Below are 60,226 nucleotides of genomic sequence, written 5' to 3'. Positions count from 1 at the left end.
AGTACATGTTTGGTGTAGTAAACCTTTAGTTGATGTTTAGCGCTCGTCCTGTCTCCTTCTCTGTCTTTGTCCTAGTTTTATGCGCTAGTCTTTTAATTAACTATGTCAAACCAACTAGCCCAGCTTTCCGCTTTGATCTGAACAAAGCATATGAACAAATGCCAGGGGTCTCACCAACAGCCTTCTTCAATGATGCATATTTTTCTCTCAACTGCATGATATCATCTGCAAATGCAGCCACATCCTCCTCAGACTCAGCAACACTGTTGAGCACTTCCTGTGAAAAAAAAAAGTGTCTAGCTTGAAAGGTCCCAGGGGTACCAAGGCTCCCCTTGGGTGTGTGCGTGTGGGGGGGGGGGGGGGGGGGGGGGGGGGGGGGGGGGTGAGGGGTGCAAACTTGCTTAAAGGGACACTGAGGAGAAATTGAAGTTGGCTTGTATCGATAAATTGCCCGCTCCTGATTACAAAAACGCCACTCATGCTGACAACAAAGCTCTTGTAACGTAGAAAAGAGCAAGAACCAAATTACAGGTATTGCCGCCACAGGCCAAACTCGCAAGTACAAGCGTGATGACGTCTTAGGACAAGACAGTTGAGTGTTGCTAGAACCAACACTCAACTGTCTTGTCGCTGAAGTGCAGACAAGTTATTAGGCACTTTTTGTTCCCTGAGTACCGGACCTGAGTTCCGGGAGCCCGCGCGGAGCCAATGCATGCGCAAATCTCCTTGACGTCGCCAGATGGCGCCACGTACCCGGCAGCTACGCGCGCACCTGCAGCATTGGGACCAATCAGCGCCTGCTCACCGGCGGTAGGAGGGCTCCCGGTACTCCGCTAACGGTAACAAGGTACATGGTATGCTAAAGGTGTCTATTTGCGAGAACTTCGTTGACGACTTTGAGAGCGGGATCCATCGTAACGCTGGCAAGACGCCGGTGCAAACGTAAACGAAGCGCGGCCATCTTTCGACAGCAGCGCCGTCTTGCGTCTGGCCGATTTCTCCACCATGTTGGCCTCGCCGCGCTGTTCAGCCTTATCCGAGTGCTGATTTTTGCATGACTTCTTGCAGCATCTGTGATCAAAATGGCTCGTGCTTCGGCGAGCGGCGACGAGGATGTTTCCCTGCAAGTTGTGCCGAAAATTGACATTGGAGGTCTGGTATCAATAATGGAGACATTTATTAATGCGAGCACGAAACTTGTTGAGCGCTTCTATGTTGTAGTTATAATTATAAAAGAAAAACCGCTCCGTTCCGAGCTAACAGCAGTATTGCTGTCAAGCGCTCAAGCGGTCTGCTCTGCGTTGCGCCGGTGACACGAATAGATTGAAACTGCGTTCGACCGCGTCTTTCACTACATTTTCCCTCTGCACCGTCCTAAAAAACGGTACTTTCTGTAGTGAAGGCACCGCTGGAGCGCATAAGCGCACAGAATTCTTTTGCGGCTTTTGGCTTTGCATAAATTTCTTGCAAATACTTCGTACTAACGGTAAAATAACTGGTGAAGCGTGCAAATGTAGGGTGGTCCACTCTTAGCGTGAACATGCGAGTGTGTGACAGCGCTCTTCGGAGCGCCAGTGCATCCGTCGGCGCCGCGCGTCGAAGCAAAGTGTCGCAGGAACAGAGGAAACTGGATTTGGAGCTTCGCGTCGTCTGACATTTTGCTAAACTCGGAAAAAGATGTAGTAGAGAGGCATCTGGCCTTCGAACGCGATGTAATTTGTACACTCGAAACTGGTGCACCTGCTGTGACAGTTCCTGAGGGGCGTATCTGCTTGGTCCGTCTCGGGTGCGACCGCTGAGCGAGAAAGCGCGTGCGTGTGGTCGGATGGGCACTGCGTGCCTGCTGATTGCACGTCCCTAATAGGCACATTTTTTTTAAAACAATCGGCACTTTGCACTATGGCGTCAGTTGAAAATAGTATTTGGTCGGAGCATGAGGTGTCACGATGCAAGGTGGACACGTCAAAGCTGTGGCCTTCAGTTTTTTAAATCCTGCTGGTTTAGCGGATATTTACTGCAAGCAAACAGCTGTGGCATTTCTGCAATGCATCATGGCTTTCAGGTACTGTCAAATAGCTATGTTTACAGTGCCGTTGTATAGTTAATAATCAGTTGCCAGTATCGGCAGTTATAACAGAAATGTTTCACGTAACCCGCAGTGCTGCTGCATCATTTACCCAAATTATTACTTATGTTTTGATTTTGCAAGGGTCATAGACGACACATATCTCAGCGGCATCAACAGTGTGTGCTCGCGTGTAAGGTATGTGTAGCTGAAGCAGCCCGCAACCGCACTGCCGCCGCAGCTGTGTTCTTCACACTGCTCCGCTTCAAGCCGCCTTCGTTTCCTAGTTGTTTGAACAGCAGATGACTGCGCAGTGGTTTCCTGAAGACCTCGTTTCAGCTTTAATCGCACATACACCCAAATCGGGCTACTACAGCTAAGCAACGCATACAGTAAACACGGAGAACCGCAGAGAACGCACGGGACGCACGAACACTGCCTACCCGAACCAGCCAGAGAGGAGGAAAGCAACATGGCGGTGTTCGGTGCGCTGAGAGTCTGAGAGCGAGGCTAAAACTGATGCCTTCAACGTGCGGCCGGCGGTAGCTTTCATTTCGGCTGCTGCTTGGAGGAAGGAAAATTTAGTTGGTTATATTAACTCTATGGAAAATTTAGCCTTCCTCCATGGGCTGCTGCTAGGCCGCACCGCTAGCTGTTAGAAATCACGGAGTCTGCGTTAGGTCATCTTCACGTCATGTTTCACGTCACTTAGTCCTGTGTCGTCATAAGAGAGTTCCAAGTTTGAATCAGCGGCGGGAAAAACTTTTTCAACTTCGAATCCAAATTTCTTGGAAATAAATGCATCTTTCGCTGCCGGCCAAGTGGCAACAAAGCCATGAAATGCCGAGCTATCGGATTTTGCTATAAAAAAAAAATATTAATAGAACTCTCTTCACTGAACCCCAGGTGGTCGAAATTTCCGGAGCCCTTCACCGCGGCGGCTCTCATAGCCTGAGTCGCTTTGGGACGTTAAACCCCATAAACCAACCAGTTTTGCTGTAAACAGTGATAAACTCGAGGCAGGCTCAACGATAAAGTGAAAGTAAATCGTTTGAGCTTGGTACGCTTTACTTCCCTACAGTTTAAGCACTTCGCGGGATATGGGCTTGCGGTCAAGAAACTTGACAACCGCATTCCTGCAAAGCCACCTAGACTAGACAAGGCCTGTTCACTCCTCCTTTCCACAGGGGCCTACGTCACACTAGTTGCCCGACCGCGAAAGGCTTTGCCGCGAACGATTGGGAGACTTCTGTGAAACGCAGACGGATGCAGCACAGGAGCATGGCACCTGGGAGGCGACGCGGGTGGATCGTGCCACTGTCATGGGCGTCCGGAGGGGGGGGCAAGGGGGGGCGGCTGCACCCCCCTGGAAAATCACTCACTCGAACCGTGAGTGATGGCCGCACGCCAGGGGCGGTGGTGCGCTCAGTCAAAAGGGTAAAAGCAGCCCCGCATGGTCACATCTGCGAAATGCCGCGTCCGGGCGTGCGTCGTTCCGCCGTTTTCAAACCACGCCATCGTTAGCTCTACTGAAGGGCGACCTGTTCCAGACATACAGCGGCACCGGCGAGCATGTGTTTCGAGCCGCCTTGAGATGGGTGTCTGTTTCTTTGATCTCTAGAGAGATAGCGACACGGAGGCAGACAGTGCACGGGGCATCTTGTTTTCGCCTATCGTTACGCCGGTCACCGATGAATTCTTAAGGAGGGAAGGTAAAATCAGCCGTGTCCACCCCCGCTTTGTCGGGCTGCTCAGGGGCAAGCGGGCGATGAGTTGGCGCCGCCGCCGCTCGCTGTCTCCTCCGATCCACGGGTAGCGCAGTTCGGTAGAAGCGCCGCTTTCAGAATCTCCGGCAAAGGGGATTAGCTGCTTTTGTTCACGGCGACGCAGTCTCCCGAGGCGCCCCCACACCAGCGTTCTTTGCGTCTTCTGCGAAAACCAGCGCCTTTGGTCAACGCAGCCCGATGGCGCCTGCCTGGCTCGCCTGTCACCTCTGGCTGGGCCTCAAATCACAACAGCGCCCATGTACTGTGCGTGTCAGTGCATGGTAAAGAGACCCAGGTGGTCGACATTACCCGGAACTCTGTACTACTCCATCCCTCATAGCCTGAGTCGTTTTGGGGCTCTGAACCCCATAAAAACACAAAAACAAATTTTCCGACTGGAGTGGCGAGTGTCCCTTCCCCTCGGAAGTTGCGCGGCGTTCCTTTCACCCCCAAAGTGCGCATTCGGGGATACTGCGGCAAGTAAGCCCTTGCACGTGTGCGCGCCTCTGTGTTTGTGCTTGGGTGTTTTTAGTGGCCGGTTGTCAGCGAAGCTGAGAACAACCAAGACAGCGGACGAGAAAACGACGAGCGGAGAGCAGTGTGTGTGCGGTTGCTCGACTGTGCGGATGCGCAAGCAAGATGGAGCGAGGTGTATGAAGCTGCGAGCGTGCATTTATCTTGTAAATAAGTTTTCGTTGTATATATAGTCATCTTTTGTTTTCAACGTACGCGTTCAACAGTTTTTCCAATCAATGTGTATGATGAGTGTGCACCGAGAGCGTGTAATGAAGCACAGAAGTGAATTTATCACACGTGTAATTACGCAATTCGCCCAGAAAAATCCGAGGCGCCTACAGTTGCTGTTCAAGGAAGACTGACTGAGTGACTGTAGTTGCGTGTTTGTGAACATATTGTGCTGTGTGCTGGTCATCAATCCGGGTGAGTCGAGAACCCGTATGCAGCAAGACTGAGCACTCTTCTCCACGAAGTGATATAGCATCTTTTTGCATTTTTATTAATTTTAGTTGTTTCTTCGTTGATAAACTCCAATGTACCTCTCCTAGCCGCGCTTTAATTTGCTGTTTGTAATTTTTCTTTCATGTGTGCATTTTGTTTAATTTTTATTTATATATAAATAAATAAATTTACTCCGCAAATAGCGCCTTTCTGCTACGAACATACCCCCCCCCCCCCCCCCCCCCCCCCCCCGGGGCACCAACGGGGCCCCCCCCTGCAAAAAATTCTGCGGACGCCCTTGGCCACTGTTGTTAGGTTAGGCAGCCAACGTACTGACATTTCTCTTTTCCGGCTTCTCGGTTTTCGAGCTGCACGTCGTCAGACTGTTTTCTCTTCACTTGTGCGCGTTGAAACCATGATGTGGTGCTGAAGCAAAACACACTCATTTTAAAACCGCACCAACATAGGCCGGTGCCGTGTGCATGGGTGCCACGGAAATTACGACGGTGGCCAAAAAGTTGGGGTGTTTAATTTTCCCAAGAATGAAGCTCGCAGAAAACTTTGCTGATACTAGTTCCTCGCTAGGATTTTACGCCAACCATGCGTTCCAAGATAAGTAACTGCAATTTAACCGCTTTTGATTGCTTATCTTATGTTCTATAAAGCCCAACACTAAACAAAAGCGTTAGTTCTTGAATTGTGGCTTCGATAGGACTGCATGGTGTAACAAATAAGCTTCCTCATACAGTTAGGCGAGCTCATTTTTATGAGCAAGACTTCATCCCAAGTTCTCACATGATGATAAACAAACGGGAAGAATCATGCAGCCCAAGCGCGATGGTTTCAAATTCAAAAGGACGAAGTGTGTTCGGTGTTCCCCAATCGCCCATCGTACTTTTCTTCTACACCTTCATGTCGCGAGTCCACAGCAAGAAAGAGAGCACATTGGGAAAATGACGCTATCCAGGAAGCCATCAACAATTCTATCAAGGCAAGCGAGGAAGAAAAACCCCCAAATTCAGTGTCTTCGTTTTGAAGTATTGCAAATCAAGCTAGTCAACATTTGCGACACCAAGTTTCGGACAGTCACTGCGAACGAAAAGTCCTCAATGTTTCTTAGTTTAAAAACTGAGCCGTCTCCATATGTGAAATGTGCTGTCACAGTCCTTCCAGATCTGACAATATCTTTGACTACAGGCATGGTTAGGCTGCACTAACTAGCACTGAAATTGACGAATGACGCCATTTAGGCCAGCAATCGGAAGTTAGCTGCCAGGCAGCTTAAAAAAATTAAACAATCGAAATATCTTAATGCTAGGCAGCGAGAGCAATAAAATGTTCACATAGTCGTCAGGTTACTCTTTTCCATGACTTAATTTTGTTTATTTCAATGTTTAGCACGTCATCCGCCTTCGAAAATGGCAAAAAAACGCGTTTTTTTCAAAAAGCAGTACAATACATGAGATTCCGCTAGATACTGCATTTCATGCATTCTACTGCAATTCACTGCTATGCTGCCTCGGAAATATTTTGGTCTTAATATGAACTAACTGCGATGAAGTGAAGAGAAGGAACTGTAGCAATGCAGTGCTTTGTCATAAGTATTACCATGAAACTATAAAATCGAATCACTTAGCTGCAGCACGAAGTGTATCGCGAGGGTCACGAAAGAAAACAAATTATAATAAGTTAACACGGTAGATATAAAACGAAATTAAGCACGCGGTTAAAAAGCTGTTCTTCAGCCGCTAACTCATATTTATTGTCTCACTACTACACCCATTGTACCTCGGGTAGTAAAATAATGCGCTGAAAACTGCCGACAAACCCCCCCAGCCGCGAGCGGAGGACGGGCAACTAGCGTGACGTCACGGAGCAAGCGGAGAGGCCTATTCCGGTCGGTAGCGCTGGCTGCATAGTTGGTGAACAGCGGCTTCATGAACTTTTGTGCAATGAGTTCCAGGAGAACCTTGGTATGGTCGCTGTCTGTGTTGCCACAGCTTAGAACATTGAGTTCCATGAGCGCTGCCACACTTATTTCGACGCAAACCTCCAAAGGCTTTCCGAAATGCTTTCTCTGCGGAAGCACGTATAGTCTACAAGATTCCGAAGGCCAATCAGCAGTCTTACGAGCTCCTGGCTCGGGTAGTAGAGCCCGCCCCGATCTTGGTGGGCAATAAGGCCAAGGAGAGGTGTGGTGACTTTCTGACCCTGCAGCAGTGCGATGCAGTTCGAGCAAGCTATGTTTTCACTTGCAGCCCTCACAATGAAACCTCCAACCATAGCGACGCTGGCTTCGTCCGGACCTGTTATGCGCGTGTCGATGTTGTGAAGTAATTTTTTAGGTCGTTCACTGCCTGGTCGAGAAACTTGTTACCAGTGGCAGGCATGGTGGCGCTCTGTTGAGTTGGAAGCAGCTGCCTTGCGGCGAATGATGTCGAGCTCTGCGTTGCTCTGGTCGGAGGCAGCAACGATGCCGCAGTCTTTAGCATTTTTTCAAGTCCGGATATCGCGCTCTTCACATCAAGGATATGTCGTTAGTACCGGAACTTCGGCGCAAGAAGCCAACATAGGCGCCATCGGGTCACTAGACATTTTGCGTGTGAGCACGAAGCGGAACTTAATTCTTCACGGTCAATAAGTGACGAATGCACCTCACATTTGACGTGGTCGCAAAGACAAGAGCGTGGTAAGTTTCCTTGCTTAAAAAGCTTCCAGCCGGGCTTTCGTTCCTCAGGCCTTCTATTTAAGCAAGGAAAGAAACCTCAAGCCATTCTAATCTTGGGTCATCTGCGTCCGTAAACTGACGGGCGTCAGCGTTATTGCAGTCAAGGGCGTCCGCAGAACTTTTTCCGGGGGGGGGGGGGGGGGGGGGGGGGGTCACCCGGTATCAGGAGATGAGGGCGGCGGTAGGTTAGCACCAAAAAGGAACTATAGTGCATAAATAATATCCGTAATTCCAGGGGGGGGGGGGGGGGGGCACCCGATGTCCGGGGATGGGGGCGGTGGTAGGTTAGCACCAAAAAGGAACTAGTGCATAAATAATATCCGTAATTCCAGGGGGGGGGGGGGGGGGGCAACCGCCTTCCCTTCCACCCCCCCCCCCCCCCTTCCGGACGCCCATGACTGCAGTGGATGTGTTGTTGGCAATTGCTGACGTCCATTAGTGTGAACCACTTCTGTATCATTTGCATGAATTCAATTCTGACCCTCCGCGGTGGCTCAGTGGTTACGGCGTTCGGCTGCTGGCCCGAAAGACGCGGGTTCGATCCCGGCCGCGGCGGCCGAATTTCGCCTTCATCGAAATTCTAGAGGCCCGTGTGCTGTGCGATGTCAGTGTCAGTGCACGTTAAAGAACCCTAGGTGGTCGAAATTTCCGGAGCCCTTCACTACGGCGTCCCTCATAGCCTCAGTTGCTTTGGGACGTTAAACCCAAAAAAAAACCAACCAACCAATTCAATTCTGGGTCACGCTGAAGCGAGTCCAGATCACATGTATGGCCGGCCTGATCTGTGAGGTAGCTAAGCGCGGCAGTTACAGGAACTGAAAACAACTGAACCGCTGATCTCACGTTCATTTTTTCTATGTTAGATGGATACACATGCTTTCGGGTCAAGAACCTAACTGGCTTCACTGTCGAGTTTTTCTGCATTTTGTAGAGACTTCTGAAATACCTTGATGTGATCTATTTTGCTTTGCCGAAGTCCTTCGCCAGGAACTGTGACCTCACATTTTTTACAATGTGAGTTTGGTCAAAAGAAAGAAAAAGCTCCGTAGAGGGCAGGGTGCGATGTCTGTATGTTCGCCTTGCCTCCGCACAGAATATCCATTGCCGCGACATTCACCTTGTGGTAGTCAGTCACCAGCCGGACGATGTCGAATCCTACATCGGCCGTCTTCTGGAGCTCGTAGCGTATAATTACGGCCAGTTGTTCTCCGGTACAACCTCTGGCAAAAAAATACACCACGGGTATCTTAAACCTTGCGTGAAGGCCACACAGCAAAAAACACAAAAGGGAGTTCGCTATGACCTCGTCTTCTGAGCTGGGACAGATATCTTGAAGTTCGGGGCCCATGCCGACATCTCCTACAAATGCATCTCTTTGCTTGTTGTAGATCAGCTTCACCCCAATCCTCATCTCGTCTACTACAAGACCGCACACTTTCGACTGAGGCGTGTCCAGATTTGCTAGTTCTGCTTCCAGGCGGCAACGGATGAGGCTGTTAAACCCAACTTCTCCAGCGACTGTTACAATATATTTCTGTAGAGTGCTTCGACATGGTAGTCGGAGGAGTCCCTCGGACTTAATATGCTCGTAAGTCTTTGCCGATAGGTGTCGAATAACGATACAGTGTCTGATTGTGGCTTCAGACCACTGCGGTTTCTTCTTTTTGTAAATCTTCACTTGGTCTCGAAGTAGCACTGCTTTGGCACGACCATCTTCTGCATCAGTGACAGCTTCAAAAAATGCACTGACCAAGCAGCTTTCCTTCAGTTTCTGAAGCACTTGCTTGTAAGCGTCCACTGTTCTGCTCAGTCTGTCAGGCGCGTTCTTTTTGTCGCCACCGTTTGCGCTGAACGAAAAAACTTGAGGGTGTTAGCGCTGTTTGTGTTTGAAATGACCTCTTAGCATGGGATTTGGTTTTTCGTTTCTTGTTCCTCACAGCTGTGACCGGTTCTTCGCCATGCAGCAGAGGTTCATGCGATATGCGCCACTCGGTGCATTCACATCACATTCAATGTGAAGTGCGCTGCTTCTACCATCTGTATATTGCCCGTTGGTTGGCCCAGCAGCATTTGATGATAGTTCAACTGGAGGGGCTGTTTTGTTTTTTGCAATCGCATTGTTGCCTTGCTCATCCTCACGCTCATCTAACACGCAAGGCACACTTGGCGAAGGCTCGCGCTTACGTTTTTCTGCTCCTCCCCCTTGTTTCTCCGGAACGGTGGACTTCTCCGTGCGCGGCGTTCTAGCAATGAATACACTATAGGCACTAGTGCACTGCACGGGCTCGGGCCTGCCCGAAAGCCCGGGCCCGGCCCGCGGGCCGGGCCGGGCCGGGACATGATGTTTTGCCGGGCCTGGGCCGGGCCCAGGCCTTAAGTTGCGGGCCCGGGCCGGGCTCGGGCTTAAAGCTGCGGACCCGAGTCGGGCACGGGTCCTTACAGAAACGGCTGGTGTCCGACTATTCATTCACTATTGCAGAGTGAAGTACACAATTAACTGCGGCATTGGAACAGCGGCACGTATGAGGTATGGGTGATAGTACGCGCTGAGAAAAAAAAAACTAAGCTTTACTCACTGACATTTATTTCCTTATTTCCACGCTGCAGTGGCTTAGTGGTCAAGGCGCTAGATTAGTGAGCCGGGGAACCAGGGTTTGCTCCTAGCCTCGGCGGCCGCATTTCTGTTTAGGCAGCAAGCATGACAGCCATGTACTTTTTAGTATCATTGCTTGTTGAAGAAACCCAGGTGGTCGAAATGATCCAGAGCCCTCTGCTTCGGTGTCTCTCACAGCCTTACTCCCCTTGGGCCCTTAAGCCCCAGCCCCAAAAACAGAGCTTTTATTTTATAGCTATATTTTTCTCATGTGAGAAAATTCGCAGACTTATAAAGTGCGTTTAGTTTTCTTTTTGATCAGCTGACCGGAACGTCTCGTAAATGAAATAGCCACAAAAGCTCGCGAGAGTTTGTAAATCTCATCTCATAACCACATCAATCCCTCCTCACTTCTTCAGCCTCGTTGTCATGACAAGTGTTTTGCCCTGTAAGTCATCACGTGGTTCGCGCGTTATCTTCTGCTCAATCAGTAAGAGTAAAATTCAACCGGTCTTAATTGGCCATTGATCGTTCGTCATCCCAAAACATACTCATACACTATTAGAAATGCATTCGGGAAGAACATAAAGCCACTGTATTAATTTAGGACGCTTAATTATAGTCTTCAAAACACACACCGTGAAATACTCAAGTCTTTTAGCTTTTCGTTTCTGCTGAAAGGCGACCAGTTCGGCTATGAGTTCAACCTGTGAGATTGTGTTCATTAAAGGAGGAGGAGGATAAACTTTATTTTCGTTGACAAATGTATCTGACGGTGTGGGGTTACAGCCCCATCAAGTAGCCATGAGCCCGTGGCGTTCGGCGACTTCTAGGGCTCTTGTCACAACCCGGATCTGTGTGTCCGAGTCGGAACTGAGCAATGCGGCCTCCCACTGGTCTAGATTCGAGACCTGCAAGCCTCGAGGGGGGGAGTCCCGAGGGCAAGCCCAGAGTATGTGGGATAGAGTGGCATGTTGGCATGTCATCCCACTGCTTGCTAGGCAGCTTTAATGTTTATACTTCCGGGCGGCAAAATATAACTGATTAAAATCATGGGGGAATGCAAAGTAGTCTATTACGATCGTATGCAGCCCTTTTTATTTGGCTCTCGGAACTTCCGAGTATATCTTTGCGCACCTACACGAGATCACTGTCCAAAAGACGGGCCTGGCGGGAACTACTCTTAATCACTTCCTTCTGGGTTAAAAAGAACCAACTTTCTGCAAGCCAAACTGTGGTTTCAGAACCTTTGTCAGCCAGTTTCTTATCGGTCTTGCAGCAGTCTACTTGCTCAGAGTGAGCAGTATATCTCAAGCGGTACTGTGAAACGGGCCGGGCCGGGCCCGGGCTGGGCTTCACTCCGAGATTCACGGGCCGGGCCGGGCTCGCTAGAGCGATAATTTAGCGGGCCTGGGCCGGGCTCGGGCTTCATGTCTCGGGCCCGGGCCGTGCTTGGGCCTCAGATTGCGGCCCGTGCAGTGCTCTACTAGGCACTGCACCTGGCTTCAGTAGACGTCGCTTGCAGTCGTCTCGGAAATCAGACGGTTGGAAGTGCAGGCTGCACACAACAGTGTAATCAGATGTTGGCACCCAATCCTTTCGTGCTATCCATTGCTCTCGCGTAGCGCTGTCGGATGGTAGCTCAATGATACTGCTGCATTTCGTAACGCTGTTATTAATTTATATATTATTAATTATTAATTAATTATTAATTAATTTATATATTATTTTTATATTATGTTATTAATTTTATATAACTATGTGTCTATAACTTTGTTAATTTACTAGCTGCTGTTTTCTTTTGTGTTTTGTTTTGTGAAATGCTGTCTTTTGTTAATTCTGTTATTGATTTTATACCAGTGTGTGCTGTAATTATATTCAATTTTTCTAGCTACTGTTTTGTTTTTGTACTTGCATGTTATTCCCACACCTAACGGCCCTGAGGGCAAATAAATAAATAAATGAATGTTATGAAACTCCGGGCTCCTCCCTTCGTTCGCTTGAGGTGCAGCGTGGGACGCAACGATAACGCATCGCGCTTTACAATACCGAACTCTTTTCAATACGCACAATGAACAAAACTGCTGCTGAAGTGCCAAAAGACAGAAACAGGTGTGAGCAGCGAGCGGCAGCAGTCGTCAGACGTGTTAAACAGTTCTGCTAATTGGTCTGCCGCCGTAGTTTTCACAAAAGATTCAAACGTCGTTCAAAGAGTGATTAAATAACCTATGAGAGAGCAAAACAAATTTATTTGCGACTTTTTTCCTTCACATCTGCGTGCTTATGTTTTCGTCGGCATAAACAGTCGAAAACGTGCGGAAGGTGCCGTCTGCCGCAGAGACGTCGTCTGCTACAGCGACGGCGCGCGAGCGCCGCGACCGCGCGGCAGTGTGAGCATGCGCGCATGTGTTGCAAGCGGCCGCCGCAAGGAGCGCTAGCTATCACCTCAAGTGGAAAGGAGAAAAAAAGGGAAAGGTAAGTGCAGCAGGTTTTTGTTTTTGTCGCACACGGCAGGCATCTTTCTAGATGAGGCAATGGCTTTACCTACACTATAGTGTACTAGAAAATGGGGTAGTGTGTTCAGGGAGGACTCGCGGCTGTCGCTGTTGATGTCGAAAGCCACGAGATGGCGCCACCAGAGCATGGGCTGTCACTGCATGCACTCCTCTTGATATGCGGCGGTGCGTGCTGTGCATCGCACCTAACATTTTTATGCGAAGCATACTAGCCGCACAACCGAGCTCTTCCTTGCTGCGCCGCGCGCGGCCGCGTAGCTACCACTTGACCTACAACGGCGCACCACGTGATATGACGTCACAACAGCTGTGAAAGCTGGGGCTCAACTCGTGCGCTCGCTTGCGCACGCGCAGCCTCTACCAGCGGCCTAACTCCCGCTCCTTCCGCTAGGGGCGCTGACGTCACAACAGCTGTGAAAGCTGGGGCTCAACTTGTGCGCTCGCTTGCGGACGCGCAGCCTCCGCCGGCGGTATGCTTCGCATCCTAGGCTTAACCATAAGCTAAGCCAGGCCATTTTTTTTGTCCTTTTAAAAGCCAACACTTCAATAACGTGCCCTGTAAATGTTTGTCGTTGTACATGCACGACAAATAAAATTAAATGCGAAAAGACAAGTCGCACACGGAAGAAGAAAAAAAAAGAGCAGTGACTCAGACGGCCGCGAGACAGCCAAAATTGCGGAAAAACAGCTCTGCTAATTTATTATAACAACGTCATTGAATTGAAACAAAATTTTAGGAGAAAGAACACAATGAAGTCTGCAGGTCATTGTTAAAACACTAATTTTTCGCTGCCCTGCATTCTTCCCGACTACCTCATATTTTCTTTTGCTAAGAGCGCGGCTCCAAATTCTTTTCCAATAGCTGCAACGTGTACAGGCGCAGAGAACTTACAGCGGGGACTGCTGCCGAGGAAAGATTGAACACAAGGGTCATGAACAAACTGTTGTGCATACTGCAGCGAACCGAAGGCGCGACCTCGAAATCGTGACCAATTCATGATCAGACGGCCGCGGTGGCATACTTATGAACATCGGCTGATTTTCGCATGCAGTTTTTTTTTTCGCCTTGCCTCTCGCGACTGGTTGATGCCCTTGACAAATAAATGAAGTCTTGTAAGGACATAAAACTTAACCACTGCTGCTGTCAGTATGTCTGCATGCTCTGCAGCCTAAGGTATAGTCGAAGTGCTTCTTTGCAAGCATCATCACGTCAACTACGCTGTTAATGCACAGCTCTTGTTTGCTGAAAAATGCAGTAAATATGCCCTCGAGTTTTTTGCTGCGACAAATAAGGCCTCAGATGGGTGCAGAAGCCCGCCTTTGTCACAAAGCTTCGTGAACTCAGAATATCGTGCAGGTCCAGCCGCGGTAAGCAAAAGAAGGTGCCTGCACTCTGTACAGTCATTCTGTTTTAGGAACTTTCGTGCCACATAGCCGGCCATGTAATATATGAGCCGATCATCACTTTTATTTTCTACGTATTCTTTATGGTCGGATGGAAGCCTCTGTGGCATGCGGTCTGCCAAGTCCAGATTCCCTGCTTCGACGGTATTCTCCAACTCATTAACTCTGGCTTCTCGAGTGGAACCATCACAAGGTTCAAGAAGAGAGCTCATTTCGTCACCACGCTCTGCGTTGCCCGCGCTCACCGCTTTTGCGAGGTTATAAAACGACAAGCAGTTGACAACAATCAGGAACTGTGTTGGTGTCGGGTGATCATTTGAGCCACATGACTGCCTGATAATCCCAAAAAAATTCTCTAACGGATCCTGGCTCAGCCTCGCTGTCATCAGGCATTTGAAATTGTGTTTCCGTAGATGGTCCAGTAGAGCTAGCGTGCTTGATATGGTGACCCTAAGTCCATCTGCTGTCGAGGCACTCAGGAATCCGCCAACTCCATTTGCATGGCGTTCCCAGCACGACAGGAAATCCAGGAAATCCTTCAGGGTCTGCACACTCCTGGAGCCTGGTCGGAGCTGGGAAGCGGGAAGTCATAATCCTGATGATAGAGTTGATCTTCCTGCAATAGCATAAAATCCAGAAGTGCTGAAGCCATCATGTCATATATAAAGCAGGGAAGCAAAACAGGGATTTGCTTCTTTTTAAACACGCACCATCATGAAATTAAAATACGCTCTAGGTGCATGAGGACTGAAGTTATGCTGCAGGGCGGAAAGGTTGCCTCTTGCTGCGGTATTTCCCACAAGCTCCGATGCACTTTATTATCATTTGCTAGTAATGTAAACGAATCGCAGTACTTTTATCAAGGAATTTTTCTTATCTGAAGAATTCAACAGTTGCCTCAATTTCGCCCCAAGATGCCTCTATCCGGTCCTTGTAAAAAAGGAGTCCATTAATCACGCGGTCTCCAAACAGCTGAAAGGCAAAAGTCACCCGCATCTTCTCGAAACTGTTTGGTTGTAGGTGCACAGATGTGAGGCCAGGCATCGCCTTGAGGGTGATATTGCTGGAGTCAGTTTTGAATGCTTCTCTGATGGGCTGCATGGAAACCTGGAACAGTTATAATAACAATGTAAGACATGCCTATTAGGCACATTTTACACCACGAAGTGTTAACGCAACACATATCCTACAATAATTTTCCATTTAATCATGCACCGCGATTCACAAAAAGCACTATAAAAGAAAACAAAATTACCGGCACTTACCATGCCACGTGGAGTATTCAGTGGATGCTGCAGCAGTGTGTTTCTCACGCATTTAAGCAAGTGAGAAAAATCAGACAAAAAATAAAGCTGGCGGGATGAATCGACGGGGTGTTCAAGACTGCCAGTGATTTTTCCTGTCTTTACGCCAATTCCCAGAAGTTTCCACATCCGGCGATTCCACGAGGCGCCATCGCACGTTATGAAATAAACAAGTAGACCACTTGCTTCAGCTAGGATAGTTGCTTCTATGAGCACTTTTGCAAGGATCTCTGCTTTTGCGTTCCCACTAGTGGCAAATGCACCGATAATCTGTGTCCGTTCTCCGGTGAATGGAACGAACATATATAATGACCATTCCATGGTCACAGGGAACATTCTCTTCTTCACTGCTGAATGGGCCCATATCAACAAATCCTTCAATGTGCCCCGTAGATGTCACATTCAGGTGCTCAGACAACTTTAGTTCATCTACCAGGAGGCTACCTCGTCTTTAAAAGTTGCTTATGTGCCTTGTCTTCTTCTTTAGCTGCGATAGGACTTTGTGGCTGAAGCCGAACCCACTTTTGTAGAGTCTGAGATAACGTTTTAATGTACTTTTGCTAGGAAGAGATATAATTTTATGCTTGCGAATATGCTCATACAGCCTGGCACTTTTCATTTTCATTAATATGCATTCTAATATCCAGTCCTTCGAATAGGTGTTTCCTTTTGAATTTTTCTTCTTTGCTGCGGAGAAGCACATTCTTGCTGCTTAGGCGGCAAAGCACCAATTTGCGCTTTAAGAACTTCATCCGGTTTTGACGCATTTTCGGCTTGCATTTCCTTTAGATTCTCCTGAACCTTGGCATAGCGGCGTGATAGCCGTTTGTTTTTCAGTACTGCCAAACGCAGTCTGTGTGCAGCACTTTGGATATTCTTCTTGACGGTGCGCTTTAGCCTTGCTTGCCTCGTGATAAGCGTTTTCCTCATGTAGCGACATGCGATGCAGGGTCTTCCTGCAAAAAAGCAGTATAATAAATAAAATATATAAAAGCAAACTTTAATCACACATATTAGCATCATACAGTGCAAGCAGCTGTGGTACATACCTTCAGATGGCTCTTTCCCTGCGCAGTGCTCGCTAAAGTATGTGCCATCTCTGCTGATCACTTGAAGCTGAAGGCCTTTTGTTAGATCAGAAAGTGGCATTCTTGAAATTTCTAAAGCACCTTTACAAAGGGGGTACGAGTCTACGTTCCGTACAATGCTCTCCGCTTCTTCGCAGCTCGAAATGCGCCCTGCTTCAATTCGACGCCCACAGAGATGCGCTGAATACGCGACGCCGGGCATACCGTCTTGGGAGAAAATTACCGCTCTCTCGGATAAAATGTCCTCATTTTCGCCCATTTTAAGTTTGCAGTAGACTATACCCTCGTAGTTTGGAATCCGGTGGCAGCTCCAATAAGTGGAAGGGACACAAAGCTTGAGCCAGCCTTCTGTTGAAGCTGCCTCTGCAGTGGTAGCCACCTCGGGTTCGTGGTCAGCATGCACGTCCATGGACAAAGCTGTCTCGGTTGTCTCACCATCAGCACAACTTGGTAATCTCTTCGCGGCAGTCGAATCAACTAGATTGCTTTTGCGCTTCCTCGCAGGCCTTGGTTGGGACGCTTTCTTTGACAAGTAGCTCGGGTTATTGGGAAGCAACGTCGGCACGGCGTCCGGCGTCAACTCTGGTTTCCCGCGTGGTATGCGGACTTCTTCTCCGTTTATAACGTGCACGTAATCTCTGAGAATGCACGATGGCTCGAAGTGCAGTTCACATACCGAGCACGTTTCATCCAGGGTCTTGTCTTTCCGATGCAAATTCCGCTCCCAGACCTTCCTGCGCGCTTCATCTTTTGGAACAGCGAAAAGCGACGGCTGCTCACCCTTAGTCCAATGGTAGCCTGTTGTGCACCCAGGTGCAAAGAAGTGCCGTTGCCGCCGACGATTCGGCATTTCTTCAATGATAACTTTCTGTGAGCCGCGTACCACGCAACCGCGTCAATGCACGCGTACGCGTCACTGACTAGCAGACGACATCGAAAAGCGCGCTTTTTCGCGCCAGCCCATGCTACAGCAGCGCCGCCGCACGACTCACTCCGGTTTCTTTCGACGCGCGCCGTGACACGCCAATGCATGATGAGCGGCGGCGTCTGAACAATTTTCCTTCCTCCAAGGTCTGAACACAAGGTCTGAAAACACCGTAAAGTTAATATACTAGCAACTTGCAATACGCTTTTATTACTTTTATGCCTAGCCTTAGCGGCTTTAGGTGCCTTAAACCTTAGCTTGACAACTCAGAATTTTGTAACGTGTGAAACTAATAAATCATGCTTAATAGCCTCATAAATAAAATAAAACTGAATAAAGTAAAATAACGTGTTAAACTCTCCCAAGAAATTTTGATAAAAATAAAAATATTGGACGGTGGCTGGCGCCATCCTTTGGCACTTGTTCGCAACGCTAAGGAGACGTCCAGAAAGGAAGCGCCAGTCCGATCATCCATACATGCATGAAAATTAAGGAGGTCTATGAGGATTATTGCGTAGGTCTTCGTCCGAATGTCGCTGCGACGCTGATGGACAAGTGCGCTACGCGCTATTAAGCTCGCTAGCTGTGGACGTCTGCGATGCTCTTGAGCTGTTCTTTCTTTAGGTTTTGTTCTGCGGTGCTACGCGTGCACGACAAAAATACGGCATTCCTGCAGAAATAGGTAAGTAGCCGCATTAACTAGTTTGCTTTCGGCGTTCTCTGTGGCCTCGAAGCTGTTCGGTTTAATGGATAACTGGTGTTCGCCGCATTGTTTCACAGTGTATCCCTTTCACTTGTATCTGTTTGTGAATACAAATTTCAGCTTTAATTTTGTTCTACAAAACGCATTGGTGCTTGCATTACGCAAGTTCTCTGCAGCGATGTATACATCTGTAGTACTGTGCGCACTGTCGTTGAAGCTTGAGAAAAAGCCCTTCGTAAAGATATCGTAAAGAAAACGATTTCTTTGGGGGCTCAACGAAACTTTCCGCAGCTTGATTTCACTTTATTTCGCAAGCTCTCAGCCGCCGAGGCCTTGTAGATGTGGTATGCTTCTCTGTTTCCATGGGTACCGCGTAAATGCACCAAGTAGGTTGACGAATCGTAACTGTGTTGGTTTTTAAGTAGGGAGCAACAAGGAATAGTACACCTTCTGTAACAGCGTAGCGCATGCACTAGTGATTCGAGGGGGCACGCGCTAGCAGCTGTTTTCGAGAAGAGCGCGCACTTACAAATTCACATTTTTCCGACCGCGGCGGCCGCGTTTCGATGGAGGCGAAACGCAAGAGGCTGTGCGATGTCAGTGCACGTTAAAGATCCCCAGGTGGTCGAAATTATTCGGGAGACCTCCACTACGGCACCTCTTTCTCTCTTTCTTCTTTCACTCCTACCTTCCTCCCTTCCCTTACGGCGCGGTTCCGGTGCCTGCTGCGCATTTCCTTTCCTCAAAAACCAATTTACCATATTTCTTGCCGAAAGTGAACAAAACGAAGATGTCCGTGTGCTACCAAGAAAAGTTTTTCAAGCCAACAGCACTCTGATGTGTCACTGATGCAGTGATCCGCTTTGTTGTCGGTAGCATACCAGCAGTAGCTCACGTACTTGCGACGACATCGTGGCTTCTGGCCAAGATTTTGATATTTTCAGCATCCAGGACGTGCGGACTTGCCTTGTCGTTCATAGATAGTGTTCGAGCACCCTGTTATGCTTATTATGATTTATGTTATGCCTGCTATGATTCGTTATGCCAAGAGACTAGTCCAGAACAGAACATCGCTTAATATTATAGGTGCATTTGAAACTGCCATTGAAGTAAGGAGTAGTCAGCTTTTTGTTGGATGAGGCTTCTTTGATAGCTTTGCGTGTGTGTCTGCCGCCAGCCCAATATTTTCATCCCTTGTTAGACTGCTCCCTTGTTGCCTGTTCAGAGCAGCCCCTTTCTTACAGGTTCATGCAGCAGACATGTCGTCCAACCTTGTTCTGGGTAATGTAGTGAGTGACAACTCCCAAGATGTGAGTGAAGCATCACAGACACCAGGTGAGCCAAGAGGTCCAGTGCACCTTGGGAGTTACGAGTGTGTGGGGGCCCTTCGATTTCTCTTCCGGGAGGTGTCAGTACTTTGCTACTAGTAGTCGGTATAGTTTGTACGAAACATGTACGATGAAGTAGTCAGGCTTTCACAAAAGGTCTACGTAAAGTGGTGCTGTGATGTCTGTATTTTTGCACATGCAGTTAAAACTTTGGTTTCCTTGTACACATCCAACCTCCTTGAAACATAGTCTCTATTTTATTTATGTAATGTACCTCAAGCTCCCATGCAGTGTTACACAGAGAGGTTCTAGAAGTGGGGCATTTCCTTGTTGTATTGATGAGTTGAGACTATGCCTAAACTTCAAAGGGCATCAACAACACTAGGCCTCAACATTTGTCAGAAAACTGTATTTGTGCACCTTGCGTCAAGGCAATAGTATGTTACAAGTTATATTTTAGTTTTTGTTGATCTTATTTGTTTTTGTCTGAAATGTATTTAATTTATCCTAGCTGGTTGCAATGCTCCTTAATCTTGCATGCAGAGTGACCATATTAGACCATAGTGTCCTGGACACCTGCAATTAGAACTATGTGCTTCAGGCAAAAGTAGTGGTAACTTCTTTTCTTGCACTAAAACTGCCACCGCCAAGTGGTGTTTGTTTAATTACGAAATACAGTTAGGAGCTGGCTATTGTTGGTACTGTAATTTTTGTTGTTTTTGCAAAAGCTGTTAATTAAAATGTGCCCAGAACTTGATTTGAACATGCTAGCTTTCAAGAATGAGGTACATTGATATCCAGAAACTGTGAAAGATACAATTAAAGTGGTTAAAAGCTCTTTTAATGACAAAAATGATCTAAGATTTCTAACTTTTTAATTTCTGTGATTGCTATTGGCATACATTTTCTCCTTGTTTCTCTAGTCACTTCTTAACTTTTTAGCTTGAGCTTTTGGTTTGAAATCGCTGTGAGTCTACTGTGAGTGCAGTCATAAACTTTGTGAGAGCAAGTATAGAAGTGCATCTACCTCGGTACAGGCAGAGCAGTGTAATGAGGGGCCAGTGTACTGTTGTAGATTGCCCAAAATGAATGTGCTCCTATATTCTACCATGTGTTTACTACATGAACTCTCCATAGCATTTGGTGGCTGCAGCTTCGCTTCACTTCACTTTATTACCTTAAAGACCCCCAGTTAGGGGGTATTACATAAGGGGTGGGTACAGATAGAATCAAACTTTATGTACAAAGATGTTGTTCGTTAAATATGGCAGTTACACAATTCAAAAATTAGGATGGACAGGTGGTTGCAGCGACGTTGTGTGGAAGGCCGTTCCAGTCCTTGGCTGAGCGAGGAAAGAATGATACAGCAAACGTTGTGGTATGAGTCTGTGGACGGGAAACTTGCAGGGGATGACCAAGGCGGAGTGAAATGCGTACTGGAGGGCTAATGTAGGGTGGAATACGCAATGAGCTGTAAAAAAACTTATGAACATACAACAACATTAATTGTCAGGATGTGGGCATACTTTTTGGAATTCTGAATGAAATTATTTTTTGCTGCTTTCAAAGACAACATGCACACCATACTTTACAGCCTGGTATTCACAATTATAGTATACTGTAGTGAGCATGCCTAGTGGTGGGTTAAGCATTTCAAGAATGATGTCATGCTTAAGAATGATGTCATGTTACTTAGGCAGTGAAGGCTCACAAACTATTCCCTATAATCCATCTCACAAGCAGTTCGCAGTGGAGTGGAAGCTACGAGTGCGAGACAGCTTCCATAAGTGTGCTGGTTGCACGTGCTCAACCCCCCCCCACGACACGTCTGGGAGCCGTCATCTTGCGCTGGTAGCTTCCACTTCACTGCAAAGCACTTGTGAGATGGAGTGTAGTTGGCGCAAAGCGAAAGTGGCCAAAGAGCAAACATGCTGAGAAACATGCTGTCACCTGTTTGTTGCCTTTTGTTTGGTCAAGAGGGTAATGAGCAATGCTTTCACGCTTGCTTGTCATTTCTCGTAGTCGATGCTAGGCAACAGATGAGGAGCAGCTGGAAGTGCATCCGCTCTGAACATTCCACGACGGTGTGTCAGTCACTTGTTGGACTGCTCTGCCTAGGCCAGGTAGCATTCACTTCCATGCTTATAGTCTCGGTGCTTGTGACTGCATGGCATAGCAGTGTAAGCGTAGACAGTGGGGGCTAAGGTTTTGTGATTAACCCTTTAATTCACCTTACCGCTTGCGCCATAGGCCATTGGTCATATATCACTGACGTTTTGAACCGGCCGCCAAAAATTCAAGTCAGCGCTCATGGACAAGCTGCAGCATCTAGTTTGCACCAGCTCTATGGTTTCAGTTTTGGTTTTTCATGTTCTGTTGTGAGGAGGCAATGTAGAAAATGAAACTTGACTGGACATAGTCTGCTGGTCAGGGATTATGGCATCCGTTTTGCCGGGCGCTCCTCAAGGGTCAAAGGCTAAGCCAAGCACTTTAGTTGGTTCTGGTGCAATTTTTTTTTTAGAGCAGCATTGGTGAGTTAGACAACCATGTAGAATGATTGGATTTCAGTTCTGATAGCAAGACTTCGTCTCAGAGGTCTGGTACATCAGTGCATGCTCGCACGTGTTTTGTTTTACTGCTCGCATTGTACTTTATATCTTCCTCCACTTCATGTCCTCACGCGACTGCTTTCTCTAGTGGCACAGCAGTCATTATTCCTCACTTGAAAATCCACGGAAAGTGCAGTGTATTATGTACACAGCTGCAAATCACAAGAATGGTAGCTAAGAACATGTGCAGCTTTTTTATATTTAAATTTTTTTTGATAATCAACTTCTGGCTCAGTGCAGCAGCTTAATTTTGTTTGCTTGCATTGTTTTTTTTTGTTAACAACACATTTCACCAATAATTTTTTGAAAAGTTTTACACACACAACTCTGATGTTTTTTTTTTTTTTCGTTTCGAAGTATAGCCAATAAGATACAGTTTGATGCCTTACAATGCTTAGTGCATTTCACACTTCTTGAAGAAATAATTTTTAATTTAAAATAAAATATCCAGAATGATCATTTTTTTGCAGTAAATAGTTAAGGCACTTTGTACACAGTTGCGTACACAGCAAACTCTGAGATTTTTCTGATAGTTGGCTGCACCTAGCAGCAATTTCCTTGTTTCAGGTGAATTTAACAACATTCATGTCGCAAACAGGTTTTTTTTTCATACCATATAGTGAATGCAGTAAATAATATTTCACAAAACAGTTAGCTGGGTAGCATATCGTCAGCTATTTTTATGTGCAGAGATTTTTTCGACATGTAAAAAAAATCAATTTTTTTCATCAGGTTTGTCTTCAATATGCATCTTTGAAACTGAAATTTATTCCATGATCCCTCTGGTGTGTACCTTAAAAATCCTGGCATTTTGATGTTGCTATAAGAGCCACTGTGATATTTTGCATGAAATTTTGTATATCTTGATAAAGAAATTAACCAGTAATGTTTTGCACTCATAAACTAAAAAATTGTTTTTTCTTTAGTTCTGAATTTACTATCAAGGTGGAAACTTGTGCTCTTACTACATGCACATCATTGAGACAAGCAGTGGCATCAGTGACTCCTTTCAGAACTGTTGGGGGAAAAAAAAGAGTAAAAATAAATATAAAAAAAATGCTATGAGCAAAGTTTTCAGCAAAAGTTAATTTGTCACAAATTGTTCTCTTATTCAAAAATGCATCACCAATTCTTGTCTTATGTGGCAAATCACCTATTGTAGCGATGAAAAGAAGTGGATTTCTCCCCTTGAATTGGCCCCCAGAGTTTGTAATCTTGATGGCTTGTGACTTAGTTGTCAACTGAACTCTTCAGGAGCTTGATGAGCTGTGACGATATGAGATGAAAATAAAAACTGGAGTTTCACAAAAGTAATGGGAAATCGCTATACAGGAATTACGGAACTGTTGATTCTGGATGAAAGCTGCATTCTTGTTGATGCTTGGTTTGTAAAAGTGGAAACTGGCCATTAATACTTAGATAAATTAATTAGCATATGATTAAGTGACACTAAAGGAAGGAAGGAAGGTTTCTGTATGAGTGCCCTTTAGTAGATCATTTATTCTGATTTTGAAGTCCGTCCTTTTCCGTGTGGCCTGTTCGTTCATATACAGCTACCATAAGTGGCTATGGTTTGCGGTTTTGTTTTTCAGTAAGACAAGATGTCGGTTTCAATTTGCATTCACTATTTTGATGCAACTTGAACTTCTGAAAGAATTGATATATGCACAATTTGGTGCATTGTATCAGTGTACAATGCATAATTTGCACACAGGACAAACAAAAACAGGGACACGACACTACAAATACCTTCGGGTTTTATTACATGGTTATCGGCGTATATTTATACAATCTAGAAGAAGAAAAATGGAAGTTAACAATGAAGAAAATAGAAAAAAATCAAAGGCAAATCATCTCAACTCAATCATTTGTTTGTTTATTTGAGACTCCTCAAAGGCCCCTTGCTGGGGCATTATATGAGGGGTTGGCATAAACATACTCAGGATGTTGCTGAGTGAAACCACTTTGATGATAGGCTTTTTTAATTGCAGACTTGAAACAGCTCATTGTTGCAGACTTGAATTGAAACAGTTCATTGCTAGTGACAGTGTGTGTGTGCTGGCATGTTATTCTGGTCACTGGCAGTGCGGATGCAGGTGCACTACGCCGAAGATAGAATTTTCCTTTACATCTTAGTCAAAGCTGGTGACAAATTTGTAAACTCCAGATAAATAGATAACGGATAGTCAGCTCTTGATAGTTTGAGTATGAAGGTTACCAAAGGTTTGTTTGAATTATGTGAGGTTTGAATTAAGAAAAAAAAAATACATGGTGTTGACAGAGCCAAAGGGTCAGTTTGAATGGTCGTAAGTTCAAATTAAGGCAGTTTGAATTAGAGACTATTATATATAGCAGCATCTCCGATGTATTGAGGCAGTAACAGTCGTCACCTAGGTAGTAATTTCCAACGTCTCTTCTGCAAATGTACTGTACCAGCTTCCTTCTCTTACTGGCTCAACTACTCTCTTGCTTTCCTCCATCATTCTGCTAAGCTCCTCTTACTCGTTTCTGCTTTCTTAAAATTAACCAAACCCCTAACATTTTTCAGACCCCAAAGCCTATTGCATCTCTGTGGTGGCTTCATGCTCAAGAAGCTGGAGGGCCTTACATTCGACAAGAGAATACCCAATCATTTCCCTGTCTTGCATGACATGGCTGGCAATATCACAAACTGCTTTGATCTCAGCGTGCTGGAAGTATCGTCTATAGCTAGGGGTTGGACTTTTTGGTTTAAACCAAAAACACCGATGAAAGTATGCTGATATGTACATTTTTTTTACAATTCAATTTTAACCCCGAATAAAGTCAATATTTCTGGCATGCATGTCACATCTAACTGGCTATTCAGTGCCAGTTATAATAGATCACAGAAAAAATTAAGAATGGGCTGTATCTTAGGAATTTAGTATGTTGACTGTGAGTTATGGGTGAGGCACTGATCCGTGAACTTGGAAACGCCATTGCAGATAGGAAGGCTTGACCACTTAGCTAATTGCTACTAGCTAGCGTAGCGCCGTCTGCTTGTACATATCATCGACTTAGGGCGGTCGCTTTGTTAAATAGGTTTTTCCACTGCATGTAAGGACATTGAAAGCTTTTGGAACCATAACAAGCAACCGTCAATGCGAAACCATGCATAAATGCCACGAAGGTGTTGTATTCTGGCTTCCGCGACAGTTAAGCGGCAATTCCATTGCTGCCTTGACACATGGAGCATGGGTGCGCGGTGCTCTCGTTTAGCGCAGAGTGCAACAAGAATGTGACAATCAAGTTTTTTGAACTAAACTTCCACTTACGTTTTTGTCTCATGGCCCAGTCATTTAACTTCGGCATTTTTGCTTTTTGTTACGACTGTACGGCTTTTTTCTGGTAAGACAGCTCTTAAGACGACCATTTATGTGGTAGATACTGCTACATGAGTGGCTAGTTTTAAAAAAAAAGGTTACTGTAAATTGTACGTCAGTTTTGATTGCACAGGGACATCGTATATTTCACCGATAAAAAAAACCGGAAATTCGTGTGTAGAAAATAATGTTCGCCAAAAAAAAAAAAGAAAGTGGTGTTCTAAAATAAACACCGAAAAGTCCAACCCCTATCTGTAGCATCAAATTTTTGCCAGTACCATTTCATCCTCAAGTACCCAGCCCAGCTGTGAAAAATAATCCATTCTCTTGGAAATGTTGAAAAAGATTTTCTGAGTTTTATCTTCAGTTGTGTTTTAATGTGGTGTGGGTTCATCTGGCATTTTCTTCAGTCAGCGAATATTTTTAAAATCCTATAGTTCCTGTTTCAGGGTTACTCGGTATTGTTTTGTGTTTACTTGTGAGCTATTGAGTCTTCCCACTTCATATAATCAATATATATAATCAATATATATGATATTGATCAGTATCAATATATATAATATTGGCACTAATATCGCACACCTGTACTTGTAACCATTGTGCTAGTCAGGCACAGGGTGATAAAAAGAAACGCGAACAGCGCGGTGCCTGTGCGCTTCGCTATTTGCATTGCTTTTTGCCACGCTTGTACCTTGGTGGCAAGAAAAAGGGGCTAGAGTCATTCATGATTTGCTAGAGTCATTCATGGTTGTATCATGAATGACTCTAGTGTCTTTTTGTTACCACCGAGGTAGAATCACGATGAAATGCGAGCAGCGGAGCACACAGGTGCGGCGCCGTTCATATTTTTTTGCAGTCATGAATTACTCTAGAGTCTTTTTGTTACCACCCAGGCACAAGCGAGATGAAAAGAAATGCAAACAGTGGAGCGCATAGACCCTGCACCGTTTACATTTCTGTTTATCACGACAGTACATAATTACTGGATGTATTCTGTCATGAGGTATATGCTAAGACCAAAAAACACATTAGGCTGTGTAATCAACTACTGCTCCATGAACATCTGAAAGTCTTACAAGGTGCCTCGTTCTGGTGAAGTACGCATCATATTGAGATGAAATGACATTCACTTTGGCGTATTTGCCACATTCAAGTATGAACGAGAGGAACCTCTAATTGATGTAAAGCACTAGAACAGATGTGGAAAGAGCTGGTAGGAGAATCATTATTGTGGTTCTTAACTTAAAATTTGCTTTAAAGAGTAGCTGAGGCACATGACTTATGCTTCACCTCACAAGTCATTTGCAGCAATGTGTAAGGTAGAGCTCTCTCATCCAATCAGTCCCTCAAATATTTGAGTGTTTTGTGACTATTTTTTAAACAGTTATTGCAGTAGTTGAAAAGGCAGTTCAGGATGGTGTTTTGCAAGTAAAGCGAGTGCTTCATTCCCTGATTAAATTAGCAGAGAAAGTCCAAATGAACACAGCACTGCAGAGGCCGGCTGAGAAGTGGTACGCCACCATTCATAAACAGGACGTGCGCTTAGTCAGCCGAGTCTTTTACAGGCAGCAGCTGGACACTGTTGTGTTTTCTTTCCCAGTGATGGAGTCACCAGTCATGGGGTGAGAGGCGCGGAAGAACACATTTTGCAGTGCACACCGTTTTGATTGACTCAGATTGCCACAGCCTTCACAGCGCTGCAAACGACTTGTGAGATAGAGTGTACAATATGGAGAAAAGTGCTTGGCACTTTGGGTTGCATCTATATGCTACTGTGGGCAAGTGTCCGACAGACAAGTTTGCGGATTGTGGTTGAGAAGTTAGTAGCTCTTGGAAAGAAAGCCATTCATATGCAGGCGTCTTAATATGACCTGCTGCATTCTTGCATATTGTGTTTGATATAATCTGTATTGTTAAATATTTTTGCACATTTGCCTATCTTTTCATGCTGTCATCCTTTGTGGTGCTGAGATTATTTCATCTGTGTTTGCGTTATTGGCTTTGCATGTGTTGAAAAAGTAGTGGCTTTGTATCATAAGCACAGTGCAGGTTTGTCTTTTTTTACTTCCTTGTTCCCACATATTTTTCAGTTGCAGTAACAAAGGCGTTTGGCGCACTAGGTGAAAACTGGCTTTTATTTTTGTGTGGTATGAGCTCCAGTTATAATTTAAATCTTATCAAGCTGTACCCTGACAAAATGTGTTACAGAAATTAGTTGTTTATGTGGCAACGAGTGCATTCACATTTTTTTTTACTGTTGTGATTTTGGTTATGTTATACCCCTCGGTTATTTATTTGGCATTTTGCTAGCGAGAGGAATGTGCATGATCACCAATGAGTGTCATTCTTAGGCCAAGAATATACAAATGTAGTAAAGCATGCCTTATAGGCCATGCCTTATTGGCTTTAGGCTATGCCAGGGGTGGCCAGACAGGCAAAGGTCTCCCAAAAAAATTATTTTTTTAGTGGAAAGCTGCAGTATAAAAGGGGGCATGGCAATTTTTTTTATTTCTCGCTACAAAGCTGGTAGTAACAGTGAATCCCACTCATGCAGCGATTGCTCACTGTGCCTCTGCATTGCGATGGCCCGTTCGGGGAGCAGGCACCTCCTCTAGAACATAAGGGAAGCTGTCTTCAGAGGCAGAAATGGGAGGGGGGCTTACAGACGTCAGAGAGTCGTGAGCCGCACTGGGACCCGTGAGGAGCCGCGGGCCGCGGCTTGGCCACCCTTGGGCTAGACTACATTAGGTCTGTTGGGTTTTGCTGCATTTGCTGCACCAGTTCGAAGAGTGCAGCACTTTGGCAGTCATTTTCCAGTGTAGCATGTTGCACGTTCGTGTTCGTTTTGAAAAAGTGCTCGTCTAGTGCAGCAGGATTTCTTGGCTGACTTGCACTCTCGTGTGTGGAAGTGCAGCTGGAGTTCTGCAAGACGGTGGTGCCCATGTGTAGGTCAGAGAAGCTATGATTGCAATCTTAACGAAATGGTGGCAGTTCTTTCTTGAAAGGAGGAGGTGCGTTACTGGTCATGATGTTGGTGTTGTAAACCTGAGTGGTGATGTCGAGCCCCACAGACAGCATTTCAGTGCTTATTCGTAACTAATATCAGTGTAACACATGCAACGACTTTCTTCGGGAAAACGATTTCGTGGGGCTGGTTCGTGGCAAAATTTCATTGCGAGTTGCTGTTAGAGAATTCTTCACATGGTTCGAGCTGCTGGTAGCCATTGATGTGGGCGGCACGCAACAGGCTGTAGTTTAGAGGCGATGCCAAGTCAAGCAGGTTACCTGGCCTGCACTTGGGCATTTCTTTTGCAAGCAGCCAGTGCCAAGCTGCACTTGAACTGCCTTAACTGGCACCTGCACACTCTCAGCACTGCTGCAGAACTTTACTGAACTGATGAAGTGAGGGCAGCCAAATCAAACAGACCTATTATGTCCAAACAGGTTAACTTCCTGGCAAGGCATATTGTATCCAGCATTGTAGGTAATTGTAGGAGGAAACACTGCTTTGAGTCAATGTGTGGTGTCAACTGCTGGCACATTCCATTGCTGCCCGGTTTGGCTGTTGTGCTCCTCACTATTGCACATGTCAGTAACCACATGCTAGAAGCTTTTATTTGCACCTATTTATTTATTTATTTACCCACAGCGCCAAGTGGCATTACAGTGGGGGAGGGTACATAACTACTTCAATAACTACTGCTTAACTCTTCGCATACATTGTTATTTTATTTGTTCATGGCTTCCTTTTTTTTGCAGGGTTTGTTACTAAAAAGATTCATTGTACTAGTGTTCTGTTTGTATAATTTTAATACTGCAGTAATCTTCGTTCTTTGCCGCGCTGCCATTCTTTTGATTCTTTAGCTTACTTATGTTACTTATGTTTTTGATTGATTCTTTTGCTTACTTATGTCATCCAAAGTGTCTTATTTGTGCTTTTGTTGTTTATTTTATATTTGTGGTTTTGTTTTTATTCTGTTCAATTGCCTGTGCCCCCCCCCCCCTATGTAATACCCTCTCGAGGGCCTTTAGGGGTATTCTGTATAAATAAATAAATAAATAAATATACCTCCCTTATGATGTGAGATAGACATGTCATTGTCACTTCTGAGCCAGTTTGCATGCATACGAATAGGTGCCCACTGACACCACGGATAAATGTTGCAACCCCTTTATGTAGTTGTGGTACATTTCTGTGAGCACTGCTATATCATCATGTGCTTGGGTTGCATTTATCAAATGTACTTCATGCATTTCTTTTGCCAAAGCAGCTTATTATGGTCTGTGACTGCTTCTTCTGTTATTTTCACGTAAGCATGTGTGCATTTTGACCCGCATGTTTTTATTTATTTCATGTTTTTGCATGACCTGACATTTTGTGCTGCATGATACTTGAGTGGTGTGTTGTGAATTTTCGAGGAGATTTTTATCTGGACTTTGTTAATGGTTTTTGTTATTTTTGTTTGTTTATTGATGTGAGATTTTGCATAAATATGAAGTGCCACAGCTTGTTCTTGAAGCATCACAGACTGTTCAGCTAGTTGGTGAAGTGTTCCTCAGCAAAATGTGGGAGTGTGAACGCCAAAACATAAAGTGGTGTTGTCTGTTTAATGATAGTTCATATGCTCTGGTATATTTATTAACTTAAATGTGTAAACATACATCATTTAGATTGCATGAATTGCGTGAATTGCTGCCTGTTCAATACTGTGAAATGAAAGATCACGTTGACGAACTGCCGAGATATCTTAGGTAGGGTTCTGATCTGTTGGCTTTCTTCAGAAAGGCATCATTTCACAGAGTGCAAGCATGCTTGTAGGAGGTTACTGTCAAAAAGAGGTGTCTTGTACAGCAGTTCAAGCTCTTGTACTGCTGTGGAAAGACTGCTAACAAAGACAAGTAACCGTTCGTTAGGTTGACTTCAAAAGGCCTTCTCGTGTTGGCCTCGTAAATGCACTGGCTAAGGCACTTATTTTAACACTGCCGACTTGTTACCTGTGGGAGTAACAACAGTGGGACAGCGCTCTCAAAGTGGGCTAGTTTGAGGTGCAGTGGGTGTGTAAGCTACCGTTTCCTGCCAGTGTAAAGCATCGGAGGCAAAATGTCGTGTCTGCATGGGGGGCGGGGTGCTGGCTCTGGGGGAGAGGCCTGACAGCTGGCCCCTCTCACCAGGGCCTGAGTTCCTGGGCCTCCGGCCAAGCCTGCAGGAAACGGGGGCCCTGGCTCCCCAGAGCCCAACAAGTCCGGCTGGTGGTGGGAGCGCTGGGCCCGTGGCAGCTCCACGGCGTGACCGAAGGCGCCTGGAAGAGCTGCAAGAGCTGGTGCTGGAGCGCGAGCTGCGCCGCATGGAGCTCGAAGAAAAGAAGCTGCTCGTTGAAACACAGAAGCTGCAGCTTCAGAAAGAGAACCTCGAGCTGGAGCGCCAGAAACTCCAGCTGGAGATTGGTGACTTGCAGGCGCGCCTGCGCCACTCGCGCCACTCGTCAGGCCGCTAGAGTTGCACTGCCACTGGACACTGCTGCTGCATGGGCCAGCCTGTTGTGGATTCAGGCAGCACACTTTCTCAGGAAATGATTAACTAAGGAGATGAAAGATTGCTTACCAAAATGCATACATGGGACTCGGGGAGTGCTTTCTCCTGTGTTTGTGAAGCAACGAAGGAGGGTGTTGTGTACACATCCTATACAGCACTGAAGTTGGTAGAAATGTGCCAGTAGTTAAAATTCTTCAATCCAAAGTTATTGTTCATGACATATGCACACTTCTAAAGATAGAAAGTTGGCTTGGATAGTGTGTTTTATGTTATGAAAGTTGATTTGTCACTTTGTTCTCAATTTTGTCTCGCTAAACTGCCAATGCTGAGTTACATTAAGCTCGTAAGTGAACACTTGCTGCTCAGGTGAAAAATAATGTAATAAGTCTGAATGAGCTGTAGCTGTAGCTTCTAAATGCTTGGCATTGACACGATCAACCTATGGCTCCCAGTAAAGCTTAGATAGAGATGTCCACATTAGCCATTAAGCATGCCACTGCTTTTGCATGCCCTTCCCACTAGAAGTTTGATTTGGCTCTATTGTGGCTGCTCTTTGTAGTATGCTAATGACTGCTTGAACTGGTGTTATCCACCCTATCCTGCTTATCACCTCCCTGGCTGCGAAGTGCAGCTATTGAAGGCTCCGGGCTGTTGCTGGCTGCACTTGGTCAGGCCTAAAAAAAAAAAAGGCATGTAACACATACAAATGACATTTGCTGGTGGGTTGGCTACATGCCTTTCTTGGCTGCTCGGTTTGGGTTTAACTAGTGAGGAAGACCTGAATTCTTTGTGCCGCAATGCCAAATAGATTTAACTGCATTTTGAGTCTAAAAACAGGTTGGCTGTTACTGATAACCAGCTGCGAATTTCTAATTACAATTAGGTGCCTAACTGTAATTGTTACAGCTACTAGATTTCTGTAAATCGCGTTGCCACTTGAGATGAGTCAGCTATTTTGTGACATCCACTGTTTTTTACTCTTCAGTCTTAAAGAGGCACCTTCGTTTTACCTCGGGGACTATTTTAAATATTGTTGAGAGCTTTTGCTGAAACGGCTTATAGTATAAGAAGCTCCTGTTATGGCTATGAGTATTGATGACCCTTGTATGGTTTGCAAGGCTGACTCAAGAAACTGAGACTTAGTTGCATATAGCTGCTGAGGTAATGAGTAGTACTGGAGCGTATGAATGAGGCTATGCAGTTGTGTTTAGTCACATTTTGTATAAATTTCTGAATTATTTGAGGCTATCAGGGCACTATGGGTTGCCTTCAGTGCATGCTTGTCCAAAGGCAAGGTAAAGCAGGTGTTAAGTAATGTTGTCATTTAAGTCTTATCCTACAGTTTACTGTACAGGTGCAGCTACCAGGGGCCCCATAGATTTCTAAAAGAGGTCTATAGAAAGCTTTTTGTAGATGGTCAGTTCTTTTTTTGTCACCATTTATTCGCCATGTTTACAAAGTTTGTAAGAATTAAATGTTTGTTTCTGTTAAGTGAATTTTTGAGAATGAAAGGCATTTTTTCTGTCGGCATTGTGCTTTACATTAAGGAAGTATATATACCTATGTGTAAACTGTCCTGCTGTTGTACATATTATGTTAATTTCTCAATCTTTTATGTTAATTTCTCAATCTTCTTGAAAGTTAGCAGGCTAGCACTTGCACACTTCGTTTTCTGGGGTTGTTCAGTGAGAGGCTGATGTTTTGGCATTGCTGCTTCATATTCTACCATAAGGGTTCCATTTGTTTGGAAAAGAATTATTGCAGTTATTGCCATAACGCCTGCCCTCGGTAAGCCGAGTGCATTGATGGAGCTTGCTGTCTTAGTTGACAAGCATGTCATGGCATAAAATAATACAGCAACTATATTTTGTTCATTGCTAGCTTGAATGGCATAACAATGAGATTAGATACCACAAGCTTCCCAGTAACAGGCAGTAAAATTGTATTGGCCATATGAACATGGTGCATGGTTTCGGGGTTTCTGGGCTGTGTGACAGTTGATGCAAGTTGATTTTGTGTCAGATGGTTCATTGTGCCTTGTAAGGTCCCTGGTCACTCACTGGATATCAGAAAATAGGTCAGTGAGATCAAAATCATGTGTGCCAGCTGAGCAGGAAGCACTGTTTATTGAAAGAAAAACTTAGTTTCTAGCAATTTATTATATTTAAAGTAAAGGCATTCATCGCTGTGTGATGGTTGCTGTAAAATTTCTTCTAGTAGCAGATTCACTTTCACATAGTGGAGGCACCTCTCATGAAGTTTCTAAATAAAAAGCATGAGCTGTAATCAGCCACCAGTACTACCCGAATGCTATATGATCATAAAATAGGTTTGCTGAAAACTACTATTCTTGGTCATTATAATTTGTTTCTCACTATCCTTGTAATTGTCATTTGTTGAAATGTCATTTTTGTATTACTTGCATATTTGTATTAATCTAATAATGGCTGGCTGCATCAAGAAGCCGTTTACTAAATCAGATATTTCAGTCTTTTCTCATTTATCACAATCATTTCGCCTCGAACATTGCCTCATATAGTGCTAGCACTCTGCAATGGACCTCACTGCATTTGTTTGCATGGTGTGAAAACCTCATCCAGCATCAAAGAGGCCATTTGAAAGACACGGCGACATTGCAGCGGACTGTTGTTAACATGGGTAATGCTTAGTACAGTGATACCAGGAAGTTGTCCGGTCACTATTGGTGTTCTGGCCCCAGGTTTCTAGAGCATATTTTTTGAACTTATCCTCAAGTCAGGCCATGCCATGGATAACAAGAGGTTGCAGATACCAAACAGTTCAACACCGCTTTAAAATAAGTACAAGACATCCAACAGTTTCTGTGCAGTGCCTTCAACTTTGCGTACTGGTGAACTGCATTTTCTTGACTGCGCATTTTCAAGTAGACATCGGGTTTAACGCAATTTTTGAGAAATCCGCTCGGTATGTAAGAATCAAGTGGAAACAGGTTTTACTTGAAAATGAAAGGCCCTGTGTACTATGATAGCTTCTTGCCACGCTAAGCTGAATGTTGGCAATTTTACAGGAAAATTGTTTTCAAAAATCTGCTTTGCTGCAGTGCCACAGCTGTTTATGAATGGATTTTCACCTCCAGGTGTGTTACTTTGTATAGTGTGAAGGGGAAAGTTTGTTTAAATTTCACCTACTAGGAGTCACTGTCTTGTGGCTGTTAGCATTCTTGTTTTTTAAAAAAGGAGATATGTCTTGTATGGGTTATAGTGCAAGCAGCTCTTTTTTTTTTTTTTTTCATCTGTTGGTCATTGCCGTTGAACTGAATTGGTTCAACACCCCAGGGCTTTCTTCCTGTTAGCAGTGTGTACTGTAAGGAGTACATTTTGTTTGCCGTCCATATCTAATTACGTGCGTTCCTTGCAACATTTCAATTTTTTTCATTTTTGTACATTTGTATTTTACACCTACTAGTTATGCTGAGGTGTTCTGTAGAAATTTTTCTCTACATTATGTGATACTTAGCACGTGTAAGAAAAGCAGTGAGATCTGTTATTGAACAAAAGAAGGACCCTACAAAGGTTGAGTCCTTCCATTCTTGTATTGCAGTTTAGGGGCGTGCGTGGTTTTTATCTCTCTTTGGCTGCTAAATATGTCTATTGTGTTCTTTTTGAGCAAATTTAGTGTCACATTTTTGCAACACTTCATTTTTCTTAGCATTTATTCTGCTTGTCATTGCTTGATAGCATTCTTCTGTCTTATTAATTTGCCAGTTATTTTTTTTTGCATTGTTGAAAAGTAGGCTCATTTTTGCTGTAACATTGTTTTAAAAGAATGTAGGAGTAGCGTTCACTTGTGTTATGTTGCAGTAAAGACTGCAGAGCATTAAGGGTATGAAAAGTGACATCGTGTTTACCAGGCTGTGGGTCACATTTTCAGTTTTTGACTTCAGCGTTAGTGTTTAAGTGCCACTAGGGAGCAAGGTTAATACGTCTTTGTCTTGATATATCGGAAAAATTCTACGGCTGAAAAGCTGCACTGATAAATAGGTGATCCATGTTTGATAGCATAGTGAAGCAATCTGTTGCCGTTGCTGCTTTTGTCAGTTATATTTGCAGCATACATGCAATACATGCAGCATTATTGTTATTGCAGCAGTTGTCTTCACATTGCACTTCAGGCTAGTGGGAAGTGAAAAATATTTCAGAAGCATGCTATGAAATCATCCTGTAAGGTTTATTGAAGGAGAATCATTTTTTAGATTGAAGTTTAATAATATTTTCTTTAATTATGTCTACCAGATGCTGTCATTTTCTTTCTTAGAACATTTTATAAATTGAGAGTTAAGTGAACCTTTGTTGTTGATTAGAAAAGGAAGGCATGGGTTTACAGATGAATGCTGTCTTACTGGTTAGCACACTTGTTTTATTTATTTATTTGGGGGGTGTGGATTGAAAGCTTCATGCTAATTACTAGTGGCTGAAAAAGCTGCCTCTTCAGCAATTTTCTTCAAAGTGCAAAGCTCTCAGAATGTTGTGTGGTCAATATTTTCTTGGGCAGTTTAACTGGGATATGTTTTTCTCGTGTTCAAGAAAGTCTTGAGAATGGTAGCTTCTATTCATTTTTTTATTGTTTTATGTTTTGTGAGCACTTTGTTTATTGCAGCTGTCCTTCTAGGCTCTGTCCTTCTGCTGTGAAGAAAATAGCCAGTGACTCTAAGCATACTAGTCGTCATTTTTCTAACGCAGTTGTAGCATTATGCAACTGAATATAATTTCAAAGCAGGGATCAATTGCTGCATTTCAGGAGTGGCTAATTTTTTGCAAGTCTTTTTTATTTTTTTGCTTGAGGGTGCGCCTTCTGGTGCCTACAGGCATTTTCTTTCACTTTCTTTTATGAAGAAGGACTTACGTTCATTGGCAAGCTATATTTTTGCAGCCCTATGTGTCTTTTGCAGCTCTTGGAATGTCTGTTCACTTGCTAGGTTCAGTTGCTTGTAAATGCTAATGAATGGAGTAACAATTGCTTACAGAATGTAGTGCAGCCCAAAAAAAGGATGGCGGACATGGAAAAGTCCTCTTGTCTTCATCTTTTTTCTGTTGTGTTACATTCTGTCTTCATTGTGACATAATACCAACATGCTCAATTGTCCTCTTTAGTCAACTTTATTATTTTTTGCCCTTGCAAATTCATTTTTGCATCCGTCTAATAACTATGGTTTGATTCGTTATGGACCTTATATAAAACTGCTGCCATCTAGGAGTCGTCACACTTGCCCTCGTTGTGTTCAGAAATTGTCTGGAAAGCAGCTGGTTGTTGCAGTAAGTGTAATGTGGGGCACTGATCATGGGCCATAAGGGCTCTGTTGTTTTCTAGTGCCGTATCGCGTGTTATAAAGTTAGAAAAGACAGAATGTCAGCCATTAAAAATGTAGTGGAATGATATCTTGTCATTGGCACTGTCTTAACATGTGACAAGTTAGGCAGTAAAAACATGCAATTAAGCCATTACTTTGCCTTGGCACCGTTGCAATAGTGTTACAATTTAACACTTAAGCATGAGGAATAAATCCAGTAAGCTTGCATAATGGTGCCAGTATTCATAATTGCTTTTCTGATGCAATTAGAAGCCACATTTTGTGGCAGTTAGGCCAAATAACTACTGCTACTTCCTTCTTAAAATGCTTGCAGTTTGCGAATAATATTTTAGATTGCCAAAGTTATGTTTTGCCTGTCAAGGCTCATATTTTATGGTTGACATTTTGAGTCACACTTGTTAGCTTTACGTCACATAGTACACTTAGTGGATGTTGTACTCAGTCACATTGAAGGCTTTTTTAAAACCAGGATGTTGACCTTTTGCTTTGCCACTCATGTAAATTGTGATTTTTTATAGGATAGCCTATGTGGAGTGAAGGAATGATGTCGTCTTGAATCCATGGTTCAGAATTATGCCCAGATAAGGAAAAAAGGGTGCCATAAGCATGTAAAGCTTCCATTATATTTTCTTGTACTTTTAAAGCTGTCTAACACAGGTTTGGTGATTTTTCATAGAATCACAGTGCATGCGCTAAAGTTTTTGCCTGTTGTCAGGGCCTGAACTAAGTACCTAGGATACTCAGTGTGTTACTTCTCCTGCAGGAAGAATTAGCCAGCATTTTGCCCTTGGCACCATCCATTATATGTTTTCACTACGAAGAACATCTCTATGGACCAGTGCTACACTGTCAATTCTCGCCAGAAATCATAAGAACTTAGCTGTGGTAATGCATTAAACTGATTGCACCTAATATAAGAGGAAAGTGATTGTTGTGGCATAAGTTACTCACACACTAAGGGAACAACTTATATACCTGTGGTACTAATTTCACTTCATTTGCTGCAATTATCAATAATAAGGAAAGAACGCTAGTCAAAAACCAAGCTGCTTTTTTGCATAAAGACAACCTGTTTGCAGCTTTTCACACATAAGACCTTTTCTGACAGCAGTTCTGCTACCCACTACAGTCACGACATCATCTTCAATTCATCGAATTTTTGTTTAACAGATCCTTCACAGCACAGCTCTGTGCTTTTTAAAATTCCAGCAGTCATCTAATTCGCTTGCGCTGAGTTGTGCTCAAAACAGCTGCTTGCCAAGTCCATAGAAATTCGCAGCTTGCATGCCCCTTAAGTGTGCCATTTGTGTACAGGTTCACTTGTGCACCTACAGATGGCAGCACTTTTGCATAAGATCTACGGACCTAATTGTGCAAAGCATGTGGTGACAGGTAAAGACAAGGTGTCCAAAAAAAAAAGTTGTTGCAATTTTGTTGCAACATTGGTATAGAAATGCAGTCCGAAGGAGTATGCACCATACATGTCACTGGGTAATCTGTGCTTGAACTTTCATTTTGTTTATTAGTTCTGAACGCCCGCTTTTCTTCTTGCAAATGCATGTTTACACAGCAGTGCGGAATATGTTCATTTGAATTTGTGCTTTTATATATGGTATTTGTATGTTTGTATGCATATATTTTAGTGTGTGCATATGAATCTTGAGTGATGTAACATTAACATTCCTTGCTTTTCATGCACATTTATTGTAAAATGCATGAGAAGCCACAAAGTTCTGGCTGATCGATTTGGTAGTGCTGCACTTTTGTAGTGATGAAAACTGCACTTGCAGACTCAGTAGGAAGCAGAGCAAGCCAAGTACCATGGTTTGCTTAATCCTGTGCATAATACTATGAAACAGGTGTTTGTGAACTGGTGTGGTTTTATGATGTTTGACCCTTTGTTAAAAGTGCACAGGCCACTTTGTGTGTGGTCGGAGCAGTCTCCATGTCATATTTTTTAGGCTTCTTTGGCACTCTTAAAGGGGCCCTGAACAACTTCTACAGCAAGGAGCAACAACACATTCACTGGGTAGAGTATGCTGCTGCACGCACCTCAGCCAAGTTACGCGGCCCTGTGCAATGGATAACTATCACAAACAAAAGTTAAAAAATAATGTCTCCTTCCTTTCTTCATGGGTGTTCCACTTTAGCCATTGCCAGTGCTCACCACTGCTGGTGCCAGCATCGTTTCTCAATATAGTGGTGAAACTAGAGCATCCAGGGTAAGCTGGGAAGAGCTTCTGGAAGTGCAGGGTGAGGAAGAATGAGAGAGAATTTTAGTTGAGAGAAATGGCAAAAGGTAAACAATAAAAACTTAATTTCTTCCTCCTTTTGTGCATCTCAGAAAAATTCTTTTGCAACAAAATTGTTAATATGGCACCTTGCATGCTTTATAAGCCTTCCTCATTATGAGCGTAGTGGTCTTTGGGTTTAACTCAATACAGCTTTCTTTGGTAAGGTGGTGGCATCTTCATCATTTTGGAGCACGGGCTCGTCTATCCACATCAAAATATTTCTCTGGAACTCATTTCTGCGTCTTGACACATGAGAGCATTCAATACTCCTTTCACGCATCGAAGTCCTATTTCGGAATGAATTTTAGCCCCTTTCTGTCTAGTGCAGCGGTCGGCGCAAGCCTTGTGATTCAAAATGGCATCTTTCAGTCGGACAGGGGGGGTCTTCACTCTTCCAAAAGAAGCAGTATCGAGACATCCTAGGTTTAATACGAGATAAAGAGGAGAGCTGACCTTCTCACATTTTGCAGCCTTACAAAATTAGAAGAGCATTGCACACTTGATAGCAAAGCTAGTCGACTGTTGCAAACCCTGGCAAAGTGGCCTGTGTATTTTTGGCAGTGGTTTACATGTCATCTGTAGCTAGATCTAGTCTGGCTGTTAAACTTTTTTAGGCTTCAGTGTACTTTTTTTTTGTTGTTCCTTGCCATGGATCTCGGTTCCTCTTTACTCTGGAGATAAGTTTACAGGATGCATATATTTATGTAAACGTACATATGGATGTATTTGCTTGCTGTCTGTGGTGAAGTTGACAGTTGCACTTTATACTAAAATCTGAGTTTTTGCAATATTCTCAGAATTTGTCTTCTGTAACAGTTGTTAACTGCTTTTGTCTGAAATAAAATTTCTAGGCATTCCTTGTAGTGTGCTGTCAGTCTCTTACCTGCTCTCTGCCACTAGGATTTTTTGAGAGGAAGAAATCAAACTTTAGTGGCCTGTATGGCCAGGGTCGTTCGCATGCAAAACAAAGCTTGCACTGTGCTTGTGCATTTTTTTGCTGAAAGGATTTTGGAAGTGCAATGGGGCTCTGAATGGTCCAAATTTAGCGACCGATTTTTGCTGTAACTTCTATCTTTGCCCTTGTTTAACTGTATTGCATGGTGCTATTCATTTCAGAATCTCCACCAACGATTGGAAGCCTGAAGTGTGCTTTTTCAAATTCTGATGGTGAATCGGCACCTAGGCCTGCCCCCGCTGTGCCCCAATCTAGTGTTAAGGTCAGCACTTACTTGGTAAGGTGATGTTATAGCGCATTCATTCTGTCAGCATGACTGGCATGTCGTGGAGGCATGTTCATGTTGCACGAAGAGGTCTCTATGTTCAGAGCATCACAAGCACCGAATGTCTTGAGACCTTCTCAGCACATAAGAAATGGTGCCACTTAGCTCTTTGAGAGGCGTGGCTCAAGTGCTGATTACTACCAGCCGAAGCTTGTTATTTTTTTTTTTTTTCGGCCATGCCGAAACAGGCCTCTGGCATCATTTCATGAGCAAACGGGCTTATTTACTGTTTGAGGTAAGTAACGCTCGAAATGTTTGGTAGAGGACAAGAGAATTACCAGGGGTTCTTTTACATCTAGGCTACTAATGTGGAATATTAAAAACTTCACAGTGTGAATTACATGTGTGTCCTCAAATTTGAACTTGGCTAATTTGAAGAAAAAATGAGCTTGAACTGCATTGCGGAGTGTAATTTCACATGCGTAAGGCAATATTTGTTGGAATTTTTCACATTCTCGTATGGCTTTACTACTTGAAGCTTGTTAAAAGAAGCTTTCTGTGGTGAACAACAGTGTGGTTTCATTCACTTAGATGTGACTTTGTTGGGCGTAACTGCAGTTGTGGAGTTTTGTATTGGCAGTTGTTATAAAATTATTTTTAGATGAGAACTAGTCAATATAGTAACATGAAATAGCACTTCATATCTGTGTCCAAGCATAGCAACATGAGTTCTGTGAACAAGACTTATTTTTGAGGCTTCTGATTTTTTTTTTATTGCGTAAACAGTACTGCACCAGGTTTTGAGCCGTTGCATAGCTCCCAGCGGTAGCCGAGGTCAGACAGATGGAGTGCCGTTGCCATAACAACCGTTTCAGCCGTGCTCCACCAGGCGGCAGAACCGTCACTGTGCCGCGCGCCTAGTCGTGCGCTCTTGACGCATGTGGCAGAATGTGTAGAGAGGAGAGAGGAAGCAGGAGGGAAGCGGGGAATAAATATGTGCGTTCGCCTCAGGCAAAACAGTTGCTGCTTGCTTACGCAACTTGCCCGGTTTAACCAGAGCTAAACCTCAGCTAATTTTTTTTTCTTTTATTTCATATTTTGGACCACCGCCGCAGTGGCTCAGTGGTTATGGTGTTCGGCTCCTGACCTGAAAGATGTGGGTCTGATCCTGGCCTCGGCGATCGCATTTAGATGAAGGCAAAATGCTAGAGGCCTATGTACTGTGCGATGTTAGTGCATGTGAAAAACCCCAGGTGGTCGAAACTAACTGGTGCCCTCCACTGCGGTGTCCCTCATAGCCTGAATTGCTTTGGGATGTTAAATTTCATAAAACCAATATTTTGGACCAATTAGTGAAATAAAAACTACTGTATGTGTACTAGTTTTCTCATTATGCATCTGGTTTAAGTTACATACTTGTTTATGTTGGCCTCTTTCTTGCTTCTTTTCCTCTTTTTGCCACTGTAGCCTGAACATTTGCAGAAGAGGCGAAGTTCATCCCGCTCCATCAAGCGAAAAAAGTTCGATGATGAGCTTGTTGAGAGCAGCCTCGTCAAGACTCCAAGAACACGGCCTTTGCCTGGGCCGCTTTCAACTTCAGTGACCCAAAGTGTGGCCGCTGTCAGCAGTTCTAGTTCGGCATCAGTGCTTGCCACCTACTCGGACAGCAGTCAGGTGGACCCCATCGTCCCACTTTATTCCGAGCGGAAAAAGGCAAGTTTGGTGCTGTCATGCCATTTTTTTAGCAACTAGACTCAGCGGTAACCTCAAGGTTCCTTGGTTAACAGTAGCCTAGATGTGGGATCAACTTGAGATTGCTTTTCAAGACAGGTATCTAAGATGTAGGACAGCCACCGTGCCTTGCAGTAAGACCTATTTTTTTTAATTCAGTGGGCAGTTGTGATGGACTTCAGCGTAAGCTGGGCATAACATAGTGGATGGCAGCTGTGTTTTGCTCGTTGGAGTGGGTGGCGCTGCTGTTAGAGTAAAAAAATAAACCAAGCGGGATGTTAATGTTTGGTAAAGTGTTGTGTGCTTTTAATGCGAGCATCTTTTGGAACCTCTGTTTTAATGTTATCCATTAGATGTTCATCTTTCATTTGAAACCAACTTTTTTTGTGGTAGCTTTCAATTCGGTTAACTTTGGTCTGTCTTGAGTGCAAATTCTTTGCTGCTCAAATGGTGTGTGAACTTCGTCATGCTCTTTCAATGCGACACAACACAAGCAGAGCCTTCAGTTGCATTTTCAAGGAAAAGAAATAGCCTTCCTGGATAAGTGCCTGCTGTTTCATTGTGCCATTAACTTTGCTTTCGTTCTAGCTTGGTTGCTTGTCTATATTTCTTGGCATCATACTAGACGAACATCTGAAATTTAACTACACGTGGAACCATCGTGCAAAAAAGTCGCTTTCGGTATTCTGGTGCTTCTTAGGACATGTCATTGCTTTCAGCAACATATTCTTTGTGCACTTTATTTTACATTTCTACACAGTCACCTAACTTAATGCATATCTTCCTGGGGAAATACATATGCTACACATACCTCAAGGATGTGCCGTTTACAAAATCATTCAGTTAGATTAGAATAATTACCTTTTCCCCATTGTTGCGTCTACTTCAATTAACATTAGCTTATCTCATCTTCAGTGCTCGTAATGAAGACATTGTTATTACTACACTTCCATCATCATCTTGCCTCAAAAACAGTAAAACCTGACTAGATTTTCACAGAATGACAATTTTCTGCTTCCAAAAGTCAACACTAATTATGGCAAGCAAACCCTTTTGTTCTCAGCAATAACATTTAGGAATTCACTACCTGCATGCATTAAAACAGTTCAATCATATGGGCTTTTTAATGAGATAAAAAGATTTTTGTTAGAAAAGTTGTAACTACATTATGTTGTTTCTTATTAATTTTAATGAGTTATCATTGCTGTCTCAAATGTTTGTTATTGTTCATGTATTGTAACATAATTATAATGTTGTATTTCTGCCAATTTTTTTGTGTTTGTATTAGGCATTTTGCAATAAGGTCTTTCTAACAGCTTTGCTTTGGTTACCTCCTACTGTACCAATTTACCAAACCACTCATATCTGTAACAAATTTATGTTGATAAAAACCAGAATATTTAAAGTGTAGTGGTGGTATTGTTTTGTGGTTATGAGGGTATAGCAAAATTTGTTGGTTTGATATTCGTCAAAATATGAATTTATTTTCAGACATCCAAGTCAACGCCAAAACGGGTGAAGAAGTCTTCCAAGGTTTGTTCCCTGATACTTCCCCTCCATTTTCTTTTTTAAGTGTTAGCATTGCTGTGAGTTTGTCGTAAGTAATTCCACTGCTAAAATGTTACGCGATGCATTTTTTTTGTTAGAATACCCAGGCCTTGGTCACAAAAGATCTCGGCCGTTGGAAGCCAATGGATGACTATGCTCTGTGCCTGGGTGTTGAGCAGGTATGTCATCACTGTTAATCAGCTTACTTACCATCTCCGTGTGCATGTATCTCATACATAGATTTTTTACTGCTAGACAAATGACTTGGAGACTGTGTATCGTGGAGTCAAATTTTCCTGCAATTTTACCCTGCAAGAAATCAAAGAACGGTGGTATGCTTTACTCTATGATCCAGCCATCTCAAAGTAAGTACTTTGCTAGCTGTCATTTATTTGGTTCTGCTTTCTAGTGATAGGGTTCTTACACTAGGCTTAATGTCTCCAGAATGGCTGTGGCTGCAATGAAACAGCTCCATCCAGATGTTTTGGCGAGCGTGCAGGCTAAGGCCATTTTCAGTATAGAAGAGGAGAACCTTTTGTGCACCCTACCATCGGTATGTTTGCTGCACTTTGAGTGCCATTTATACCCGTGCCACACGCTCACAAGAAATGGCAATAAATACTTAAGGCCTTAAGTTTGCTAATGCCATTATTTTCGGAGTTGGTGCTACACGTCCACATTTGATGCCATTATCGAAAGTGACGATGACGATAACGCTTGCAAGGTAGTCAAAAGTTTCATCTGAATATAAACATTGCTGATGAGCACAATATATGGGGAATGTTGTTGAAATGTAATATAAAAACGATTTTCCAGAAAATACGGCTGTTCCTGCTTTACAAGTCGAAAAAGTAGCCCTAAACTCGCATGTCAGCACCCAAGTCGAGAGTAACTGTCAGTAAGGCTGGTTAAAATGGCGCTCTTCGCATCGAAAATGCGGTATAGATGCCTCATCTGACTGAAAGTTAAGAATTAACCATTTACTACTGGTTAAGACGTTGTTACTAACAAAGCTGTGTGCTCTTCTGCGTGTGGAATGGGAACGAGAGTACGCATTGCACGGGCGAATGAGTTGAGGTGAACTCAGTAGGTCGCGAATGGCAGTAAGGCTAATGCCATTAAATTTATGCGTGTGGCACCGCACGAATGCCATTAAAACTTAAGGCAGTAAGCACTTAATGGCATTAAATCTGTCCGTGTGGCACGGGTATTACATTGGTCAGCGACGACTTATTCCTGCCCTCTTCAGGCAGTGCCACCAACTCTTGAGGACTTCCAAGAACTTCTTGACAAGCATGTGGATGTGTTCGCGCCTGCACGCACACCAAAAACATTGCTGAATCACTGGATGCTGATGAGACAGTTCTTCCTTTTGCCTGACCAAGCAGGTAAAGGCTCCTCTTTCGTGTGAATTTTTTGCGCTTTTTTTCGTGCGTGCACGCATGCACGCACCCCAGTGCCCCAGTGCTGTTTTCTGAGTTTTGGATTGTTCTGCTGCTTAATGCCTTGGCACCATAAAATTATTCTACAAAATTGTGCTGTTCTGTAATGGTGCTTTGTTTAAAGCCACACTGTGCAGCAGTGGTTCGAAGGCGAAAATTCATTTTGACAATTCACATACGCTTTCTGAAATAACTGTGAAAACAAATGTAGCCTCATTTACAGTGATTAAGCGTGTTTTTTGGGGGTTTTTTTTCATGTTTCATTTTTGGAGCATTCTCATTTTCCATATGCAGAATGCAGATGTCATCTGAGCATGCTTTTATACATAGTCTGTGCAGTATGAATTTATTTTTTCTGTCTGAAGACAATTCTATGGCTGCCTGCAACATCTTCACAAATTATGTAAAGCCATTCGTAGAGAAAACCATTATGCTTGAATAATGTTTTCTTTAATCTTGTGAGCTCTGTCAAAATCAGAGCTTCAAAAGCCATGGCAGGCAGGAAAGCATTTCTTGAGCAATGGCTTTTGCAGCATAGCCATGATACGCATGTCCCAAGATGATCCACGAATGGCTCAGTTCTGTTAACTTGCAAATCACCCTCTGTGCGTGCCTTGCATTGTCCTCATCATCTTCAGGCTGGGTGCACACTGTGGGGAAATGCGGGGGGAGGGTGACCATACCCTGCATGCAATCTCTCTCGCTTCACGCTTCCCGCATTCTTTGCCGTCATCGGGTGGGATGCATAGTCGTGAAGACATCTAAAACGCTTCGAGGTGCCTCTTAGACATAGCAAGGAGGTGATAGTCCGAAGGGAGGCGGGTCCAACATTTTTAGCGTAAGCTTGAGAATCCGCCCTTGAATGCACTGTCCACTAACTTAACCTGCCAATCTGTGCCCTCACATTTAATAACTAGAACGGGACCGTGTTTATGTCAGCTGGAGTAATGCGGGACTCTAAGGTAGGAGTACTGCCTGTCTGATTTTTGTCACTGCCAAACTCCAGTGTTCCAAAAAAGGCATATTGCATAAAACTCGCTGCCAGTGAAAGATGCACAGGCTTTAGTTCTTTATTGTTATTTCATGAAATTATCAACTGTTTGTGATTACTTTAGTTCTGTTTGTTCATTTCAGCTTTTCTTTTTCCTCTGAAAGGGCTCCACAGACACTAGGATGTGACTGCCCAAAATATACCCATTTCCAAGTAATAACTCAGGCTTTAAATTTGTCAGCAATAATTACTAAAGTTCGATGTTTTCCACAATCTTCATACAGTATAGGCGAAAACAAAGATTTCTGAGGAGGGTGTGTTTTGAAGGGAAATAAAATATTAAGTTTCACATGTTCCAATTTTGGAGCACTGGCAAGTAAAACGTTAATGTCTGCAAGATTTAAGTTTGATAACATATAACATAACATGTAGAAATTCAAAGTGGCTCAGCATTTGCTCACGTAATTGCATTTTTTTGTCCAAATCTTGGTGCTCATTTTGGAAGTGTATTTATTGTATTGGGTTAAGTTTACACCATGGTCAACAATTTTTTTCAAATTTTAATGGCTAATGTATCAGGTGCGTTTATTATGTGTGTGTTTTATCATGTGAGTAAATGCAGCAACTTTGACTTGTTGAGGGAGTAATGTTAGTCTGCATATGTTTCAGCTGTAGGCATAGTCCTAAATGGGATGAAAATGTAATGAAAAATGGTACGTTGTACTCAACAATAAGATCTTGTAACTAAATTGAGCCGGGCGGTTGAGTTAAAAGCCTTTGGTCAACTAGCCAGCTTACCAATAATTAATTTTTATCCTTAACTTAACACGTTGTTCTTTTAAGGGTAAGCAGAAGTAGCAGTAGGGGATGTTAAAAATTGTTGCGCTTTCTGTTGTTCACTTCTTGAGCAATCAGTTCATTTGAATTAAACCCACTGCCACTAGTATAGTAACTCAGGTGTGCTTACTTTTTACAAGGTTTAATAGTGAGCTATGGCATTGGCATTGTATTAGTCAACCATTGACAATTGTGAACTTTAGTGACCTTGCTATTCTTGTGGTCAGGAACTGTTTTCAAATTTCAGGCTTTCAAAGAAACACCATTACTATGTACATATTGTTGATTGCGTGTTGATTGTTTACACCAGTGTACTTATGTGGAGGTACTGATTTCAGTGTGTAAGATATGGATCCCGAAGGCAACTGACTTACTTTTGAAGATTTAAGATTTGAAAGTTCTTTACTAGCTTTTTATTTTTTCTGTGTGTGTTGAGCACCTCTTCTTTTATTCGTACAGCTACATTGCGGGAGAGGGGGGAAGACACAATGAGCTTTTCCGATGCTGAAGAAGCCATAGACGATGAAGACCTTAGGCAAGTATTATCGTTCGTATAAGTTATTCTGTGGCAACCTAACTGTGATTAGTTAAGTGAGGTGCCCTCTGCTAAATGTTCTGTAGCATTTGCACTCAGCACATAACTGTTGCAATGAAGGCAGTGACTTTCGTATAAACAGTATAAGGAAAGTGAGGTGCAAGAAGTCCTCTTAATGAGCCTTTAGACATTGAAAAAGCATTAGAAAATCTGGTTGTATAAAATTATCTCTGTGATTACCTTGGCCTCTGTGAACGTTTTGATATAAACTGTTGTGCCCATCATCTTCAGATAAAACCGTATAGTATTTGATAAAAATAGCGTTAAACCAGATGAAGCTATCAGCAGAGAGAAGGCACTGTTCTGAGCATATTTGAGAAAGTGTTCCTCAGTTATCAGCTGCAGGGACTGGAAGCTTCAATTTGTTACCCAAGGTGTTATTTCTCTCCAGAATAAGTTCAAAAGTATGCATTTGGAAGCCAGCCTCAACAGCACAGGTTTCACTCAGTGAGGACCATTTAGTTAGGTGCAACCCTACGCTATTGGCAATGTGCTGTAATGCTCTTGTTTTAAATGGAAACTGTGAGGTTGACAGAATGTTTTCACAGTTTGAGTGCATGCAGAAGTACAGAAGGTTTACCATGAACACAAAAATGCTACAGACGCGGATGGTAATGTATGCGAAGAAATGAAGAGAACAAAAAGGGAACATACGAGCCATTAGTACAATCCATTTTATAGGGCTATTCATTTGCAGGCTAAAACCCGACAGGAAGAAAAAGTTAGTCTGTGAAACATTGCAGTGCAATGAAAGGCAGTACTTTTTTCCGAGCAGAATCAAAATTGATCATGTAAGATGCACAGGTAGTTCGATGCAAATATATCGAAGTTTATTAACTGTGGCAAGATCTCTGAATCGTAAAAAAGATGGATTGAGTCATGTTTCAGATGGCTCTGTTATACAGCTTAGGCGAAAAGCCTTTAGCCTTAACACTTTTGACCTAGACTGTACATTATCAATCACTAGTTTACGGGACACAGTACTTGTGAAAGGATTAAAATTCAGCCCAATCTTTGCACACAGCCTGGAATTGATGTATGCAGCCTAATTCTGAGGGTGTGAATTACTCAGTGCGCCAATAAGTCTCAAGCAGTGTACCCTGGATGCAAAGAAATTAAAATTATTTATCAAAACTGGTTTCCACAAGTTTTTGATGTTGGGTGCACATGTGACTGCCTCTATATGGCTGAGCTTGACTCTTGAACCATAAAACTACACATATTTTTATCTCCTTTTTTATGCAGCGGTCCACAAGATGAAGTCCTGGAGCATGGTATGTGTCCCCAAGTCTATTACTTATGACAGCGTGCTGCTGTGTACCTTGCTCTGTGTTTTTACGTTTCATTTCTTTACAGAGCTGTATCTGGTTGACCGCAATGCCAAGAGAGAGATTCGTCAGTTAGAAAATGAATTGCCAAAGTGGCAGGTGCTTGTGGACAGTGTTATTGGTAAGCTATGCCATTTCTTTACCTCTGCCAAAGGCCTTGCTCATGTGTTTGGAAATTGTGAGACTATCCTGTAATATGTCAATTAGTAGAATTCACGCTGGAATAATTTTGTTGGGCATGGGTCAGAACAGTGGTTTGGCAAAAGATATGAGCACAAGAACAACAAAAATTTTGTAAGTAGTAGGTCACACTATGAGCACTTTGTGCTCTTGCATTCAAAAATGAGTTTGGTCCGTTATGAACGGGAGCACGGGAGTGCATGTCCCTTAATATGATCTGTATGATTTGCCTTTGGGAACTGTTTCTTGTCTGCTGCACTACCAGACAGTATGTTGACGGATTAGTCATTGCACCAGCCACACATACACTGTGTTACAATCCCACCTGTTGGGTTTTACAAATGACGGAAATATGTTTCCATGCTTATTTGCGGTTGTCCAACCACGACCCTAGCCTGTAATTGTGAGTGCAACAAAAGCGCAAGTCAACCATTGCGGGCTGTGCTGTTGGGAACAAAGGAAGACGACGTGTTCTCTACACAAATGGCATTTATTGCTACTAAAACAATAACACCGGCTAGCAGCTGGCGTACAGAAGTTTTTCGGAAGGAGTATGCTAAGGAATCGAGAATGTCCGACTCATCACCAGGTTATAAGTGAATGTTCACCTGCACCAGGCCAGGGGAGACGCTCTGGCTCTGGACAAGAGGAGTTCGTGGGATAAGGTCTCTGTGAGGCTCCGCCCCGCTGGTGAAGAGCGGAGCCGCGGCGAACGTGCACGCGTCTCACGTTTTCAAAGCCGAAATTCCCCACGTGCTTTGCAACACGCATGCTGTCTTATGGCGCTAGCACAGTGGCACATCAGACATGTTCCCTTTATAGGCTAACTAGGGTGGCTACGATGAAGCTGCACCAAGGGGATGGAGCTTTAGGCTAGTCCCCATCACGGTGTTAGGGTAGGGAAGGTGTGCGAACAAGGCCATACTGCCGTAAAGTGCAAGTGGTGAGAGCATAGACCGGATTTTCCCTGCCCGCTAAGAGTTGGCGCACTGTTGGTGGCCGTGGGGCCACGGATGCCGCAAAGAGCACTCATAAGCCTACCACACAGGCCTCAAAGTTGTTGCCTCGTGCTTGCAGCTCCCTCTCTACTGCCAACAAGTTGCAAGATGGAGGAAAACTAACGTGCTCGCTTTTCCACAGACATAAATTGGCAGCACAGAAAAAGAGTAGCTGCACAATGCTGTCGACTACATGGCAGGCATCCTGTACAGTCTAGCGTACTTTGGAGGTTATTGTGTCTGTTCCAGCTGAAACAAACCAACAAATTTATCCTCCCCTGACGCTTGCTTAATCTGCAGTAAACATGACGGCGCAAGATAGAGCAATCCTTCGGTTAGCTAAGCTCTTGCATTCATAGTAGTCTCCTTGTAAAAATAACTGCGTCAGAGCAGTTTAATCCGGGTAGATTAACCCTGAAGTGATCACCTTCAAATCACTTTAGATTGGCTGTCAGTCAGGACCATGGACCAGTGAAATTCCTTGGGCCTTGGGCCTTGTATCCTTGGTTTTAATTTCTACAATCTTTCGTGGCATATATGACTAATACTTGGAGAGGTAATGCAGTGGCCTGATCTACACACTGTACCCGTTTATCTAAAATGCCAAAAATCTGGTTGGGGCCCTTCAAGCTGCAATTTGTTTTGTCATGAAGCATGTTAGAATATTTATGTCAGGGTCCGTCCTTGTGCTTCATTTGTCTGCTTTTACAGGTGTATCGCCAGCTGATTTTGACAACCAAACCTTAGCTGTACTTCGTGGTCGCCTTGTAAGGTACCTTATGCGGTCTAAAGAGGTAAGTGCTGAGCTAGTGCTGCTGTACAAATCGGTTCCATTAAAGGAGTCGTAAAATGTGCTCCGAAAATTTTGGATGATGTGCGTATTTGGAATCCTGACCCTTCATCATGTAGCATGCCTTGATTCGTTCCATCGTCTGGGTTGATTTTAATAGCGACAAAAGCATAATTGAAGTTTCCCTTGCGCACGTCCCCCTGAACTCAAAGCAAATCGTCATCTTGTCAGCTAATCAAAAAATTCTGTGATTGGCACAGCATGCCGCCGTAGTGAGGCCTGTTGAGCCATAGTTGACCGAGGTTGGAGCATCATATCGTTTCGACTTTGGCAGACATAACAGCAGCGACAAAGGCTGAGCTTGTTCAGGCTTGAATTTTTTTGTACTACTTGTGAGTACTGTGTTTACCTGGTTTCATCAGAATTAAGTTAAACCTGTTCGTCTGCTACGACAACGAATGAAAACAACGAAGTATCGCAGCAACGGTACCGGTAGCGGCACCTGGCTACAGTGGAGGCTGAGGCAATAGATTGCTCGTTCCTCCAGTAGGCTCGAGATGGCACTACCTGAACCACACCTGCGAAACCTCGTTTCGTTTCTCTCTCTATGTAGACGATCAGGATTTAATGAAGGATTCTGACCTACGCGGGTAAGCACCCCATCCAAATGTAGTATAAGTTAGAACTGACTTCCATATGCCACCTGTGTGCAGAATATGAGCCCAAACAAGCAAGCGATTATGCAAATGCAATTTTTTTTAAGTGTGCTGAGAACTTGTCAAACTTGTTTTGAGGAGACTAGCCCAGCGGAATTAAGCGCACTTATTGTTACCAGTTTCCCAAAGTCACGGTGATGGAGCTTTTAGCTCGAAAACATCCTCTCAGTTTGCAGACGCACCCCTGGTTGGCAGCAACTGCACTGAAGTTCATAATAGGATTGCCTGTTCGCTAGGAAGAGACCGTTTTGGAACACGGCTAATTGGACAGGATCGTTGCATGCAGCTAGTGACCTCTGCCCAGCACTAGGCACAGCCTTTAAGCAGAGATGGTGGTAATGGCAGTTTATATTTTGTGTATTTCGTAAATGATTGGGCGTGTGATTGATTTGTAGGTTCACTGTGGCTTACTGGGCAACTTCTGAAATTGAATGTTGCTTTCACTCATGTACATCAATGCTGACCCGAAAGACGCGGTTTCGATCCCGGCCGCGGCGGCTGAATTTCTTTGGAGGAGAAATTCTAGAGGCCCATGTACTGTGCGATGTCATTGCACGTTAAAGAACCCCAGGTGGTCGAAATTTCCGGAGCCCTCCACTACGGCGTTTCTCATAGCCTTAGTCGCTTTGGGATGTTAAACCCCATAAACCAAAACCATCATGTACATCATGCAGCACTGTCTGACAATACTAATAGTTGGGATAGCAAGCACTCAAACGTGCACAGCATGCCAAAAACCATTGCCTAGCGTAGCCATGACATAGAGCGGTCAGCTGTGGCAAGCAACTGAAGGAACACATGTGACAGGGTCATGGAGTGATAGAACCGATGTTGATCACATGCTATTCCTGCATGGAGTGCAATTGTGTGTGCAAGTAAAATAATTGACACACACCTTTTTTTATATATAACTTTAGTATAAATCTGTTATTTTAGGACAAACAAAAGTTGAACAGATGTGACAGGGTCATGGAGTGTTAGAACCGATGTTGATCACATGCTATTCCTGCATGGAGTGCAATTGTGTGTGCAAGTAAAATAATTGACACACACCTTTTCTTATATATAACTTTAGTATAAATCTGTTAATTTAGGACAAACAAAAGTTAAAGATGTGTCTACTTTTCTAAAAGTCTTAAGCTGATGTAATTGACTAACGGTTATGCCGGCCTATGACGTCGCGTAGTCGTTTTAGGAACACAAAATGGTTAGGATTTCAAGCGGGATTTATTAAATGTAGATTTAATATTGTGCTGAAATATTAAGGAATTGGCATGTCTGATGCTTACTGAAGCAATTAAAATTAAAACCGGGCAGCTCCGTTTTCTTTTCAGGGCCCCTTTAAAGGTTTTCAAATCACACGTGCACAAGCTGCAGTTGAACTGAAAATTATCATAATTTCAGATTACTATTGGCCGTATGACAAAGGACAATGCCATTGACGTCGACTTGTCTTTGGAAGGCCCCTCTTGGAAAGTGTCACGACGTCAAGGTGTCATCAAGCTTCGCAACACAGGAGAGTTTATCATTGCCAATGAAGGAAAGCGACCAATCTACATTGATGGCAAGCCAGTTCTGGCTGGCAACAAGCACAAGCTGAACAATAACTCCGTTGTTGAGGTAAGGTAGCGCCCAAGTACGCATATTCTCTGTTGTTGTTTTTGTTGTTGTTGTCAGGGGTGTTAGTGCCCTCCTTTCTCTTTCTTCCTTTGTGTTCTCAGTCTAGCCAGCTTACAAAACGAACACTTTCTTAGTACAGAAGTGACAGGATTATCACAATGTACATTAGGGCACTGGCTTTTACTTAGGTGGAACAAGTGTACTGGGGCGTGGGAATGGTCTACAGTGAATGTACAGGTGCCAAAAGCTTGTATGTAGAGCCATGCCATGCGGAAAAAGTCATTACCACAGGCTTTAAGTGTTTCAGTCTAAACAGCTCTTGTCCTCGGCGCTCGGCTGCTGACCCGAAAGACGCGGGTTCGATCCCGGCCGCGGCGGCCGAATTTCGATGATGGTGAAATTCTAGTGGCCCATGTACTGTGCGATGTCAGTGCACGTTAAAGAACCCCAGGTGGTCGAAATTTCCGGAGCCCTTCACTACGGCGTCCCTCATAGCCTGAGTTGCTTTGGGACGTTTCTCAGTTTGTTTTATTTGAAGGCAAAAATCTGAAAGGTAAACTTTGGGTTTTTAATGTCCAGAATTAAGGCCTCACCTGAGAGCTGAATGCCTTTCTGTGCTATATGTAACTTAGCTCCTAATATCTTTTTCAGATTGCTGGCCTGAGGTTTGTGTTCCTCGTGAACTTGGACCTGATCAGTGTCATCCGTCAGGAGGTACCTCAGTCATCATAGTGACACCAAGGAAAAAGAAGACCCTCTTTGACACTGTGTTTTTGTGGAACTACAAGAAAAAAGTTCATTTCACTCTTTCAGAAATGTAAAACTCATTTTTTTTTTTTTCTGGCAGCTGTGTCAAGTTTATGCATGTGTTACAGAGTTGTAAACATGTCTCGTTGCCCATAGCAAAGAGTCTTTTACTTGTATGTCAAAGGGCCCACCCTTGCGAAGTCTTTGTTCCTTTGTTCAAACCCTCATCGCATTTTTGTGTTAGCCCCGCCGCGGCAGCTTAGTGGTTATGGCGCTCGGCTGCTAGCCTGAAAGACGTGGGTTTCATCCCGGCTGCGGCGGCCGAATTTCGACGGAGGTGAAATTCTAGAGGCCCGTGTACTGTGCGATGTCAGTGCACGTTAAAGAACGCCAGGTGGTCGAAATTTCCGGAGCCCTTCACTACGGCGTCCCTCGTAGCCTGAGTCGCTTTGGAACGTTAAACCCCAGTAAACCAATAAACCAAACCAACATTTTTGTGTTATTCATTTCTCATTTGGTTGTGTCATAAACATCACGGAAATCATATGCCATTATTGGCCAGCGTTTTTTTCTGAAGCTGAAAGTGTAGTATATGTTTCCAAGCACCGTAAGCGGGTTTGAAAGAAGATGCATTGGAAGACAATGTTGTGCCATGTGACTGGCCCAGCATAGGTGCTGCACTGATGGCAATGCTTGCTGTGCATTGAGCATACCCTTGTAGCTTCTAAGTACATGGTCCTGTGAGACAGCTTAGTGACCAGAAGTGCAGCTATTCTAAAGGGCTATCAGCATTGGGCTGAAATTTGCTATGATGACGCCATCAGTGCTGCTTTGCATGGAAGTGCTGAGTATTGAACCAGGGGTTCTCAGTTTTTTTAGTCTCGGGGAATCTAAACAGCTTCCTGAATTGCACGTCTCGACTTCCATCCCTTCCTGCTCAGTATTAATGCAGGAAGGGATGGAAGGCCGTGCAGATACACAGACCTTCAAAAATTGCCCAGATAGCATTAGTTTGGTTTGCAGCGGAAATCACCGATAGTATAGTTGTTTTCTGGGCATGTACGAAGTTTCGTACAAATTGTCTCAATGGATCAAAATTGTAGCATCAAGACACCATGGATGGATGGAAAAACTTAATTTTTGTCAGAACGCATGTGCAGACGATTCCGTGCTAGATGGCCATCAGCCAATGGCTGATGGCGACCTGGGTGGCCCACTCCACAGCCCTGGTCTGTATGACTGGGTCTGAGCTGGCCAACACTGCCTCCCACTGCTTGAAGGAAGGATCACTCATAATATCCGCCAGTGATGGTGCTATGCTACAGGTCCATAATATGTGGTCATAGGTTTCCAGTTCCTGACACCATCTGTATTCCGGCTGAATGTCCAGATAGATTTTGTTTAACACGTATGGGTTGAAGAACTATCTCGTCTGCAATCTTCGCCAGGTGCATTCGTGCGACTTTACCCAATTGCTTGTCCGGGGCGAGTAAATTCCCCGCTCCAGTTTGTAATGGTTGGTAATGTTGTGAAAGGACACCAGCCCATCTCTCGTGGACCTCCCTGGAACGTCCGGCTCACCTGCTCGGCTGACGAAACCTCAAGCATCCATGTGAGCCGTCTCGTTCCCAGGGTTCCCAGAGTGTGCCGGTACCCACACAATTTCCACCTCCATAGTCCCTCACCCCGTGGCCCAATTTAGCAATCGTGCCGCTGTGACAGATATTCTGCCCCTCGCCAAATTTGGGATGGCCGTTTTTAAGTCGCTGAAAATCGGGTCAGCTTTAGTGCTAGCTATAGCTAGCGCTATCGCCGCCTCCTCTGCAGTTTCTGAGGAGCGGGTTTTGACTGATCCAGAGGTGACGAAGCATCCCGGCCTGTCCACCACCGCAACTGCAAATGCTTCCTTGTCCTTATACTCAGTGACATCTACGTAGACTGCCCCGTTGTACTTCCCGTACTTAGCATGTAAAGCTCTGGCTCTTGCCTTCCTGTGGTCCTTGTGATGTATCGGATGCATATTTTTTAGAAAAGTTTTATGTGCGAGCCCTTGTGCATTTCCCGCCTCACCTGAATTTTCATGTCCCCAGCTGGAGCACAAACTCCAATTCCTATCCTCTCCAATATGTCCCTTCCTGCTCTCGTTTTTGAAAGCCTACTGAATTGCCTCACCAAATACGCCTCCCACATTTCTTCCAGGGTGTTGTGCACCCCTAACCCCAGCAGCCTTTCGGTAGACTCATTTTGCCTGGTGAGCACATGAGGTATCAGGGGGTCCATATTGTTTGTTTCGAAGATGCAGTTGACACTGGAAATGTTGAAAAAATAATTGATGCGGGTGAAAAATTTTTTCTGCGTGAAAATGGCAGAGGACATGTTATCAAGCTTGTTTGTTTACTGTATTCAGTAGTTGACAGAACTGCACTGTCTAAGGTATAAAGGGCGATAAGTTTGTCTGAAACAAAGAAATCGTTCGTAGTTGAACATTATGTAGGTTAAGCCCTGAATTTGCAGTGTATACAATTATGCGCAAAGCGCATGAAGGGGGGCCTGTGCAGTCCTCGCCAGTCTTGTGACAAAAATTTATAGCGAAATATGCATATAAAATTTCGAAAATGGTATTTTTTTTGTCTGTGTGGCTTTCAAAAATTGAGCGACGCTTGTGGTTTGTTCTGAAGCATCGCGAATTCGGCGCCTTTTCGACGACTGAGCACCGCTGTCTTGGTATCGCCTTGAAGAGCATAGGTCGGAGTAGGGTGGCTGTAGATGGACACTGGCTAGAATAAAGCTTCCAGTGGCCGCTGTACAGCGTTCCTCTAGCATAGCGTTATATATATTTTATTTCTGTGCGCTGAGCAAAAGCAAAAATAAACAAGCTGATAAAAAAAAATCTGATCACGTGGTAGCCAGAAACCACCTCCGTTTGCTGAGGCGCGCGTACGCTTCGGCGGTACGCTTGATGTGCTCCTCGAGTTGCGGCGGGTTGCTCGTGTGTGTCATATCTGCTATGATCCTTAGAAGGACACATCTGCTTGTGCGGCGTGTTCGGAGTATTCAGCGTGCCCGTTTGGCAGCCTGCAAGATTGCTTCTGAAACTGCTTCTTCATGCTGTTTTGCTTATGTGACGCTTGGTTCCAGCGTAGTCTCGCTCTGTCTCGTCTTTCTTTCTTCTCCTCTGTGTGTGTGTGTATGGTTCGGCACCTTTGAATTTAATGATGAATAACTACCAACTAGCCCAACAACAAGTTCTTCTAGTGACCAAGGAGGCATGGCAGCCGCGCCGATCAGGCGCTTTACCGATTGGGGGTTTGAGCTTTCAAGACTGTTTTTGCTACGGATGTGGTCAAATAAGGTTGATTTTCTCAGCCTTACGTTTTTCTTAATATCGCTCATCCATCAGCAGCATTACATATAACGATCAAATGACGGGAATCATTGCGCATGAACACTCGGACGTTGAAAAGTGCAATAAAGCTCTCCATAATAGTTTTAATGAGTAGTATTAGAACCTCCCCCCCCCCCCCTCCCCCCATGTCAGAAAGGAATCGGCAGAGACACGACTGCTTACGTGTGAGAAGGCGTAAGCCCGCCCGCTCACTTTATGAACGCAGTCTCCGCGCACTGCGGTGTGGATGTAACCCGATGGGCAATTCTATGTCTTCATGGCTCTATATGTATCCGCTGCCGCACCCCGTCTGATCTGCGCACAAAGTTCGTGGAGGTAGTTGCCGCCCTACCGCGCTCTGTCTTAAGGGTATGACGCCATAGCTAACGGGCTAATGCCCATATATGCAGAATTGGTCTTTCTCTACTTCACATAGACCCCTGGGAGTCCTCATTCCACTCCAGGCGCAGTAGCGCAGCGGTTAAGCGTTGCGCCACTAGTCTGGGATGGCAGGTGCTGCCACCGGTGGAATTTGGGCGATACACGTTGCTCTTCCCACGGCCGCCTCGATCACGCGCGCGCGGCGCGAACCCCGCCGCGCGCTCGATCCAGGTGGCCGTGCTCTTCCCGAGCAATCTCGCGCGACCAATCAATAATTTAACCGCCGCCTTCCAGGTTGCAGGTGAACGCCGTCTTGTATGGGTACCATCGAGTGTCGTCCCCCCCCCCCCCCCCACACACACACCCACAGATTTTCGCTTAATAGGGACAAAGCCTTAAAAAAGTCCGTCGACGGTGTTCTCTGAAGCCTCCGAGAACCACGTGCCTGCCACGTGCAATTGGCAGGTGGCAAAGTGGAGAGGGGGAAATCTCCACTTGTTGGGAAGAGGTCAACCACGGGAAGAACCAACGCAACCTAGACTGGCTGAGAACTCTGGAGAGACGGTTACGTCACATTTTTTGAAGCTTCTTCCCCCTGCTGCCCCCGCCCCCTCCCTACGCTCTCCCTCCGCCAAGCTTCTCCCCCCGCCAAAGACTCCCAGTAGTCCTTGCGAAAACGCATGACTTCCGGCACACTTTTTTGGCGTGCAGCTCAGATAAAGAGGGCCTCTCCTGAGCTTTCCTTTCTCCATGCGGTGGAACAACCCAGAGGGCGGCCACCATGGAAGGTGGGGGGGGGGGGGGGGGGGGTGAGGGAACGGAGGAAAGTGAGCTGAGAAGAGAAGCGGAGATATCAGCGGCTTGCGCGCGCCAGATGCCACGTTTATTAAAGTGGTTGTGTGTAAGCTTCCCTTGGCGGTTTAACGGCTCTGTGCGGGGCTTGCCCATGGGTCACATGGAAGCGGGACCTTCAGCGAACGGCGTACGGACCGTCGAAAACGTGGCGAGCCAGGTTGGAAAGCGAGTATATGTCATCTTCAACAGGTTGCACAACTTGCTGGAGGATCACAACCTGCTCCTGATCACTATGTTTGGATTCAGACCACATATTTCGACGCAAGACCTAGTACAATTTAAGAGCAGGTGTATGTACTTACGAAAATAAATAGGCTAACAACCAAAGCTATTCTCGCTTTGGACTTAAAAAGTGAATTCGATAACATCAAACATGACGCAGTACTTAAAAGGCTTGGAAAGTGTCAACTGCGGTCACAAAACATATACAACTACGTAAACTTTCTTCAGAGCAGGACGGCTACAATAGGAACTTAAATTGGATCGCAACCTCTACAAATAAGAAAGAAGCTGAGGTACCCCACAAGGAGCTGTGTTATCACCGTTGTTTTTATAGGTTATATATGGACAGTTGGTATAACCATATGGATTGCTGAAGGAGCAGAAGACTACATGCATGAACAGCTACAGCAAGCTGCTGACGTTGTCCAGAAATACACAGAAGAATGTGGACTTAAATGCCCGCCAGAAAAATAAAAACTTCTCATTTCGAAGAAAAAGCCCTGGGAAAAATCAAACGAGCTACCTATAATTACCATTAGCCTAGGGAATCACATAAGACAATACCCAAGACTAGAATCTTTGGCCTCGAAATGCAAGAAGAGTAGCTCGGAACACTACAGAATCTGACACAAATAACCACCGACATAGTAAGAATGATGGAGGGCATAACAAACGGGAGACGTATATATACAGAAGCCAACAGTCACCGAAACCAAAGAGCATAGGGGATTTTTTTAAAAAATTACCTGGGCTGTTGAGCAATGGGAGATTAATAGGGTGTTTTAAAGGTAATTGGTTAGAAAGAAGAAAAAATTGGCAGAGGCTTAGCTTGGTTAAGCCCGGAAGGTTGCGAAAGCAAATTACGAGCAAGTTTAGCGACTAAAGTAGTGAAAGGCGAAAGCCTGAGTGCTGCACGGAACGCCGGAATTAGCTGAAAGTGCTATAGAGGTGTCCACTAAACCACAGAGTTGGTAAGGCGCCTTTCCTTTCCGCCAAATCAACGCAGTGTACAACGCTATCTATGTCAGAGCGCATCAATGAACGCCACAACAGAGGTCAGGCTAAAGGTCAAACGTGGATCCGCCGGGACGACGCTGAAGGCTCAAAACCTAGCGCAGTATTGCTTTCGCAATAACAACTACATGCTGCCGGTGTAATCTGAATCAGCGACCTCCGAATTTCGCGTCTGGTGCTCTACCAACTGAACTACGCGTCGACGGCTGTCCAATGTTCTACTTTCGGGGGTATTTATGTGCAATGTATCCGAACCATGAGAGTATTCACCAGCGACACCCTCGTCCATAGCGGTGGACGTAGTACGTACTGCCACGGCCGCTTGATGCAAAGCGCAAACCTCGCTTTGCGCTTTGCATCAAGCGGCCGTGGTATTGCATTACCGCGAGTGCCAACGTATACGAACGTGGTCGAACGGTGAGGGCAGAAGCTGTGCGAGAACTATTGCATCAACGCTGGCAAATTCGAGGCCCCCGTTAAACTATTCACCAGACAAGGGAATGGAAAGAGGTGCAGGTGCTCGTTATGACATAAATGACGGAGGCCAACAGCCATCGAAACCAAGCACAGGGGAGGTCAGTTACAAAAAAAAAAAGGCGGGAGCGTGCCATTTAATCCGACTTAATAGGGAAATCGGCCGCACATGACAATAATTCCAAGGTTCTAAGAATGCCTGGAGCGTGTAGATCGAGTTCCCGCGGGAAAAAGACGAGCTCAGAATTCTCTTTAGGGCACCTTTAATCTTTGACGCGCAATCTGCTGCTTATGATAATGAATGCTAGCAGGCGCGTTTTTTTTGAAACACTATACAACTACGCAGCAATGTAAAGCGTCGTCTGCTGAGTGCAAATACCGCACCCTATGGGACCGGCAGCCAGTAAGAATGCTCCGCGAAGAAGCCCAGAATCAATCGAAGCGACGGCTGGCCGCAAATGGCTGGATGGCAGCAACTTCTGGTTGTGCTTCGCGCTGAATGCTTTTAGTTGTGCTGAGTGAACTGTAGTTGTGCTCTCTTTGGAAATAATTATGAGCCACCGAAAGTCTTATACGGTCTAGTTTGAAATTAAAGTTGTTGCCAGTGTTCTCCAGCACCGAAACCGTGCTAAAGAATGCGTTTTGTTT

General features: G+C 44.5%; 2 protein-coding genes and 1 pseudogene across 3 annotated transcripts; 1 reads left to right on the top strand and 2 right to left on the bottom strand.

Annotated features, from left to right (window-relative positions):
- Positions 1-14,902: 14,902 nt before the first annotated feature.
- Positions 14,903-15,593, bottom strand: LOC149349635 (uncharacterized). Its single transcript, XM_089576807.1, has 2 exons — positions 15,295-15,593; positions 14,903-15,136 (listed from the first exon to the last, which is right to left on the bottom strand). The coding sequence occupies exons 1-2, from the start codon at positions 15,460-15,462 to the stop codon at positions 14,903-14,905; spliced, it is 402 nt and encodes a 133-aa protein (XP_089432933.1). The 5' UTR covers positions 15,463-15,593.
- Positions 15,594-15,784: 191 nt separating this feature from the next.
- On the bottom strand, positions 15,785-17,271 carry LOC149349634 (uncharacterized; annotated as a pseudogene).
- Positions 17,272-17,789: 518 nt separating this feature from the next.
- On the top strand, positions 17,790-53,749 carry Rcd5 (microspherule protein Rcd5). Of its 2 annotated transcripts, none has more exons than XM_089578666.1 (15): positions 17,790-18,028; positions 19,294-19,384; positions 39,621-39,721; positions 41,192-41,437; positions 42,947-42,988; positions 43,102-43,182; positions 43,259-43,368; positions 43,448-43,556; positions 44,253-44,391; positions 46,733-46,808; positions 48,114-48,142; positions 48,225-48,317; positions 50,086-50,168; positions 52,285-52,500; positions 53,152-53,749. In XM_089578666.1, the coding sequence occupies exons 2-15, from the start codon at positions 19,309-19,311 to the stop codon at positions 53,230-53,232; spliced, it is 1,482 nt and encodes a 493-aa protein (XP_089434792.1). In that variant the 5' UTR covers positions 17,790-18,028; positions 19,294-19,308; the 3' UTR covers positions 53,233-53,749. The 2 variants fall into 2 exon arrangements, with proteins under 2 accessions (XP_089434792.1, XP_089434791.1); XM_089578665.1 differs by having other exon boundaries at positions 39,621-39,736.
- The last annotated feature ends 6,477 nt before the right edge of the window (positions 53,750-60,226 follow it).

Source organism: Amblyomma mixtum, chromosome 3, assembly GCF_055824585.1.
Source record: "Amblyomma mixtum isolate Tamu chromosome 3, ASM5582458v1, whole genome shotgun sequence".
Taxonomy (NCBI): Eukaryota; Metazoa; Arthropoda; class Arachnida; order Ixodida; family Ixodidae; genus Amblyomma; species Amblyomma mixtum.
This window is presented reverse-complemented; position numbering and strand designations above follow the sequence as displayed.

What these genes read in the sequence shown, in the direction of transcription:
- LOC149349635 (XM_089576807.1), bottom strand. Translation starts at nt 15,462, where the DNA reads ATGTGGAAACTTCTGGGAATTGGCGTAAAGACAGGAAAAATCACTGGC. An exon ending in TGAATACTCCACGTGGCATG is followed by an intron (nt 15,137 to 15,294) that starts GTAAGTGCCGGT and finishes TAACTGTTCCAG; the next exon opens with GTTTCCATGCAGCCCATCAG.
- Rcd5 (XM_089578665.1), top strand. Translation starts at nt 19,309, where the DNA reads ATGTCGTCCAACCTTGTTCTGGGTAATGTAGTGAGTGACAACTCCCAA. An exon ending in TTTATTCCGAGCGGAAAAAG is followed by an intron (nt 41,438 to 42,946) that starts GCAAGTTTGGTG and finishes ATTTATTTTCAG; the next exon opens with ACATCCAAGTCAACGCCAAA. An exon ending in GGGTGAAGAAGTCTTCCAAG is followed by an intron (nt 42,989 to 43,101) that starts GTTTGTTCCCTG and finishes TTTTTTTGTTAG; the next exon opens with AATACCCAGGCCTTGGTCAC.